General features: G+C 43.3%; 1 protein-coding gene across 3 annotated transcripts; it reads left to right on the forward strand.

Moving 5' to 3' along the window:
- The first annotated feature begins 28255 nt into the window (after nucleotides 1–28255).
- GHITM (growth hormone inducible transmembrane protein) lies at nucleotides 28256–55482 on the forward strand. Of its 3 annotated transcripts, none has more exons than XM_066348643.1 (9): nucleotides 28256–28391; nucleotides 38435–38599; nucleotides 39583–39682; nucleotides 41949–42060; nucleotides 42482–42623; nucleotides 44385–44493; nucleotides 52118–52306; nucleotides 53058–53229; nucleotides 55193–55482. In XM_066348643.1, exons 2-9 carry the CDS (start codon nucleotides 38471–38473, stop codon nucleotides 55275–55277), a joined length of 1038 nt encoding a protein of 345 aa, XP_066204740.1. In that variant the 5' UTR covers nucleotides 28256–28391; nucleotides 38435–38470; the 3' UTR covers nucleotides 55278–55482. The 3 variants fall into 3 exon arrangements, with proteins under 3 accessions (XP_066204740.1, XP_066204743.1, XP_066204741.1); XM_066348646.1 differs by having other exon boundaries at nucleotides 28293–28314; XM_066348644.1 differs by lacking the exon at nucleotides 28256–28391 and adding an exon at nucleotides 28622–28772.
- The last annotated feature ends 5466 nt before the right edge of the window (nucleotides 55483–60948 follow it).

A 60948-nucleotide genomic window follows, 5' to 3' on the forward strand; every position in this document is an offset into this window, starting at 1 on the left:
AGGATGTGGAGAAAAGGGAACCCTCCTGCACTGCTGGTGGGAATGCAGACTGGTGCAGCCACTGTGGTAAACAGTATGGAGATTCCTCAAAAAACTGAAAATCGAACTGCCTTTTGACCCAGCTATCCCACTTTTAGGAATATACCCCAAGGACACCATAGAACAGCTCCAAAAGGAGAAATGCACCCCCATGTTTGTGGCAGCATTGTTCACAATAGCGAACATCTGGAAACAGCCCAAGTGTCCCTCAGAGGACGAGTGGATTAAAAAGCTTTGGTACATATATACTATGGAATACTACTCAGCCATAAGAAATGATGACATCGGATCATTTACAATAACATGGATGGACCTTGACAACATTATACGGAGTGAAATAAGTAAATCAGAAAAAAAACTAAGATGAATCCATACATAGAAGGGACATAAAAATGAGACTCAGAGACATGAACAAGAATGTGATGGCAGGCCCTGGCGGTTGGCTCAGCGGTTGAGCGTCGGCCTGGCGTGCGGGGGACCCGGGTTCGATTCCCGCCAGGGCACATAGGAGAAGCACCCATTTGCTTCTCCATTCCCCCCCACTCCTTCCTCTCTGTCTCTCTCTTCCCCTCCTGCAGCGAGGCTCCATTGGAGCAAAGATGGCCCGGGCGCTGGGGATGGCTCCTTGGCCTCTGCCCCAGGCGCTAGAGTGGCTCTGGTCGTGGCAGAGCGACTCCCCGGAGGGGCAGAGCATCGCTCCCTGGTGGGCAGAGCGTCACCCCTGGTGGGCGTGCCGGGTGGATCCCGGTCAGGCGCATGCGGGAGTCTGTCTGACTGTCTCTCCCTGTTTCCAGCTTCTGAAAAATACAAAAAAAAAAAAAAAAAGAATGTGATGGCAACAGGGGTGGGGGGTGGGGGGAGGGCGGATGGGGTGAAGAAGGAGAGAGGGGTTGGGGGAGGGGAGGGGCAGAAAGAAAACCAGATAGAAGGTGACAGAAGGCAATTTAACTTTGGGGGAGGGGTATACAGCACAATCAAATGTCAAAATAATCTAGAGATGTTTTCTCTCAACATATGTACCCTGATTTATCAATGTCACTGCATTAAATTTAATAAAAAAAAAAAAGAAAAGAAAAAAAGAAAAAGAAAGAGAAGAAGACTAAGAAGTTTAAAAGTTCATGAGTCAGCCTGGCCTGTGGTGGCACAGTGCATAGAATGCAGACCTGAAATGCTGAGGTTGCTGGTTCAAAACCTTGGGCTTGCCCTGTCAAGGCACATACGACAAGCAACCAATCAACAGCTAGAGTGAAGCAACTACTTCTCTCTTCTATATATTTATCAATAAACAAAGTCTTTTTAAAAGAAGTTCATGGGTCAGACATGCTTAAAGCCGACTTCTCCGGGCCTCCCAGAAGCATTTCTTTTCTGTCTCCTCCACATAAATGACTCTGTCTCAGTAACTCCCCTTCTCAGGGCACAGATGAAGGCTGTAGTGTATAGAGGCAGGAGAAGCTGCTTCAGGTGGGAAGATCAGAGAAAGCTACATGGAGAAGTGGTACATGTGAGCTGAACTTGGAAGAAAGTTTGATTTGGAAATGAAGGGAAAAGTGGGACATACAATTTGTGAATGAAGAATAGCAAGTAACTCAGAAAACAGAGACAAAAACAACAACAAGACCAGTAAGACCAAAAAAGAAAAAGGAAAAATTTTAATTAAAAGAAGAAAGGAGAGAGAGAGACATTTAGAAGGATAGATATCCTGGAACTAGACCATAAGAATCTTCAACAGCAAAGGAATAAAATAGTCAGCATTTGTACAATGTCTGCAAAGTGCCAAGTACCGGTGCACAGCTTTCTACAGATTAACGTGTGTCACCCTCAGAATAGTCAGTAACAGGTAGGTGCTATATTTAATATCTCAATTTTATAGATAAGACTCTGAAACACTGCAAGATTATTTAATGACTGAAATCATATATATATATTGCCAGTAATGTTTTAACCACTCATAACCACCATCCTTTCCTGGCTTTTAATAATAAAAAGTTTGGACTTAATTCTCTCCAGGATGAAGAAAAGTGGACCCGCTGCTATTGTTTTTTAGAAGTAAACAAAAACTTCCATGAAAAAAGAGATAAACTTATTATAGATATCTCAAAAGATAAAGCCAAAAGAAGGGATGAAATAGTTTTACTTCCCAGAGACAAATGCTATTAACATTTTATTCTGGTGACCACCAGCCCGGCTCCAAGTCTGCATACAGCAGTTACAGCCTGAGCCTCCCCTTCAGAAGAGTCAGAAATGCCTGCTCCCACCAACTCAGAGCTACTCCACTAGTAGGAATACAGGTCCATCTTCTGCACCTGCTTCGGCTCCTGTGGCTGCCAGCTCTCAGCCTGAAGCTGACTCTCGAGCCCACAGTTGTTTCTGCAACAGCCATAGCTGCTAATGTTCAGCTTCCAGGGCAAACTGCAACTCACGAACCCGTAACTCTTTGTCCAGAGACCACTCCAGTTCCAGGCGCCATTGGTTCTCAGCCTGCACCTCACACTACAAATCTCAGACCCGGTCAGCCTTCTTCTCCAGTGCTCACTCCAGTTCACACCATTGTTGGCACTCAGTATGCAGTTCATCCTGGAGTTTTCGACCTCGCTCAGCTTCTCGCACAGAGCTCTTGGTTTCTTCTCACAGGATTGCAAAAAATACCCAGCCCATGGTCCCCACCAGGAGAGCCACTGAAAACAGCTACCCCTTTATTCCACTCCTCTATTCCAACCCTCAAGGGTGTCAGTGGCTCCATACCAATCTGCTCCGAATCCTGCCCACTACACCAGATATAATGCCAGTGGTCAAGGCCAGACAGGTTCACATAGGATTCAAGCAGACAGTAGAAAAACTGTGGAGCCAGAAAGCATTGGGCCATTCCGTTTAATAGTCTCACAACAGCGAACAAGCACACAGGCAGAGGAAACCACCTCTCTGGCAAACAAACCACAAAATGGCCCCTCACAGTGGTGGGCAGACAATCCACGCATTCACAATCTCCCTGAGTGCAAGCACCCACAGCCTGATATAGGCCATACACACATGGCACTGCCACGTGCTCACACACTAATCAGGCAAAGTGCTTATACTTGGTAACCCCACGTGCAAGCCTAACACAGCTGCCTCACAAGCCGTAACAAATTACCACAACTTTACTGCCATAAAACAACATGAATCTATTATCTTGCAGTTCTAGAGTCTAAAAAGGTCTCAGCAGGCCACATCCCTTCTGGGGGCACTACCTATGGAAGGGGGCAGGGGCTCCTAGAATGGCCCACATTCCTTGGCTCATGACCACACAACTCCAAATTCTATCTTCATCATCACATTTCCTTCTCTGACTCTGATCCCATTGCCTCAGTCTTTTAAGGACCCTTGTTATTAAATGGCTCCTTGTCTCCATCATCAAGGATAAATTCCCCATCTGCAGATCCTTAAGTTAAACATGTTTGCAAAGGCCATTTTAGCATAAAAATAATATAGCCATAGGTTCTATGAATTAGAACATGGGCATTTTTAAGGGGCCATCATTGTACCCACCACACCTGCCTTCCTGCCCACCCTGAGTCCTGACACAACACCCAGTCATCAGCACCCACCAGATGACCTGTCCACTCCCAGAACTCTCAGCTCTTCTTCACTTAGAATCACCTTTTTATCCACCATTCTTCAATCTGCTATTTCATGGTCATACTCATGATTTTGCTATTACCTAGAACCAAACTTCCTCCAAAATCCAAGTTTTAAATATTTATCTTTTTTACTAGAAACTAATTTTATTGAAATAACTAACTCTAGCAATTACACAAATTCAAAATCTTCCGACCCATTAACTGTACCAGTTGTGTGTGTGGTTTTATTTATTTTAGTTTTTCTTGTTGTTCTCACATCCGTCCTGCCCCAGCCTAGAGTCTGTGGTTCATCATTCTAATCTCTCCCTGCCAACACACTCACCCATAAAAGCCCCATCTTGTTAAAACTAATCAAGTGATTTTCATTCTTTTTGTGGGGAGGAGGAGAAACAGGGGAAAGGACAGGTTAAAGCCTCTGAAACTACCTTATGGTATACAATATAATAAATATAAAATGACCAACAACCAATATTGTCTACCCATAGTAGAATTTAATAAGCTACAGCTATTATCAAACATTTCTCTTGGTCCTAGTTTTTGTATTATTGTTAAACCAGTATAATCTTAATAACTGACACCCTGCTTCACCATTGTTATCTTTTTTAAAAAATATTCTTGTGGGGACACACACTTTTGGACTTCTGATCATGTGGCCCAGAACTGAAATATCTGGAGGACAGAGCTTTTTTGCAAGTATACCTACTGTTCCAGTGAATCAAAATAAGTCAGGTCCTAACATGTGAACTTCCTATTACCCAGAAGGATTTTCATTATTTTTTAAAACTGTCAGTGTGTTTGATGCATGAAACTGACATATAAAATTATTTAAAATGAATGCTTTCTGCTCATAAGCATTTATGTACTAAAAAGACAAGCAAGGCAAAACGTAAAACACAGAAGATAAAACTGAAATAGTGTTGGGTCTGCTATTTGAAAGGACATTTTGAAATGGGGCAGGTGAGCTTCATCGGGGACGGATACAAAGTAATTCATTAAAAAAATATATTTTTATAAAGTAATGAGCTCAGAACCATCTGCTATAAACCAGTAAAGAGGACATTAAAAACTGCTAAAATGAGACACTAATCCAACATGCTACAGAGGTGGGGAAGGGGAATGCGACATTAACAAAAGCAGATCACAAATAAAATTTAAAAAGGAATCCTAAACCATATAGTATCTAAAAGTCATAAAATGAGACTCAATGTTAAACTCTTACACCTATAATAAAAATAATAAAGTGATTAATTATTGTGCATCTACTCAGCTCAAAAACTTCTGCCTGACCTGTGGTGGCTCAGTGGATAAAGCGTCGACCTGGAACACTGAAATCGCTGGTTCAAAACCCTGGGCTTGCCCAGTCAAGGCACATATGGGAGTTGATGCTTGCTGCTCCTCCCCCCTTCTCTCTCTGTCTCTCTCTGTCTCTCTTCTCTAAACTGAATAAATAAATAAATAATGAAATAAAAAGTTTAGAAAAAAAAAAAAACTTCATGCGTGTTATTTCATTTAATTCTCATAGAAATCCCATGAAACCTGTATATAATCTTCATCCTATAGGTGATGGGTTAGTCAGCTCAGGTTGCCATTACAAAATACCACACACTGGGTGGCTTAAGCAACAGAAATTTATTTTCCCACAGTCTGGTATCTAGAAGTTCAAGATCAAGGTGCCTTGGCCTGACCTGTGGTGGCGCAGTGGATAAAGCATTGACCTGGAATGCTGAGGTCGCCAGTTCGAAACCCTGGGCTTGCCTGGTCAAGGCACATATGGGAGTTGATGCTTTCTGCTCCTCCCCCCTTCTCTCCCCCTTCTCTCTCTCTCTCTCTCTCTCTTTCACCCCCTTCTCTAAAACGAATAAATAAAATCTTAAAAAAAAAAAAGATCAAGGTGCCATCAAGGTTGGTGATTGGTGAGACCTCTCTTCCTGGCTTATAAATAGTTGTCTTCTGGCTGTGTCCTCAGATGAGGATGAGTGAAAGAAGAGAGAGACACCTGGTGTTTATTTCTCTTCTTATAACAACGATAGTCCTATCAAATTAAGGCTCTGCCCTTAATCATCCCACCTCCTTCTGGCTAAAAGTTGAGTTCAGCCATTGGGAGGCAATAGCAGGTGATCAGGTGAGATGTTGGAGTACATATCCCACTGGCTCCCATCCTGCCACGCCACAGGTTTAATGATGGTCTTAGCTCCAGATTGGTGATCCCTCTCCTACAACTGCAACTCTTGTCAGCATCCACTGACCATTCCTTCCCTTTGTGCCTCCAGGCCCAGGTTGGTAACGGCTTCTCACTGCTGCTAACCCCAGGGTGCTCTACTGTCCCCACATGTGTGTTATCCCAGCACACACATTTTTAAGTAGTAACTTCATTAGACTTTTCAATGGCCTCTTTTTTATGTACCATCTGTTTCCTACCAGATACTAATACAATAAGTGCTACACAGGAACAAAAAAATAAAGGATTCTGAAATGGATCACATATTTGATGAGAGCACAAATAACCTCTTTTCCAGACATGTGGTGGCATCACAATTACTCAAATTACTCCTGGTAGTGGCAAGGGATGGAGCATGAATCCAGAAAAAGGAGTTGAGAGATAGTTGTGGCATTTAGTTGCTAAGAAAAAATGTGGCACTGCCACGAACCAATGCAACTCGTAATTGTCCAGGTCCTGAGGGAGACCAGAGGGGGATTAAGAAATAAACACAGAGAGAAAAAGAATGGGATTGGGAGGCCTCCTGTAAGCTGATGGCATACAAGAATAGGGGGAAAACCCTGGTCAGCTTTATTATATAATTTAAAGAACAAAACTGTTCACAAAACAAGGAAGTCTCCAGTACAAAGTCACACGTCTGAGGTATAAACAGAAATCCTCCTAAGAGTGCACCACCACCCACCATGCCACAACCAAGGATGTGGGGAAGAGTTTAGCCTTCAGAGGGTGTGGGCAAAAGTTTAGCCTTCAGAGAGTGTGGGGAAGAGCTTAGCCTTAGGCTAAGCCCTAGACTGTAAGGACTTTGTCAGCTTACAGCCTGTCTCCCACATGGCACTTAAAGGCAATAGAGGTCATTATAAACATTGTGGGGCCAGTTCGCTATTTCTGACTGTCTTACACAGAGATAATGAAATTTTGAAATCCAAACTCAAGTAATAGTTATAAAATCAAAATAACACTATGGCCATAGAACAGATTGAGTAGTTGAAGATCAAGTTCAGCACCTGATTTGAAGGATTATGAAGTTGCAGTATGAGTAACTGGGGAGATCTACCAAGTCACTTATGCTAAGGTAAGGGTATTAGTGTGGAGAGAATGGTGTGGCAACATCTGAGCAGATACTCATGAAGCTGAGAATTGTGAACCCCTAAATGCCTTTAATCTTCACTGGCAGCTGTGACCACCCACACACACACACACACACACACACACACACACACACACCACTAGTCCCCACCTAAGGAAACCAGCTTTATTCCATTTTAAAAATAAAATACAATTCAACAATTATACTTAAAGCACTTGACTCATAAGAGATTTAGAATCTCATCATTCATGCCACCCTTCATTGGCTCCAGGCCTAAAACAAAAGTCAGATTTCAGTATAGTCCAAAGAGAGAAGTACGAAGCCTGCTCTGGAAAGACATATCACACACCAACAAAGTCATTAAGCTCTCACTAATTGACTTTATCAGGGGTCTGGTTAGCATGTGTGGAAGTGGACTCTAAGGGTATTAGCTTAGAAAAAAGAACACGTATGGTTTGATTGTCAATATGGATGCATTTTTTCTGGAAGTCAGGATTTAAATGTATTAGTGGAAACTTGTGTGGAAGAGTCCTTACTGTTTTCCAGGTGGCTAGTTGATGATTGGACTCAACAACAACCTATATAGTATGAGATGTTATAGCATACTGTATAACACTGATCCTTACATTTTAGCATGCATAAATATTACCTGAAGGTCTGGTTAAACAGTTTCCTGGGCCCTGTACCCAGAAATTCTGATTCAGTACAGGGAAGGGAAGGATGGGGCTTGAATTTGCATTTCTAATAAGCTCAAGGGTGATATTAATGGTGCTGGCATTAGAACTACATGTTGAGAAGCACTACAGTAAAGATATGTGAGTAGAGAGAAAGAAATTTTCCAGTATATCTATTACATGTAGTCTGCTAGGCTACCCCTATTAGCCATATTCACTGAGAGGGATTTTTTTCTTTTGATTTTTTTTTTCTTTTCTCTTTTAGTGAGAGACAGGAAAGGAGAGAGATGAGAAGCATCAAGTCATAGTTGAGGAACTTTAGTCGTTCATTGATTGCTTCTCATACATGCCTTGATGGGGGGAGAGAGGGCCTCCATCCAAGCCAGTGACCCTTTGTTCAAGCCAGTGACCTTGGGCTCGAGCCAGAAACCATGGGATCATATTGATGATCCCACACACAAGCCAGCCACTTCGTGCTCAAGCAAGTGAGCCTGCAATCAAGCTGGATAAGCCTGCTCAAGCTGGCAGCCTCAGGCTTTCAAACTTGGGACCTCAGCATCGCAGGTCGACGTTCTATCCAGGGCAGTACCACAGGTCTGGCAAAAGAGTGCTTTGGTAAGAGGATAACCAATACCCTTTAAAGTCCCATGGTGGCTGGCCTTTATAGGATGGAGAGAATGGGTTGGAGATACCAACATGGAATTGAGCTCCCTGGTCTCTATGGGAATACTAATGAGATCCCAGTGTGGTAGAGGCCAGGTTTTGATCCTTAACAATTAAATTAAAATGAGAATAATTACCATAAAAAAAAACACCAAAGAAAAAGTAGTACTCAGAGTATTTTGACCCATAAGCAATTGTGACTAACTAAATGAACCACTCAGTCCCTGGGAATAAAATAGATGAGTAGCTGTGGAGAAGCAGCTGTGTTAGGCTGGCTCTCTGGTTTACCAGCTGCAAGCCCTTTGCCTGATTGGTACGTGAGCGTGTGGCAGCACCATGTGTGTATGACCTATATAAGGTTATGGGTGCTTGCACTCAGGGGGATTGCAGATGCTCGAATTAGCTGCTTGCCACAGTGAGGGATCACTTTGCTGTTTGTTTGCCTGAGAGGCGGTTTCCCCTGCCTGTGTGCTTGTCTGCCATTGTGAGACTTTATTAAATGGAATAGCTCAACTCTTTCTGTCTCTGCAGTTTTTCTAGTGTCTGCCCGAATCCAATGTGGACCTGCCTGGCCTCAGCCACCAGCATTACAATAGCCTAATAAAGAGCTGTTTAATAACATGTAAGCAAAAAATTTCTTAGTCTAATAAGCAGACACCAGACTTAGTTTCCAAGTGGAGATTGATGGTTTTTTACTCTGTTCCCAGACTAAAACCAATAAACAAACTTATAAATCTTTTTTTGAGGGGGAGGCTGGGTCTCTCTAAAATAGCATTGTGAAATATGGCCATAAGCATGGACTTTGACTCTCCTTCCAAGTCTTCTTTGTAAAGATTTATAACCATTTACTAGAGATACAAAAATACCCAGGCCTTCTGGGGGGTGGGGGGAGGCTTAGATTCTGCCTCTGAAGTGTCACTACTACCTGGAGAATCACATCACCACGGTCCACTGTTATGACTACAGACTTATGGAGCTCAGGTGATGTGTGAAAGCTTAGCCTGAGTCTGTCTCACAGTGGGTCCAATGGGTCTGTAGACACATCCTGTGATTATTTTCCAAGTGCTAGAATGTGTAATGAAAAGATTACTTGTAACTGGAATAATCTCTACATTGCTTACCTAATTATGAAAATTATGGAAGAAATGGTCAAGTGGAAACCCCTTAAATACTCCCTGCCAAAAGAATAAACACAAAGTAATATTCCTGAAGAAATGCAAAGATTAATGTCACCACCAGAGACTTAAAAGATGAAGGGTGGTCATTTCTATCACATTCCCATTTAACCTGTCAAGATGGCTGGTGCAAGTCTTCTAGGTCTTGGATATGAGTCTTAGTTGTCATAAGTTAAGTCAGATAATGATGTCAATTGCAACTGAAGTTCCAGATAGAGTATCATGACGGCAGCAACCACTAAAGACTCGGGTATCTGGTATGTAACATTTAAAAAAAAAAAAGAATCAGTTAATCTAACAGTGTTTGGTTTTATTCTTAGCAATGAATATCATCAGATAAAGTTTTCCTTTACATGGTAGTGATCAGTCTACTTCTGTCTTAACTCAGAATTATGTCAACTTGACTGCTCAGTCCTATACACTCCAGAGCTGCTCTGTCCAGTACAGTTACCATTACAGCCATTTGTGACTATTGCGCTTTTGAAGTGTGGCCATTCTGAATGGAAATGTGGTGTAAGTGTAAAATATACACCAGATTTCAAAGACTTGATATGACAAATGCAAAGTCAGTTTTTAATAATTTTGTGTGTTGTATGTTGAAATTATAATATTTTGGATATATTTGGTTAAAGAAAAAAATTATTTAAATTAATTTTACTTACTTTTTAAATGTGGTTACTAGAAAATTTTACATAACATATGTGATTCATATTATATTTCTACTGGACAAGAATAGTTTATCGAACCTGGAGAACAGAGAGAAGCTAGTACCCAAGATGCCGTAGTAAGATATATGGATGCCAGAGAATAAGAAATAAAATCTGCAGAGGTACAGAAGCTGCAACATTGTATTCTCCATCTAAAATGAGAGACAAATCACTGCACCTCACACTACCTACCACAAACAAGCACAATATTTGTGGGCTTCTTTGCAATTCAAAGGCAACATATAATCAAATGTAAGTGTGCTACTCACAAGTGTTTATGTGTGTTGTTTGCAGTATTCCCTTTTCATTTCTGGTTTCAATTTTACTGATTTCTGCTCTTACCTTAGTATTATTTTGCCTTTTTGGGTTTAATTATATTTTTATCACTGATTTCTTAAAGTGGGAGCTTTGATTATGAATTTGAGAACTTTCTTTTCTTCTAATATAACTACTCAGTGTTAGAGATCTCTCTATAAGCATTGATTTAGCAGCATAATATAAATTTTTTATGTTGTATTTTTACTTTACTTCTGAATTTTAAAATATTTTCTGTATTCCCTTGAGAATTCTTCTGTGATCTATGGTTTTTATGTAATATTGGCTATAACTTGGTTTTGATATAGTAGATGGAGATGTCCTAAAACAGAAGTAAGAAATTGAAACACAGGCCCTGCTGGTTGGCTCAGCAGTAGAGCATCAACCTGGCATGTGGAAGTTCTGGGTTCAATTTCTGGTCAGAGCACTGAGCAGAAGCGCCCATCTGCTTCTCCACCCCTCCCCCTCTCCTTCCTCTCTATCTCTCTCTTCCCCTCCTGCAGCCAAGGCTCCAATGGAGCAAAGTTGGCCCGGGCACTGAGGACAGCTCCATGGCCTCCGCCTCAGACGCTGGAATGGCTTCGGCCACAACGGAGCAACATCCCAGATCAGCAGAGCATCGCCTCCTGGTGGGCATGCCAGGTGGATCCCGGTCAGGCACTCATGAGGCAGTCTGTCTGATTGCCTCCCTGCTTCTAACTTTGGAAAAATAAAAAAGAAATTGAAACACAGGGAGTATAGTTATGAAGTTTTTATCAAGAAATCACAGAAACAATCAAAAAATTCCCTCAAATCACATCTAACTCATAGAGGGTGTGAGGTCAGTTGGCAATGGGGGAAGGTCACATGAGGAACCACACATGCCCATGACTGCCAAAAGAAACAGCCACACCCATGCACATCAAAAGAAACGGCCCAGGAGCATTTTGAAAATGTCTGTCAGCCAATGAAATTTCGACACCCACCACCACCTTACCAACACTATAAATTACCTCCAGGCGGGAGAAGCTGCACAACTTCCTTGGCCCTTGTCTTGCGGACCAGTGAACCTTGCCCAGGCGCGCTCTAAATAAAGCTTTTTGCTTGTCCACACTTGGTGGCTACGTCCTTCTTTCTTCCTCAGCAGAAAACACCTTACTTTTGGTGCCAAAACCCAGGAGAAGCTTGAGCCCACAAGGGCCGCTGCTCTCCCCTTCCCTTCCGAGGAAGACCAGGAACCTCCAACCTCCCACCCACTTCGGCATATGGTGCGGTAAGTCCCATGCCTCCAGCCTCCCCTCAGTTCTTTCTGCCTCCAAGACTCCCTGTCCATAATCGCAGCCGAGTCAGGTACCTCCTGCCCTTTCCGAGTGCGTGTGTGCCCGTGGAGACATCCCGGACACTCCCACTCTGCCTGACTATCCAGTGGCCAGAGATTGAGTTGCGGGACACCAGTTCTCATCTCTGATCACCCGAAGGCTGAGGGCGGCCATGGGGGCACAGGAATCTAAACCTGGCTCAAAAACACCCCTAGGGTGCCTTATCCGGAATCTCTCAAAAATAGATCCCTACCTAAAGAAAAAGAATGTTTGTTTGTTTTTTTACAGAGACAGAGAGTGAGTCAGAGAGAGGGATAGACAGGGACAGACAGACAGGAACGCAGAGAGATGAGAAGCATCAATCATTAGTTTTTCATTGCGCATTGCAACACCTTAGTTGTTCATTGATTGCTTTCTCATATATGCCTTGATTGCGGGCCTTCAGCAGACCGAGTAACCCCTTGCTGGAGCCAGCGACCTTGGGTTCAAGTTGGTGGGCTTTTGCTCAAACCATATGAGCCCACGCTCAAGCTGGTGACCTTGGGTTCTCGAACCTGGGTCCTCTGCATCCCGTCCGATGCTCTATCCACTGCGCCACCGCTTGGTCAGGCAAGAAAAAGAAATTGATCTTCTCCACAGTGGCCTGGCCACGGTACCCACTGGATAACCAGATCAGGTGGCCTCTTGAAGGGATTTTCAATTTTAACATCCTCACCAATTTAACTATCGCCAAAAGAACTGGGAAATGGTTGGAGATCCCTTACATTCAGGGCTTCTGGTATTTGTGCTCCCATCCTAATCTCTGTGCCACCTGCTCCACGGCGCAGGTCCTTTTAGCCAGAGAAACCTCAGCTAAACCGTCCACTCCTGATCTTTCCTCCTCCACCGATCCCCCCTGAGGAACTCTTTCCCCCTCCTGCCCAAACCCTGGGGGCACCCCTCTCTCGGGACCTCTCTCTGGTCCCTCTGCAGACCTCTTCAGCTCAGGTCTCTTCCTTCCAGGCAGCCCCTTCCCTGCTGGCCAGAAGCCCCTTCCTTCTCCACTGTGTCCTTAAGCCCCTCCCCCTCAGGCCACCCTCTGCGATGATTGGCCCCCACCCAGGTTTGCAGGGCTCCTGACCCCACAGCCCAGCCCCGGTCTTCTTGCAGGAAGGCCTGGCCCTGTCCTGCCTCTGGCTCTGGTGTTTCCAGCCAGATCTGGGTGCTGGGCTCCCCAGAAACCCCCCTCCTTTTATTCTCAACCCCCAAACCGCTATCGGAGACCTGATGAACATGGCATTTAAAGTTTATAATGGTCGAGAGGAAAAGGTCAAGGCTGCTCACCAGGCCTGCATGCAGCAGAATGCTCCAAACCCAGGCTCTTGTGGCAGCCCCGAGGCTGGCAGATCAACAGGGGCAAGGCACAGGAGGTGCCCGACCCAAGTCCAGGCTGCAAAGAGAAACCCCACCAGGAGCTTGCTTTAAATGTGGCAAAGAGGGTCACTGGGCCCAGTAGTGCCCCTGCCCAAGGCCACCCACTAAACCCTGCTCTGACTGCAAGCAGCCCAGTCACTGGCAGAGTGATTGCTCCCTTCAGGTAACAGACTTTTTCTCAGTGTCCCCACGCAGAGGACAAGCCACCCAAATGGGAGGCCAAGCCAGCCAGGCAGGCCCATTGCTCGAACTTCTCGGTCTCATGGATGACTGATGTGGCCCGGACTCAAAGACCCCCATCACCCTCGCTGAGCCCAGGGTAATGCAGCAGGTAGCGGGTAAGTCCATCTCATTTCTTGTGGACACGGGGGCTTCCTTCTCTGTTTTGCCATCATACTCTGGACCTTTAGTTCCCTCACAGGTCTCGGTTATAGGAGTGGATGGGAACCCCCTTCCTTTCCTCTTCGCACACCACCCCTGACATGTAGTTTGGACTGAATCCCCTTTTCACACTCGTTCTTAGTCATGCCATCGCACCCTGTACTCCTTCTGGGTCAGGATATTCTACACAGTCTCAGAGCCACTATCCAGCTGACAACATCTTCCCACCTACGCCTACCACTCCTGACTGAAGGCCCTCCCACTACCACAGATCACCCTAACCCAGTCACACCCCCTATTCCACTAGATGTTGTCAACCCCCAAATTTGGGGCACCTCAACCCCAGTGGTGGTGACCCACCACCCACCTGTACACATCCGCTTGAAGGATCCTTCTCGATTCTCATCTAGACCCCAATTCCCTATTTCAGCAAGTCACCACCAGGGCCTTAAACCAATAATTATCCACCTCTTGAACCAAGGCTTACTCATCCCCACGGACTCTCCCTGCAATACCCCATCCTTCCTGTTCAAAAACCTTCAGGGGCTTATCACCTCATACAAGACTTACATCTAATCAATGAGGCAGTAGTTCCCCTCCATCCAGTAGTCCCTAATCCTTACACATTACTGTCACACATTCCCTCAGACACCACTCACTTCACAGTCCTACACCTCAAGAATGCCTTCTTTACCATTCCTCTACACCTGACTCTTACTTTCTGTTTGCCTTTACTTGGACTGATCCAGACACTAATGCAGCCCAGCAGCTTACATGGACTGTCTTACCCCAGGGGTTCAGAGACAGCCCACACCTGTTTGGACAGGCACTGTCTCGGGATCTAGCTGCATGAGATCTCGAGACTAGTACTCTCTAACAATACGTGATGACTTACTCCTCTGCAGCCCTTCGCCATCTGCCTCCAGAGAACACACCGCCACCCTTCTCAACTTTCTCGTCGTGAAGGGGTATCATGTCTCCCCTACTAAGACTCAACTTCACTCTCAGTCTGTAGTCTGTCTGGGCATCGCCTTAACTCCCACCACCCAAGGTCTCACTCTAGATCGAACTCAGACCCTCCACAGTCTCCAGCCACCAACCACCGCTGATCAGATTCTTTCTTTTCTTGGTCTAATAGGCTTCTTTAGGCACTGGATTCCCAATTTTGCTCTCTTAGCCAAACCCCTCTACAGGGCTGTAAAAGAGACTCCCACGGGACCTCTCACATCCCCCAATGCCATACAAGGGATTTCTCTACCCTTCGAGACGTCCTCATCTCCTCTCCCCCTCTCGCTTTACCTGACCCCAGATGCCCCTTCCACATTTTCACTGATGAAAAGCACAGTAATGCAATTGGAGTACTGACCCAACCTGTGGGGCCCACATACCGCCCCATGGCATATCTCTCTAAACAACTGAACACCATCATCACAGATTGGCAGCCCTTCCTCCGGGCACTGGGCACGGCAGCTGAACTCACCAAAGAGGCTACTAAACTCGGCCTTTTCCAACCCATCACTGTCTTGTCCTTCCACAGGCTCACCAACCTCCTTTCGCACAAATCTCTTTCTCTATTGGGTCCTTCCCACCTACAAGAATTTCACCTCCTGTTCATCAAAAACCCTTCAGTCACTCTTTTGCCCTCTCCCCGACTCAACTCAGCCACTCATGCCCATGACTGCCAAAAGAAGCGGCCACATCCATGCCCACCAAAATAAACGGCCCAGGAGCATTCAGCACTTACAAAGCTACTGACTTATCTGAATTTCCTAGAATCAAAGGTTTCTAGCTCACCAGCCTTATTCACCTCTGTTCCCCATCTCCTTCTCTCTGTACAAACTCTGCACAAACTGGCTTCTCCTTTAGCACTCCACCATCTTGGCTGCCTTTCCTCTCCTCCACGTGGCCTTTCTCTGCTCTCTGCCCTCCTCCTAGAACGCAATCACTCTTCTCCACAACAATGTGATCTCTCTTCCTTTTTAAAACCTTTTGGCACAAAAGCCCTCCCCCGACACACATTAATATAATCACGCCCATCCCAAGCAAAAAGGGCAACTAATATCATCACCTATGTGACAGGCTTCCACATGGGCAGCACCATCTTTAACAAAGTGAGCATAATATATTTTATCTGCCCAACAGTTAAGTATCCAAAAAAGAAAAAAACATGTTAACACTTTATTTATTTTTTTATATATAAGGGAAATAAAATGACAGGTAAGGGGTTTAGAATTTGGGGCAGGAGTGGTTAATTAATTAGATGAAAGTTGCATTCCAGAGATTTTCTTCCTAGCATTGCTAGTAACTCTTTATCTGCATCATGGTCATCAGGCGTTCTGTCGTTGGAGTGCAAAGGCTTTGCTTGCAGATCCCTGGAGTCATATAGGCCCAGTCATTTATTCCTGTTCCTTGAATAAGCTTTTGCATGCATTAATCATTAAGCCTATTAACTAGAAGTTACTATAACCAGACCTAAAATTTTAACTTTGAAGTTCCCCCTATCACTTTCACCCACACCACAACTCCTGATGGAAAAGCATAGTAAGGCAGGGTGGGGGAATTATTTTAAATAAAATATGTGAACAAAGCTCCTGGCTAGATAGCTCTGTAGATTAGAGCAATGTCCCAATGCACAGAGGTTGTGGGTTCAGTTCCTAATCAGGGCACAAACAGGAACAGACCAATGTTTCTGTGTCTCTTTCTCTCTTCCTTACTCTCTAAAATTAATAAATAAATTTTTTTAAATAAGTCAAATGTGTGGACCAAAAAAAGGGTTCTATAGAAAGTAACTTCACAGGGCAATACAATCATAAATTCCTAACTGGGCAGATCATGGTGGATGGTCACATCCCATGTGTTGGTCAAATAAGTTTGTAAATATGATATATATGTTTGCTCACTTATAGTTTCCATTGGGTACGGGGGACAGGCTGTAAGCAGGCAGGATTCTTATAGCCTGTTGGGCAGATAAAATATATTATGCTCACTTTGTTAAAGATAGCGCTGCCAATGGAAGTTGTCGTCCAGGTGATATTAATGTGTGTTGGGGGCAGGCTGTGGGCAGGCAGGATCCTTGTAGCCTGGGGCTTAGTTTTAGGACTAAGTCTTTCCCACCCTTTTTGATGTGGGGTGGTACAACCCCATCATGCCCCAGATAAGTGACTTTGTACGATATTAGACACTTCCCTATTTTGTATATTGGATTAAAGGTTTTGATTTCTACACTATAAAATGGGGGCAGAACGGGAGCTTGCTCTCTGGTTCCTGAGATTATCATTAGAGGAGAGAACAGAGAGGAGAGCAGAGTAAGGCCACATGGAGGAGGCCAGGAGAAGCAGCCAAGATGATAGAGTGTTGAGTGAGAGGCCAGTTTGTGCAGAGTTTGTGCAGGGAGAAGGAAGGAGATGGGGAACAGAGTTGAATAAAGTCTGGTGAGCTAGAAACCTTTGATTCTAGGAAACTCAGATAAGTCAGTAGCTTTGTGAGCACTGAATGTGAGTGGGTTTTGGAGCCCAGTGTGTGTTTTTACTTGCCCGCCGGGTGCAAGCTAGGATTAAAGATGATGGCCCACCAGTTTTTGGCTCCATTGTTTCTTTACCGACTGTCCAAATCCAATGTGAATCTGCATGGGCCAGGCTGCTGTGATGGTGACCTTGGCCACTGGCTTTACATAGCCTAAGGCTTAATTTTAAAACTAAGCTTTTCCCCATACCCTTGACTGATTGCATGATGTGGGGTGGTGCACTCTTATGAGAAATCCCATTATGCCTCAGATAAGTGACTTTGTATCAGAGACTTCTTTGTTTGTATATTGGATTAAAGGTTTTGATTTGTACACTACAAAATGGGGCAGACCGGGAGCTTGTTCTCTCTTGGTTCCTGAGATTAGTATTTGAGAGGAGAGCAGAGAAGGACCACAGAGAGGAGAGGAGAAGCTGCCAAGAGGGCGGAGTGCTGAAGGAGAAGCCAGTTTGTGCAGAGAAGGAGATGGGGAACAGAGGTGAATAAGGCTGGTGAGGTAGAAACCTTTGATTCTAGGAATACTCGGATAAGTCAGTGGCTTTGGGAGCCCTGAATGGAAAGGGAAGTGATTTCCCACTGTGTGTATTTCTTGCCCGCCAAATGCAAGCTAGAATGAAAGCTAATGACCCACCAGTTCTTGGCTCTGTTGTTTCATTACTGTCTGTCCGAATCAAATGCAAACCTGCACAGGCCAGGCGGCTGTGATGGTGGCTGTGGCTACTGGCTTTACACCATACATGTAACATTTTATAGCAAAAGGTTTATCTTTGGCTTAAGCAAGTTCTGTCCACCATTTTTGTGGGTCCAGGTTAACACACATTGATAAGCAAAACCACCCTCAACAGAGCACTTAATCTTGTTAACCACTTTGTAGTCAAATTCCTGCCTTACTTTCTCTCACCTTAATGTAATTTTTCTTAGATTCCTCCTTAATTTCAAACACTTAAACTGTGAAACTGTCGTTCTCCAGAGCATTTGAGATCTTGCTCCCTGGCAATGTCGGCAGTTTGGCTCAAATAAACTCAAAAAATTCTCTACAGGCCTGGATGTTCTTACATACACAAAAGAAATAAAATATTTCTTCTTTAGTTCTTAGCTTTTTTCTCCTCTATAATCCAGCACTTTCCACTCAGCCAGAAAGTAGGGGATAATGAATCATTTAGCAGCCTTTAATAAAAACTGTGGTGTAGACAGCATTATGATTCCTGATTTATATGTCTTTTTCCGTTATCTGTCCAATGCTCCAAAGCCTTAGAGGCAGAAAGTTTACAATTTAACACATCATACTTAGTTTTATTTACTAATTCCACCTTATCTATATCTCTTCTAAATTAATGGTGTAATTATCCACTCAATTTTATTCATCCCAGAACAGAGTATCCTGGGTGCCTCCCTCACCCTTATCAGCTATATTCAATCAGTCATTAAATCCTGTAAGTTCCTCTGCAGTCATATATCTCTTTTATAAACCCTCTTTCTGTCCCTCTATTGTCTGGATTCCAGCCTTCATCACCTTTTGCTTGAACAATTGCAATAAATTCCTAATGGGCTTCCCAGTCAGTGAAACCTCTCCTCACCTCACACTGAGGATATCTTCCCAATGATGTAACTTTTCTGCCCCCAAATTTTTGACACATGTGGAAACAATACAAGCCCTATACCTGAGAAAAGAAAATATAAAATCAGAAATTTTTCTTCCTTTATTGTGGTAATGTGCCAAAGAACTGTAAAACTTAGTGTTGGCAACGCCATTTTAAAGAGGAAAAGTCAGGCTTTCTCTCTGTCTTTTCTTTGGAAAATAGAGGGCAAAGGCTATAGAAATCTCCTGACTTACAAGGACAACTGGGTCATTTAGTTTTAGTTCTCTGAAAGGATTAAGGTTATCTGAAGAACTTCCTTTCCCTTTCAATAAGAGACAAAATTTACATACCACCCTACACTAATTTTAGCTCTCCCTCCCTTCCTGGAATCCTCAGATTAACGTGTACCTCTAGGCAAAGGAGAGGAGATAGATACTAAAAGGCTTGTGAATGTATTTTGATATGTAAAATGACATTACCATTGTGTTACCTTGAAAGTTTTAACATTTTTTTTAATCCCCTAGACCAGGGGTTGGGAACCTTTTTGGCTGAGAGAGTCATGAACGCCACATATTTTAAAATGTAATTCCGTGAGAGCCATACAACAACCTGTGTACGTTATGCATTATCCAATAAAAATTTGGTGTTGCCCCAGAGGACAGCTGTGATTGGCTCCAGCCAACAATGAACATGAGTAGTAGAAAATGAATGGATTGTAATACATGAGAATGTTTTATATTTTTAACGTTATTATTTTTATTAAAGATTTGTCTGCGAGCCAGATGCAGCCATCAAAAGAGTCACATCTTGCCTGACCGGGCAGTGGCGCAGTGGATAGAGTGTCGGACTATGATGCCGAAGACCGAGGTTCGAAACCCCAAGGTCACCGGCTTGAGCGCAGGCTCATCTGGTTTGAGCAAAAAAGCTCACCAGCTTGGACCCAAGGTCGCTGGCTCAAGCAAGGGGTTACTCGGTCTGCTGAAGGCCCGCGGTCAAGGCACATATGAGAAAGCAATCAATGAACAACTAAGGTGTTGCAATACGCAACAAAAAACTAATGATTGATGCTTCTCATCTCTCCGTTCCTGTCTGTCCCTCTCTCTGACTCTCTATCTGTCTCTGTAATAAAAAATAAATTAATTAAAAAAAAAAAAAAGAGCCACATCTGGCTCATGAGCCATAGGTTTCCGACCCCTGCCCTAGACAAATGTTATAAACTTGTTAATGATTGTGTCATGCTATCATGCCCCCCCAAAGTGTATGTGGTCAAAGGGTATATAACCAGATATATTTGGGGCTGCACGATTTGGGTCAGATATACCCCGTGTTAGTCATATGCATCCAGCATGTTAATAAATCTCCTTTTAATAAAACCCTTCAAAATTCATCTGGACTTGGTGTCTCTACATATACTCGCAGAAATGAAGTATGGTACTTGTTGGGCAGATAAAATGTATTATGCTCACTTTGTTAAAGATAACACGAGGAGGCAGTCGCCCAGGTGATATTAATGTGTGTTGGAGTGGGCTAGGGGCAAGCAGAATCCTTGTAGCCTTGGTTTTGGGATTAAGCCTGTCCCACCCTTTTTGGTGTGAGGTGGTACAATCCTATCATGCCTCAGAGAAGTGACTTTGTATTAGAGACTTCCCTGTTATGTATATTGGATTAAGGGTTTGGATTTCTACACTATAAAATGGGGACGGAACGAGAGTTTGCGCTCTTGGTTCCTGAGGTTAGCATGAGAGAGCAGAGAGAGTAGAGCCAGCAGCGGGAGGAGGCCACGTGGAGGAGGCCAGGAAAAGCAGCCAAGATGGCAGAGTGCTGAGTGAGATGCCAGTTTGTACAGAGTTTGTATCTGGGATAAGGAAGGAGATGGGGAACTGAGGAGAATAAGGCTGGTGAGCTAGAAACCTTTGATTCTAGGAAACTTGGATAAGTCAGTGGCTTTGTGAGCACTGAATGTGATTGGGTTTTGGAGCCCAGTGTGTGTTTTTACTTGCCCGCCGGGTGTAAGCTAGGATTAAAGACTATGGCCCACCAGTTTGTGGCTCCGTTGTTTCTTTACCGACTGTCCGAATCCAATGCGAACCTGCAAGGGCCGGGCTGCTGTGATTGTGGCCCTGGCCATGGCTCCTGGCTTTACAGTACTTTACAACATTATGAAGAGTAAGCTTTAATTAATAAGAATCTTTAAGCAAATCACTTGAACTTTGTTGGGCAGATAAAATATATTATGGTCATTTTGTTAAAGATGGTGCTGCCCACATGGAAGCCCGCTGCCCAGGTGATATTAATGTGTGTTGGGGGCAGGCTGTGGGCAGGCAGGATCCTTGTAGCCTGGGGCTTGGTTTTAGGACTGAACCTTTCCCACCCTTTTTGATGTGGGGTGGTACAATCCCATCATGCCTCAGATAAGTGACTTTGTATTAGAGACTTCCCTATTTTGTATATTGGATTAAAGGTTTTGATTTCTACACTATAAAATGGGGGCAGAATGGAGGCTTGCTCTCTTGGTTCCTGAGATTAGCATTAAAGAGCAGAGAGCAGAGAGAGACCACGTGGAGGAGGCCTGAAGAAGCAGCCAAGATGGTGGAGTGCTGAAGGAAAAGCCAGTCTGGGCAGAGTTTGTGCAGGGAGAAGGAAGGAGATGGGGAACAGAGGTGAATAAGTCTGGTGAGCTAGAAACCTTTGATTCTAGGAAACTCGGATAAGTCAGTAGCTTTGTGAGCACTGAATGTGAGTGGGTTTTGGAGCCCAGTGTGTGTTTTTACTTGCCCACCGGGTGCATGCTAGGATTAAAGATGATGGCCCATCAGTTTTTGGCTCCATTGTTTCTTTACCGACTGTCCGAATCCAATGCGAACCTGCATGTGAATGGCCTCGATGGCCGCTTCCGGCTTTACAAACTTTAAAAGGTGTTTTGTTTACTCAAGTACTATATTGTGAAACCCATCTGTAAAGCCAGGAGCCAGGGCCAGAGCCACTATCACAGCAGCCTGGCCCATGCAGGTTCGCATTGGATTCGGACAGTCGGTAAAGAAACCATGGAGCCAAAAACTGATGGGCCATGACCTTTAATCCTACCTTGCACCCGGCGGGCAAGTAAAAAATACACACTGGGCTCCAAAACCCAGTCACATTCAGTGCTCACAAAGCCACTGACTTATCCGAGTTTCCTAGAATCAAAGGTTTCTAGCTCACCAGACTTATTCTCCTCTGTTCCCCATCTCCGTCCTTATCCCAAATACAAACTCTACACAAACTGGCATCTCACTCAGCACTTCACCATCTTGGCTGCTTCTCCTGGCCTCCTCCACGTGGCCTTTCTCTGCTCTCCTCTGCTCTCTCTTCTAATGATAATCTCAGGAACCAAGAAACAAACTCTCGTTCCATCCCCATTTTATAGTGCAGAAATCCAAACCCTTAATCCAATATACATAATAGGGAAGTCTCTAATACAAAGTCACTTCTCCGAGGCATGATAGGATTGCACCACCTTACACCAAAAAGGGTAGGAAAGGCTTAATCCCAAAACCAAGCCCCAGGCTACAAGGACTCTGCCTGCCCTCAGCCCACCCCAACACACACCAATACCACCTGGGCAACGGCCTCTTTAACAAAGTGAGCATAATACATTCTATCTGCCCAACACCATCTGTAAAGCCAGTAGCCACAGCCAGGGCCACTATCACAGCCGCCCAGCCCATGCAGGTTCGCATTGGATTCGGACAGTCGGTAAAGAAACAACGGAGCCAAGAACTGATGGGCCTTCATCTTTAATCCTAGCTTGCACCCAGCGGGCAAGTAAAAACACACACTGGGCTCCAAAACCCACTCACATTAAGTGCTCACAAAGCTACTGATTTATCCGAGTTTCCTAGAATCAAAGGTTCTAGCTCACCAGCCTTATTCTCCTCAGTTCCCCATCTCCTTCCTTATCCCAGATACAAACTCTACACAAACTGGCATCTCACTCAGCACTCCACCATCTTGGCTGCTTCTCCTGGCCTCCTCCACGTGGCCTCCTTCTGCTCTCTGCTTTGCTCTCTCCTCTAATGATAATCTCAGGAACCAAGAGCGCAAGCTCCCGCCCCGTCCCCATTTTATATTGTAGCTTCACAACCTCTAATCCAATATACAAAATAGGGAAGTCTCTAATACAAATTCACTTCTCTGAGGCATGATTGGATTGTACCACCCCACATCAAAAAGGGTGGGAAAGGCTTAATCCCAAAACCAAGCCCCAGGCTACAACGATCCTGCCTGCCTTTAGCCCACCCCCAACACACATTAATTTCACCTGGGCTATGGCCTTCTCGTGTCATCTTTAACAAAGTGAGCATAATACATTTTATCTGCCCAACACCATCTTTTCTTAAAATTATGAATTCTCTAAAGGAAAATATATATATTACTGAGAAAACCAAACAAATAACCTATTTACTAGATAATGAAATTGGGTGAATGTCAGGCAAATGAGTTGTAAAACCTGTATTTCCTGGTTTTGTTCACTCTTTTTGTTAAAGATGGTGCTGCCCGTCACCCAAGTGATAATATTAATGCCCTTCTTGCTTGAGAAGGGGCTTGGTTATACTGATGTGTGTTGGGGGAGGGCTTTTATGCCAAAAGTTTTTAAAAGGAGCTAGGAGGCCATTTGAGAGAGAGTGATTACATTCTTGTAGAGACAAAGAACAGGACAGGGAAGCCATGTGGAGAAGGCAGTCAAATTGGCAGAATGGGGGAAGAAAAGCCAGTTTGTGGAGGAAAAGGATATGGGGAACAGAGGTGAATAAGACTGGTGAGGTGGAAGCCTTTGATTCTAGGAAAAGTCAGATCAGTCAGTAGCTTTGTGAGTGCTGAATGAGTGGGTTTTGGAGCCCAGTGTGTTTGTGTTTACTTGCTTGCCAAATGCAAGTCTAGAAACAAGGAAAATGGACCACCAGTTTTGGGCTCTGTTGATTCCTTACTGTCTGTCCAAATCAAATGCGAACCTGAGTTGGCTAGGCAGCTGTGTTGGTGGCCACAGATATTGGCCATACAGTGAAGATCTAAAGTAAGATAAATTGATCATGCTGGGTCTGTTCATTATGGTGACATATTTTTCTAGTGTTTTCCTGCCATTTTCAAAGTAAAGAAAAAAGAACTGGGTGTTGTCATATTGTTTTATTACCCACATAAAATTCAAACCTTTGCTTATCAAGATTTATATATTTAGAGGATTATCATAAATCACAATTAACAATAGCTTATGAGATAACTCATGAATTTTACATGTTGTTAATCACTATCTAAAATAGAAACCCTCTAGGGCTTAATGCAGCTTTCTTTTATAGCACTTATCACCAAACATTTTGTTTCTTTCTTGTCTCCACCAGATAGTCTATGCCTAAGGGCAAGAACTTTGTTTTGCCAAGACAATGGTTTACTACATATGTTTCAGTCATTTCTTTACAATAGTCCCCCCCTTATCCTCTGAAAATATGTTACAAGACCCCCAGTGTATGCCTGATAATATTAAAACCTATACATGTGTTTTTATACATACATAGAAATAATACTTTTATTTATATATTCGGCAGAAAATAAACACCAATAATTAGTACAGCAAAACAATTATAACAATATTGTGTCGTAAATATATTCTTTTATTGTCAAGGGAAAGGAGGAGGAGTGGGGAAAGAGGTGGGTATGGACAGTGGACAGCTAGGTGTCCAAAGGGATCCAGGTAAGAGAAAAAGATAAACCATAAAAAGGGATCCAAGGAAGAGCGCAAAATTCCTAAATCTTTTTGCTCCTGTTTGGTCCAGTTCACTCCTGTTGACCTAGGTCAGGTTCTGGAGACTCCTGTAAAGCTTTGAAAAATATTCATTACTTTGTGCCTATATCCCCATCTTAGTTGACAAGCTGGATTCTTCTAGTAAACTAGTATTATTGTGAATGCTATTTGCCTGAGGCCATCAGAGAGAGCTTGTCACTGTTCTAGCCTCAGTAAGTATCTAATGGGCAAGAGTGAAAGAAAACAAAAGCAAAAAGCCTCCCTCAAATAGCAGAGAAAAGACTTTTCACTTTACAAATTGCATGCCATAAAAGCATCTGAGTAATCAGTCCTCAGAGCAACCTGGGGTAAAAGGCAAAGCCTGTTGCATCAGCCCTATTACATAAGTGTACCCTTGTTATAAAGTAGTGTAATCCGTGGGTTATATAGAGACACCAAGGTAGGTTATAGAAGAAATTTTGAGGAGTGTAAAGCCAATAGCCCCGGCCACCATCACAGCCACCTGGCCCATGCAGGTTCACATTTGATTCAGACAGACGGTAATGAAACAATGGAGACAAGAACTGGTGGGCCATTAGCTTTAATCCTAGCTTGCACTCGGCAGGCAAGAAACAGAGTCAGAAATCACTTCCCTTTCCATTCAGGGCTCCCAAAGCCACTGACTTATCCGAGTTTCTTAGAATCAAAGCTTTATTCACCTATATTCTCCATCTCCTTCTCTCTGAACAAACTCTGCACAAACTGGCTTCTCTCTCAGCACTCCGCCATCCTGGCTGCTTCTCCTCTCCCCCACGTGGCCTTTCTCTGCTCTCCTCCAGCATGGGCTCCTCTGCCCCATTTTATAGTATAAAAATCAAAACCTTTAATCCAATATACAAACAAGGAAGTCTCTGATACAAAGTCACTTAGGGTGGGAAAGGCTTAGTCTTAAAATTAAGCCTTAGGCTATAACGACCCTGCCTGCTTACAGCCTGTTTCCCACACCCAATGCAAACTATAAGTGAGCAACACATACATCATATCTGCAAACTTATTTGACCCACATTCCACCCCTTTTGCTCACTTACAATCTGAAGCACAGGTATTCCTGCACAAGGAAATTAGGCATATTACACAAATTACAACATGACAAATCATACAATTTCAACAATTACAAAGATACACTTCACCAATCTCTGAGCACTTTGCCAAAACTGCAAAATGTCCTCAGACTTCTTTTTAGCAGTGTGAAAAACTTCCCCAGGCAGGGGGAGGGCCTGCAGCAAAGCCGCTCCCCATCCCCATCAGGATATTTCACATTGTCCAAAATCCATAAATCCATCCAACAAAGGAGCCAGTGCCCACTCCGGTCATAGTCCAAAAATCAGTCTACACACATGGAGCCTCACCTGCCCCCACCACCCCTGCCATCCTGGCAGATCTTACACTGTCCCAAGGAGGAGCACGTGGCAATGGCAGTCAGCATTTCCATCTCTGCTCTGGAGAGCATGATGGCATTCGCCCCTATGTCCCAAAATTGCAGACTTACCAGGGGCCCTTGCTGCTGGGCTCTCACCTTCTGAAGACTGCAGATCACAACTCCAGACTGATTTTCCTCATCCTCCAAAGAGGAACTGAAAGCTCCCGCTGCCAGGTTTGAGCCCCGGGCCACCGCCACCTTCAACTCTGCAGGCCTTGCAGCCCGGGCCCCGACCTCAGCCCTGGCCTTCCACTGCTGCTGGCTCTCTACAACGTCTAGGGCAATCTACAATTCACAAACCTGTGATTCCTTCTCCAACAGCTGCTCCATTTCCAAGCGACTCTCATGAACCTGGTTGGCCTCCTTCGGTGCTTGTTCCAGCTCCAGGGTTGGCATCTCTTTCTCCCACATTTGCTCCAGCTCCTTCCATTGCTCGGTATGCAGGTCCTGGGCAGCCTCTTCCACAGAGCTCTCGGTTTCTTCACGCATGGCTTTAAAGTCAGCCAGCCTACGGCCCCCAAAAGGACAGCAATGGGGAACCATAACCACAGCCAGTCCTCTACTCCACCGCTCAAAGGTGGTGGTGGCTCCATACTAAACTGATCCGAATCCTACCACAGACTACACCAAATGTAAAGTCAGTAGCCTTGGCCACCATCACAGTCGTCTGGCCCATGCAGGTTCTCATTTGATTCAGACAGACAGTAATGAAACAACAGAGCCAAGAACTGGTGGGCCATTACATTTATTCCTAGCTCACACCCGGCGGGTGAAAAATACACACTTCCCTTTCCATTCAGGGCTCCCAAAGCCAGTGACTTGTTTGAGTATTCCTAGAATCAAAGGTTTCTACCTAACCAGCCTTATTCACCACTGTTCCATCTCCTCTCTGCACAAACTCTACACAAACTGGCTTCTTCTTCAGCACTCCGCCATCTTGGCTGCTTTTCCTCTGTAATGCTAATTTCAGGAACTGAGAGAGAGAGAGAAGAGAGAGGGAGAAAGAGAGAGAGAGAGAGAGAGAGCCCCTGGTCTCCCTTATTTTATAATGTAGAAATTAAAGCCTTTAAGCCAATATACAAACAAGGAAGTCTCTGATACAAAGTCACTTATCTGAGGCATAATAGGATTCCTCATGAGAGTGCACCACCCCACATCATGCAATCAAGGTTGTGGGGCTTAGTCTTAAAACTAAGCCTTAGGTATAACCACCCTGCTTGCTTACAGCCTGTCCCCCACACCCAATACAAACTATAAGCGAGCAAACATATATATCATATCTACAAATTTATTTGACCAACACTAATGCTAAGTTTTATGTAAGGACCAAGAGAAGATCAGAAAATAAGCAAGGCACTAATGGAACAGGGAACTTAAGGGTTACAGGCAGGTCCTGCTCCTGTTCTGTTAGGAGTAACATGCCCAAGGTCGTTCAAGAAGCAGAGACAGATAGGGACTCTGGGAAGCTGAGAGAGAAGAAAAAAAAAAGGAAAAAGAGACAAACATTTGCATTCTATTGGTTAAAAGACCCTTATCAGAAGTTTAGGTTTGGAATTCGCCAATGAGCTAGACCCCAGCCCCTGTTGCTATGCTATGTGCAGCCCCCTTAGCAAATAGGTTACCGCCACATCTGCTTCTGTATTAGGCTTGCTTGCTTAGCTTATAAAAAGCTTTAGCTGTGAGCGCTAGGTGCGATTCCCATCTGTAGCTCCTTGTGAGCACGGTGTCTCTGGACACCTCAGGAATTTGCCCCTGCGCAGGTAAAACTGGCCAATAAAGTTACATCTATACTCCTGAAAGTCTCCGACGTTTGTTCTTGACCCGGTGGATGCTACATCTCACAGTTCCCTGGCACCTTATCACACCCTGAAGCCTGAAAATCTGAGGCGAGGAGCTCACACAGCCATGAACACCCCTCCCCCGGAAAGGGCGCTCTCTGGCCTCCTGTAACTTAAACTCTTTTCTAGATTTCAGGGACTAAAGTTTGGCATCGAACCCAAGAAGCTAGCTGGCTCCTGTTTGAAACTGCCATATTTTGTCACACTATCTCACCACCCACCCTTGAGAAGGCACAAAAAGGCGGCAAGGATAAAGGATCAGAGAGACAGAATAATTTTTAATTCTCACATCAGTGTCTTTACACTTTTAAATCATTTTTGTTAACTGCTGAAAGTGAAACTCGTAGGACAAAGAACTTCACTACCCACGGCTAATACACCCATAATATCTTCTCTGCCCACACTCAAAATGGAGGCTGACTATAACACTCCCCAAAATTCTCCCACTGGCCACGCCCCCAGCCCGGAACCCCGCTCCCTATTGTGCCGGCAGGGATGTTGCGTCACGCAGCGAGCAGGTGGAACTGCGCGTGCGCAGACAGTAAGAAGCTGGTAGGTATTTGGTGTGGGCCGTTGCGTTTCGCTTGTCCGGAAGGGGAGCTGCGCGGTGGAGGTGACGGGCGTGTGAGGTATGGCTCTCCCAGGCTGGCAGCCCCCTCAAGATGGCCGCAGTCCTCCAGCCGGCCGCGGGGGGCCGCTGGGTGCTCCTGGGACGCCATGGCGGCGGCGGCGCTGCTGGGTGCGTCACAATCTGATGGCGCGTCAGTACCGCCGGGTGCCCTGTGAATGGGGCAGCGGCTGTGGCACCCGGGTAGGCGGGCAGGGGCTCGCCCTCGCTGCCCTCTTCTCCCTGGACACGAGGTGCTGAGTCATCCGCCGCCGCCCGGCAGCTACCGGGTGTGGCGCGGTGCGCGCGGCTTTGGCCGTGGCGTCTCCGGGTCTCCCGACAGCCTGGCGAGCCGCTGAACCCCTCGGGCCGGCCCGGGCCGTGAGCGGTCCCGGAAGCGGAGGTGTGTATTCTCCCTGGGTTATGGCGAAGGCCCGGGCCCGTGGGCCCGCCCTCGCACGCGGCCCCCCACCGCGAGCCTGGCCGCGCTCAGGGGGCGGTGGGAGCCGGAGGACACGCGGCCAGAGTAGGCGGAGGTGATGCAATGGCAGGAAAGCGCTAGAGAAACGGGGCATTTTCTCCCAAGGACAGGTGCGCAGTGCCGTACACCAGAGCTGGTGGCGGAGCTGGAAGGACGAGCTAGGTACTGTGAAGCAAGGATTCTTAGCTTTGGGGGCGGAGGGGGGGGTGCTCGTTAAAAAACATTCCCGTGGCGGTTCCTAGAGATTGAATCGTGAGGACCAGAGTAAGACTCGGGAATCTATGTTTTTAAAATGTATTCCACGTGGTCTAGTAGTGTTACACTCGCCGGGTAAAACAGACACTGGAGACGTTTGGAGAGTTTCAGACAAATTTTTATGGCCAAGAGAAAAAGAGAACAAAACAAAAAAATAAACCTGCGCAGGGGTGGACCCTCAAGTGGTAGTCACAAGGGCCACACCTAGCGCCTACAATCTAGGGGTTTTTATAGCGTAGCAAGCAAGCAGTTCATACAGAAGCGAATTTGGCGTTTAGCAATTGGCTCCTCCAAATCAAATTTTAGTCATGTGCCTTAGTAACCAGTCATACAGTTGAAAGCCCCCAGCTGGAAATGTCCCTATCTATCCCTTAGGATGTGGTCACATTAACTATCTTAGGAGTTTTTACGACTTCCGTATCTCAAGGACTCATCAGCTCCTAGTCATCCTGGGAGTCTATCGACTTCCCTATCTCTAGGACTCATCTGTCTTATTCATCCTGGGTGTCTGGTCTCATCTATTCCGGGAATGTGCTGTGCTTACTGGACCAGTTCTTTTTAAGTTATTTTCCCAAGCCTATTAATGTATTTTATAGTTTTTATTCGAATGTCACATTTCCTCCTCTTCTTTGTCCTAGTTAAATCCTTAACTATAACGAAGATTCTTCGGCTGCACTAAGACGTTGGTACGGCTGAGATAAAACCATTATTTTAACTGTTTCTATTCTTTCTTTGATAAAAGCAAATAACTTGTTAAGGATTACGGGTCCAATAATGAGGGCCAACAACAGTATTAACAATGGTCCTGCTAGTGTAGTTATCAATGTAGTTAGCCAAGGTGACAGTTTGAATATAGAGGTGAACCAATCTAAATTGTCATTATTTTGCTGAATATGCTCTGCTAATTGTTTTATCTTATCTATTTTATCCTGGATTTCATTGCTGTTATCAGTTAAATTAAAACAACACATCCCTTTCACTTTTTCACAACCCTGGTGGTGAAATAATAATAGATAATCAATAGCTGCCCGATTATCTAAAATAGCTTGACGTAATTGCTGCTGTTCATTATTTAAAAGAGTCAATGCTTGAGACGTTTCGTTGATGCTTTTAGCTAAGTTACAAGCTAAATGCTGGATTTGTCTATGATTGTAAGCACCCCATACCAGATTCCCTACAACACTTAAAATTATGGCATATCCTTCAGCTTCTGACAATAATCGTACTTCATCATGACATTTAGGTCCTACAGGGAGGGAGGCAGCACGCCTGCTGCGAAGAGTAGTATTGTGCTCTAGAAGTAACAAATCATTCTTGTTAGGTAAGAAAGTAGCAATCCTAGATAAACAACAAGTGGTGTCAGTAAGATTAGGGGGAATATAATTATACGTCATAGAATTACAGGTAAAAAACCATCCAGTAGGCAAGGTAACATAGCCATAAATGGAAGGGTATTTGATAGTATTATTACAGGGTAAAAAACCAGGGATTGTCTTACAATTTTTACTACAATTAACAAAAAGAACACAAGTATCATTGGGTACAATAATGCTATGGGGAGTATGAATCTGTAAGGCATGGCTTGGCAACTGATAAGAAGCTTTTCCCCAGTTTGCTAAATCTAGATAAGTTACAGTCTTATTGGGGATACTGGAGAAGAAAGTTAAATTCCTTATATCAGCTGCCGGTTTACATACCGGGCGTAGACATTTTCCTAGCATGAAATGAGTATGACTATCCTGTTCAAGGCAAAACGATGAGACATTTAGGGTGCGTGCTAAAGCCACCCATAAATTCTCTGGATGATTCAGGGTTTCTTGGAAAGCTGGTACTGGTTTAATACTGAACAACATACAAAAGAAAACTATTGCTACGATTCGGGTAAGAACCGCACTTTTAAGGGATTGTGGGGATCTGCTTCGACTCTCCATTTTGCTTCCTTCAAGCTCGGTTCTTGAGCTAACTTTACATGCGATAGATGAATCCAGTAAGGTTTTTCAGCTATCCTCACAGCCGTGGGCGTGCTGAACAGTACCTGGAACGGTCCTTGCCACCGAGCGTCAAGGTTCCCGCGACGGTGGTTAAGAATCCATACCCATTGTCCTGGCTCCGGTGGAGTTGGCAGTGGAAGTCCTTTGAGTTGGTCCTTCTGCTGGTCTCTAAGCGCCCGTACTTCTGCACGTATCAGTTGTAATGCCTGTAAGGACTTTAGAAAACTTTGATTAGAACCCTCAATTTCTTCCCTTGTTATTTGTGGAACCAAAGGAGTTGGTTGCCCATACATTAACTCATAAGGAGTCCATTTTCCTGTATAAGGTGTATTTCGAACCCTATATAATGCAAAAGGGAGTAGCTCTACCCAATTTTCGCCAGTCTCCTCTCTTAACTTAATTATAGTCTCTTTAAGGGTCCTATTCATCCTCTCGACTTGCCCTGAACTTTGAGGCCGATAAATGCAGTGTAATTTCCAATTGATCCCTAATCTTTTTGCCAATTCCTGTGATATCTTGGACACAAAAGCAGGTCCATTATCTGACCCTACAGCAATGGGAATGCCATATCGTGGAATGATTTCTCTTAAAAGTATTTTACAAACTGTTGAAGCAGTTTCTCCTTTTGTAGGAAAAGCCTCAGTCCATCCAGTAAAGGTGTCTATTAGAACAAGCAAATATTTGTAGCCTAATTTCCCTGGAGTCATTTCGGTAAAGTCTACTTCCCACAGTTCTCCAGGAGCTTTTCCTCGGTGCCTGATGAGAGGAGGTAATTTCTTATTGACAGCATTTACTTTGGCGCAGGCCTGACACCTAGACACAACAGAGTGTATGATATCTCTGATTTCCGCTCCCTCATAATATTTTCTTACTAGATGTTCTAGTTTTTGTTGTCCTAAGTGGGAGCTGCTATGTATTTCTTGAATTATTTGTCTTAACACTCCTTGTGGTAGGTATATTCTGCTGTCTGGTAATTCTATCCATCCCTGTTTACTTTTCTTACCCCCTAGTTGCTTACCTTTCTCTTCTTCTTTTGGCTCATACCTCGGTTCTATTTGTAAAGTAGGGGGTGGGATGAGTAGCAGTTGGTTAGTGTGTTCCTCCTCTTCTGCTGCATTCCGTGCCGCTCGATCAGCAAAGTGGTTTCCTTTTACTATAGGGGAATCCCCCTTTTGATGTCCTTTGCAATGTATTATTGCCACCTTTTTAGGCAACCAAATGGCTTCTAATAGAGCTAAAATTTCATCCTTATTTTTAATTTCTTTTCCTGCAGTTGTCAACAACCCACGCTCCCGGTAGATGGCGCCATGTACATGGGCAGTGGCAAAGGCATATCTACTGTCTGTATAGATGTTGGCACTTTTCCCTTCAGCAATTCTAAGGGCCTGTGTGAGTCCAATAAGCTCAGCCCGTTGTGCAGATGTGCCTTTAGGCAGTGCCTTTTTCCATAACACAGTATCTTGAGTGGTCACCGCAGTTCCAGCATACCTTTGCCCATCCCGAACATAGCTACTTCCATCTGTGAACAGGGTTAAATCTGCCTTCTCATAGGCCTGATCCCGTAGATCTGGTCTGGCTCCTGTAATGGTATCTAATACTTGTCTACAGTCATGGATCACCGATGAGTCTGGCAACGGGAGCAATGTAGCAGGATTCAAGGCCGTTGTTTTCAAAAATTGTATTGCGGGGGGGTTCAGCAACTGTGCCTGATACTGTGTTAGTCGGGCATTCGAGATCCACCTATCCGGGGGAGCCCGCAGCACTTGTTCTAAATAGTGCTCTCCAATGACCTGAATGTCTTGACCCAGAGTCAGTTTACTGGCCTCCTTAACAAGGATGGAGGTAGCAGCAAGTGCTCTCAAACAATTGGGCCATCCTGATGACACAGGATCTAGTCTTCTGGACAGATAGGCTACTGGTCTTTTCCAAGGTCCCAGTTCTTGACAGAGGACCCCTAGAGCAATGCCCTTCTTCTCAGTCACAAATAGTTGAAAAGACTTAGACAAGTCTGGCAGGGTTAATGCCGGGGCTGCAACTAGGGCCTCCTTAAGTTTTTGAAAAGACTCTCGTGCCTCCTCTGTCCATACAAATTGTTCCTCTTTTCCCCGTGTTAACTCATGCAAAGGTTTGGCCAGCTCTGCAAATCCCAGTATCCAAAGTCTGCAATATCCCACAGCACCTAAAAATTCTCGTACTTGCCTCTTACTTACAGGCTCAGGAATCTGTAATATAGTCTGAATTCTTTGGCTAGACAAACTACGTTGTCCTCCCCTCAAGTCATACCCCAAGTAACTCACGGTTTGGGTGACAATTTGGGCCTTCTTAGCAGATACTCGATAGCCCATCCGTTGCAATTCTTGGAGTAGTTCTAACGTAGCTTCTTGGCAACTCTCCTGGTTTGGGGCTGCGATAAGGAGATCGTCCACATACTGCAGCAGTACAATTGAAGAGTGGCCGGCTCGAAACTCCTGTAAGTCTTTGCACAAAGCCTCATTAAATATGGTTGGGGAATTCTTAAAACCCTGAGGGAGCCTGGTCCAAGTGTATTGGCCTGAAAGTCCATTCTCAGGATCATTCCACTCAAAGGCAAACATTTCCTGACTTTGCTTTGCTAATGGAATGCAAAAGAAGGCATCTTTCAAATCCAATACTGAATAGAAAACATGAGTCGGTGGCAATGAACTTAATAGGGTATAGGGGTTTGGCACAGTAGGATGTATGGTCTCTACCCGAGCATTCACTTCACGCAGGTCCTGCACTGGGCGATAGTCCTGAGTTCCAGGCTTTTGTACTGGCAGCAGAGGAGTGTTCCAGGCAGATTGGCATTCCCGGAGAATCCCAGCTTCTAATAAGCGCCTCAAGTGCTGTGCTATACCCTGTTTAGCCCGAGCAGGCACAGGATACTGTCTGATGCGTACTGGGCTGGCATCGCTCCGCAACAGCACTACTACAGGCGGCTGATGTATTGCCAATCCCGGAGGATTGTTTTCTGCCCAAACTCCAGGAACCTGCTGCTTTACTTCCTCGGGGATGCCCGTAAACCCGCTCTTACCTTCCGGGAGGGAGGCAATCAGGTATTCTTCTGATATTGGCACAGTCACTAATACCTTGCCTTCTGCATTCTTCTCCTGGTTGAAGGTTATTGTTGCTTGAAATTTTTGCAACAAATCTCGTCCCAACAGCGGGTAAGGGCAGTCTGGAATAATCAGGAATGAATGAGTAATAGTCCCTCGCGCCAGGTCTGTAATCCGTGCAGTGGCTCGAGGATATGAGACAGCTTTGCCAGTGACCCCTATTACCTTTGTGGATTCCTTTTGTAATGTCCCAAGTGGTCTCTTTAGGACGGAATAAGTGGCCCCCGTGTCAACTAGGAAGGTAGTTGGTTTCCCCTCAATTGACAGTGTGACCATAGGCTCCTGGGGGCCAACAGAAATGGAGCCTTGGCCCCGTCAATCTAATTGGAGCAAAACTTGTGAGCCTTGTTCCTGATTTACGGCCTGTAGCTTAGGGCAATCCTTCTTCCAATGACCTTTCTCTTTGCAATAAGCACACTGGTCTCTATCTAGTTGCTTCTGCGGGAAAGTTCCCTTCTTTCCCTTAAAGGGCTGCTGTTTCCCTTTTTGTCCTTTTGATTGCTGTGCCAAGAGTAGTTTTACAGCTGTTCTCCCTAACTCAGGGTCATCACGATTGACAAAGACTCTCTGTGCTATTTCTAATAATTCACTCCTATTCTTTCCCTCAAATCCTTCTATTTTCTGGAGCTTCTTTCTAATGTCTGGGGCTGCCTGAGTGACAAAGGTTATGTTTATTAGCTTGCGATTTTCCTCTGCCTCAGGATCAATAGGGGTATAAACCCGGTAGGCCTCCATTAGCCGCTCTAAATATGCAGCAGGGGACTCATCCTTCCCCTGAGTTACCTCACCTACCTTACTAAAGTTGGTTGGTTTCTTAGCAGCTGCCCTTATTCCCCTTAATAGAGCCTGGCGATATTGGGTAAGCGATTCCCTATCCCTGTCATTGTTTGGATCCCAACTGGGGGGGCTCCTGGGGAGCGTCCTCTCTAGTTCCCTTTCAGTGCCCCCCTCTTCCCTAAATACTCTTTCAGCTTCTTGGCTGATGCGGGTTCTTTCTTCCGTTGTGAACAAAGAGTGCAAAAGCTGCTGGCAATCATCCCAAGTTGGTTGATGGGTCCTGAAAACAGTCTCAAGCAAAGAAATTAACCCCTGAGGTTTCTCTGAAAATGACGGGGTCTGATGTTTCCAATTATAAATGTCACTAGTAGAAAAAGGAATATAAATCATTCGGGATGGTGCATGTGATCCTTCATCTAGTGGGGGCAACACCTCCCTAAGAGGTAACATTGGGGCACCTCCGGCAAAGGAAGGTTGAGCATAAGGGGTTCCCCCCCGGGTGTGGGGAGGACTCTGGACATTCTCGGGCACAGTTGAATCTGGCTCCCTAGGCTTCTGATAAGGGGGAGGATAATTTACAGGGTCTGCTATATCCTCAGTAACATCAGAAAGGACCGGATACGATTTGGGAGGCTCTTTTTCAGGTGCAGGTGGAGCGGAGGGAGGGCGAGGCTTAATGTCCGCAGCGCTCACACAAATAGCTCTCTTAATCTTTTGATTTGCTTTTATGCACCTCTTAATGTACCCAGGTTTGTCTGTAGCTATATCTATCCAAACATCTATATACACATATTGGTCTGGGTGAGGCACCTGATATATAATGGCTCTTACTGCAAAAACTATGGGTAGATCAAAGGTTCCTTCAGATGGCCATCCAACCTTAAGAGATGGCCACTCTACTTGGCTTAAGGTCCGGAGAGTTTCTCGATCGGGTGGAGGTCCCCCATAACCCTGAGCTCTCTTCTGAAAATCAGAGAAGTTACTTAAAATGCAATCAAGAGGGGATTTAAGAGTAGATTCTTGCTGTCCCATCTCGCGGTGCTTGTTCTTCTCAGCCAGGTATGCTTCTAGTCCTACAAAGACAACACACAGGATTCCCCACCCTATAAGCAGGGTGATCTAGATGGATGAGCGTTGATCACACTGTACTGGCAAACAAATTAACACCAAACACAACAATGCAATACACAAAATTTCCCACACAGTCATTCAGGCTAAACAAACAACCAGACAGCAGCGCGGCGCGGCGCGAGTGAGCTCACTACTTCGAAACGATCGATCGATTTCAGACAGAAACAGAAACCTCGGCCGGCAGCGTCCTGCCCTTTGGCCCGAGTGTCTGGGCGGGTCACTGACAGCGTCCTGTCTGCCACCACAGACTGTAAGTGCTCCGGAGCCAGATTGCAAAAACAAGAAATTCTACAACAAAATACTCACCAGCTCAAACACAAACAGCTGTTCCGCCTGTCCCCAGTCAAGATTCCCGTAATGGGTAATCCCGGGCGAGCCCCCATAAAATGTTACACTCGCCGGGTAAAACAGACACTGGAGACGTTTGGAGAGTTTCAGACAAAGTTTTATGGCCAAGAGAAAAAGAGAACAAAACAAAGCAAAATTAACCTGCGCAGGGGTGGACCCTCAAGTGGTAGTCACAAGAGCCACACCTAGCGCCTACAATCTAGGGGTTTTTATAGCGTAGCAAGCAAGCAGTTCATACAGAAGCGAATTTGGCGTTTAGCAATTGGCTCCTCCAAATCAAATTTTAGTCATGTGCCTTAGTAACCAGTCATACAGTTGAAAGCCCCCAGCTGGAAATGTCCCTATCTATCCCTTAGGATGTGGTCACATTAACTATCTTAGGAGTTTTTACGACTTCCGTATCTCAAGGACTCATCAGCTCCTAGTCATCCTGGGAGTCTATCGACTTCCCTATCTCTAGGACTCATCTGTCTTATTCATCCTGGGTGTCTGGTCTCATCTATTCCGGGAATGTGCTGTGCTTACTGGACCAGTTCTTTTTAAGTTATTTTCCCAAGCCTATTAATGTATTTTATAGTTTTTATTCGAATGTCACAGTAGCTTGAATACTTTTATATTGTACAGTATTTGGAAGAGGAGTAGTTTTTGGCTTGTTGGGCAGAAACTTCCATTTAGTTTCCATGGACGCCTTATAACCTTGCAATGCAGTATGACCTTTATAAAGAGTTTTTCATCTCTAGCTTGGGTGCCATTTTTCCTCTGCTTCAAAGTTATATGGTAGAGGCTTCTTTTAACTTTTTTTAGAGGTTTCCTGTTAGATGTTGGCACAAATCTAAGTCAGAACCACATTTATAAAAGCAGTCACACACCTCGTAAAGTTCCTTCTCTGAGGTAGGAACGTCCACTCTATGCGCCGCATAAAGTATATGGCCATACATTTTGTTACCATGCGAATGGGCATAAACCTAACTTGGTGATCCTTGTCAAACTGGATTTAGTAGTGAGGAGCCCCTGCGCCACTTCACCCACAGGTGTTGGAAAGTACCAAAAGCTGCAGAATCGATATTAATATTTTAAGAGGCTTGAAGAACATTTTATTAATTTGGGTTAAGGTGTGCAGAGAAATTTTGAGAATAATCTCTGTACTGTGTGGCCTAAAACCAGGATGGCCCTTGGCATTATATTGTAAATGCAAAGGGAAGGAAAACATGGATTCCCTGACATTCCACCACACCTGTGGGGAAAGGGGTGAATGACTAGCCAGGTGCAGGAAGAGAAAAGCCAAAATAAACCTTTTCTTATAGGAATGAGCCATTTGCGGGTATTTGTCCCCACGGAAACTACCTCTCCTATGTAAATGCATGTGGTTAATGTGTGTGACTCTGGACAGAGAGATGGCAGATAAACATTAGAGAATATAGGAATGCCTTTTAATTTGTAAAGAGACATCTTTCTACCAATGTGTTGACTTGTAAATTTTGTTTTCTCCAAAATGATGTATGGCTTGCAAATTGAACATGGTCCTATCATGTTAAAAGGACATATGACTATAACCAATAGTGGTAAAGGGCTCCTAATTACAATTTTTGCTTCTGTACTTCCCACTTACAAAACTATAAAAACTAGGTAGAACAAAGGGCCGGTGCGCTCTCCCTCAGATTTCTGTCGGAGTTGCCGCCGCTTGGCCAAGCTAGACAATAAAGCTTTGGTGTGTAATCGAGGGATTTTGTTCGTGTCTTCAATGTTTCGAGTCCCTCCGGATTAGATTTAACAAGTAGGATGGATTTCTTGAATTAACAAGGATCAGGCAGCGGATTTATTATTAACATTTTAAAAGGTCGCTTTTCCATCTTTTCTGCCAAGGGGTGATTGGCTCCTTATCTCTGGACCTCCTGTGACCTTTCCTCAATTGGTTAATAGATTCTTTTTTGCCTTTGTCTCTAACTAGCATTCTAGATCTGCTTGGTAAACCTGGTGCATCACCATGCTGGCCGCAAGACTGCTGTGTCTCCGGACACTGCCTTCCAGGGTTTTCCGCCCCGCATTCACCGAGGCCTTCCCTGTCGAGAGAAATTCCATCAGGAAGAACCAATGGCTCTTAACACCTAGCAGGGTAAACACAAGCTGAATGTTTTTATATTGTGTGTCTCTGTGTGCCCCTGGGACCATTTTTTTTGATAGTATGAAACTGCATGCTCTACCTTTAATCTTTTACTGAAACAATTAGCCTTGGTACCCAAATTAGCTCTTTTTCTCTATTAGTGTATCATTCTAATCCATCTTTATCTCGTGTGAAAGAGAAAAGGAACTAAAACTTTTCCTTTACTTACAGCTCTTACCATTTCTCATTTAGAGTAATTTGTGAGGGATTGAGAGTGATGGTGTAGCATGGAGATCCTGGATCTTGTAATAAAAAATTTAGGAAGCTAGGAAGATTACTAGTTCGCCAGTAGACGTTACTAAATATGTCATTTTAGCTATTGTTTAGGAAACAGTGAAATCTGTCAGAAAGAAACTCGTTTCTTTTGATAATAGATTTTCTCCTCTGGCATTCAAAGCAAAGGTATATGTTTTGAAATGTGAGGCAGATAGGGAAATAGACAAAATCTAGAAGACAGAAAATTTTTCCTCTTGTATTAACTGTTTCAGTGTTGAAAAGGAGCTAAAGTAGAGGTAGTAGTCATTCTTCCCTTTGGCTTTGTGTTAAGGAAGGAACCTTTCTTGACCCATTTCCCAGATGGAAAAAATGTAGCTGATACTCAGTTTTTTTTCCATCTGGGAAATGCATGTTTTTAAAAAATTAATGATTGAAATATAATTCTAGAATTATAAATATAAAAGTTTATGAAATAAACAATTCTGGGACATAAACTAAGAAGTTAAATTGTAATGAATTAGTCACATTGACGATAGAGCTCAAATAGGGTCTCCATTTAGTTTTTTAGGTTGGTGAACATACTCTTATAGTGAAATTACATACAAAGTACCAGATTACTTTATATAGAGTTTTTTTAACGTGAAGTTTGTTAATGTTTCATTTTATCATTAACATTGTTTTATTTTGGGTGGTGTGTGTCTTGTTTTCATGTACATCAGAAATATGCCACCAAGACAAGAATTGGGATCCGGCGTGGGAAAACTAGCCAAGAGCTCAAGGAAGCAGCATTGGAACCATCAATGGAAAAAATATTTAAAAGTAGGTATCAGTTTTTGTTTGTTTATTTGTTTGTTTTTTACAAGGACAGAGAGAGGGATAGATAGCGACAAACAGGAACAGAGAAAGATGAGAAGCATCAATCATTAGTTTTTCGTTGTGACACCTTAGTTGTTCATTGATTGCTTTCTCATATGTGCCTTGACCGTGGGCCTTCAGCAGACCAAGTAACCTCTTGCTCGAGGCAGCGACCTTGGGTCCAAGCTGGTGAGCTTTGCTCGAACCAGATGAGCCTGTGCTCAAGCTGGCGACCTCGGGGTCTCGAACCTGGGTCCTCTGCATCCCGGTCTGATGCTCTATCCACTGCGCTACCATCTGGTCGGGCAGATATCAGTTTTTTTAAATGAGATCCATAAACAGCTTTCTAAAAACATACGCAGACTTGTGTATATGTATGTTGTCTGGGAAGAAAGGCAATCATTCTCAGGGATCTGATGTCCCGGAAAAGATTGGTACTTCATTTCATACTATGTTCTGTGGTTCCCATAGTTTTTCCAGAGAAAACTCTGCTTTTACCTTTTTTTTTTTTTTTTTTTTTTTTTTTTGTATTTTTCCGAAGCTGGAAACGGGGAGGCAGACAGACTCCCGCATGTGCCCAACCAGGATCCACCTGGCATGCCCACCAGGGGGCGATGCTCTGCCCATCTTGGGGCATCACTCTGCTGCAATCAAAGCCATTCTAGCGCCTGAGGCAGAGGCCACAGAGCTATCCTCAGCGCCCGGGCAAACTTTGCTCCAGTGGAGCCTTGGCTGCAGGAGGGGAAGAGAGAGACAGAGAGGAAGGAGAGGGGGAGGGGAGGAGAAGCAGATGGGCGCTTCTCCTGTGTGCCCTGGCCGGGAATCGAACCCGGGACTCCTGCATGCCAGGCCGACGCTCTACCACTGAGCCAACCAGCCAGGGCACCATTATTTTTTTAAGGATTATTAGTTAATGCACCATCACTAAAAGATAGTGTGTTAATGAAGTTCATTTAAAGTTGCATGAGTCTTTATTCAAGCAAGTGATATTTGGGTATGTTTCAGGTCAGGAGTAAATTCCCAAAACACAGATACTAATAAAAGCATAGCTGTTTAGGAAGCTTTCTCTTAATTGGCTGCTTTTATAGGGCCTCTCAGGAAGCAATACCTTTGATTCAGTTTGGATTTCAGCTTTGCAAGTTCAGAAGCTAGATTGTTAATCTACACAAAACCTGTCAAAGAACACTATTGCTCCTGAACCTTGCAAGATGTCAATATATATATTATAATGAGCCTTACCAGGTAGTGGTACAGTGGATGGAGCATTGGTCTGGGACATGGAGAACCTAAGTTCAAAACCCTGAGGTTCCTGGCTTGAGCATGGGATCATAGACATGACCCCATGATTGCTGGCCTAAGCCCAAAGGTCGCTAGCTTGAAGCCCAAGGTCGCTGGCTTGAACAAGGGGGTTGCTGGCTCAACTGGAGAGAGCTCCCCCCATCAAGGCACATATGAGAAAGCAATCAAGGAACAGCTAAGGTGCTGCAACTGAGTTGATGCTTCTCACTCTCCCCCTTTTTGTCAATCCCTGTCTGTCCTATCCTACTATCCTATTCTTTCCCCTCCACACACACACTGTGTGTGTGTGTGTGTGTGTGTGTGAGAGAGAGAGAGAGAGGGAGGGGGAGGGGGGAGGGGGGGGAGGGGGGAGGGGGAGGGGGGAGGGGAGAGGGGAGAGGGGAGAGGGGAGAGGGGAGAGGTGTGGAAGAAAGCCCTAATTGGGTTAGAGCTGCTAGGTTGTTTCTCAGTACTAAAATAAAAACATCCTCCCCCTTAATTCACTTGCATAAACGCTGATTTCATTTTTCTTTGGTTCCTTTTTTTCTTGACTCCATCTTTGCTAATGGCACTTTAGACACTGATAAAGCTTTTAACATTTCTTTCTCATCTTTACTGTCATAAGAACACAGAAGTTTTCTCATATCTACAGACATACTGCCTCCAATTTTGTTGAATAAGATTAAAAGTTAATCAGGTGTGATCCTTGTTGTATTATTGATTATTATACCAAGTTTCAGCAGTGTTTTTTTTTACTGGTTCCCTAATTTTAAGGCCATTTATATAACCCCATATATATTAATTATGGCTGTTACATAATTATATTTGTATGCAAAGTGATGGTGTATGGTTTATTTTTCCTCATTTAAATGTCAGGAAGGGCTTACCACCAGCATTTTAATTTAGTCAAAACATAGCAGTATTAACCTGCATTTCTTCCTGTGTTCTACAGTTGATCAGATGGGAAGATGGTTTATTGCTGGAGGGGCTGCTGTTGGTCTGGGAGCATTGTGCTACTATGGCTTGGGAATGTCTAATGAGATTGGAGCAATTGAAAAGGCTGTGTAAGTAAATGGTTCCCAAACAATTCCAGCCTTAAAGTTTCCAATTTTATTCTTATCTTTATCTTTTGCCACTTTTGGAATATTTTATGTCTAGTCTTCCAACTGAGTAGAGTTTATATGAGTGAAAATAGAATCTCTTGTTTCCTTGACATAGATTTATTCAGACCTAAATAAAAGTATTTTCTTAAGGTGATGTGTTCAAATGAGAAAATGTGTTGCTTTTTCTATGACCCAAGTGCTTAGATGTCTTCTGTCATTTAATTTTTATGGCAACCTCAATGTATGCATCATTTCCATGATAAATTAGGTGAATGAAATTTAGAGCAGTAGGCCTCCCAACTGGTCTGATTGAATCAAAATTCACATCGAGAATCTTAAAATGAACTAAACTGAGGTTTGTTTTGTTTGTTTTTTTTTACAGCATTTGGCCTCAGTATGTGAAGGATAGAATTCATTCTACCTATATGTACTTAGCAGGAAGTATTGGTTTAACAGCTTTGTCTGCTCTGTCAGTGAGCAGAACTCCTGTTCTCATGAACTTCATGATGAGAGGCTCTTGGGTGGTAAGTCAGCTTATTTTTTTTGTTTTTTTGTTTTGTATTTTTCTGAAGTTGGAAACAGGGAGGCAGACAGACTCCCGCATGCGCCCGACCGGGATCCATGTGGCATGCCCACCAGGGGGCGATGCTCTGTTGCAACTAGAGCCATTCTAGCGCCTGAGGCACAGGCCACAGAGCCATCCTCAGCGCCCGGGCCAACTTTGCTCCAATGGAGCCGTGGCTGCCGGAGGGGAAGAGAGACAGAGAGGAAGGGGGGGGGAGGGGGAGAGAAGCAGATGGGCGCTTCTGTGTGCCCTGGCCGGGAATCGAACCCAGGACTCCTGCACGCCAGGCTGACGCTCTACCACTGAGCCAACCGGCCAGGGCTTGTTTTTAACTTTTTTAACCACTATAGATCAAAAGATCAGACAAAAAAGAGTGGGGCTGAGGAGTTAAATGTAAAGAATACTTTACTAAATGGAACAGGTTTTTGTTCAAAAATATGCGAATTGTTAGTGCAGCTGAGACAAAGCAGGAAGTACAGGCCATCCCCCGGTTACTAATAAGTTCTATAGGCTTGAAAATGTTTTAAGTTTTTATATGCACAGAAAGGTAAACAAATACTATGTTAAGACAAACATCTAAGTTGCATTTAATAGGTAAATGTACCTTTTCCAGCTTACATACGAATTCAGCTGAAGAACAAAACTACAGAACCTGTCTGGTTGGCAGTGCGGGGACTGTACATTGTGAGGCATGCGGCTGTTCTTTGTGAAGTGTAATCTTATAGTGGCCGAGGGGCTGGAAACCAAACTCACAGGAATGTCCTACTTACCAACAGCAGATAGCAAACAGCCTCTTATTTTATATATTTTATGGCAGTTTACTAAAAGACCCAAAACCATGAGTGAAAATAGCTGTTCTCTTTAACTTATATTTTACATCAGGTTGCACATTCAGAGGCCTGTGTATCAGACAGCTAACGCAAAAGGGTGAGGCAGGCCTGATGTGCCACACAGGGTTATTGGCATCTGGAGAAAGGCCTACTCTACTAAAAGCGTTCAGTTCAATTGTTTGTTTTTGATTAATTGGCCAAACAAAATACCTGCTGCCTGATTCTATCCAAAGGCTACAAGTTTGCAGTTTCTTCTCCTTTTAAACTTCCTGAAGCTACATTATCACCTTTCTCCCATTACCTATGTTTCTCCCTTGTCATGTACACAAGGAATCTTTAGATGGAAATCTAAGGCAAATGAAAGGGAAGAGGACCAAGTCAGCCCGAAATACTGGAGGACAGAAACATAGTCTAACCTTTTTTATGTGCTTCTGTTGTTTGGGTTTTCCTTTAGCAAGGTCAGAGTTCAAAGCAATGTGCTATATAAATATTCTAATGGGTGTATTATGATTAATTTTTCTAAATGTTATTTGTGTTGTACTGTAATAAATATAATTAAAAATAACTATTCTGGGATTCTTAGAGAGATTTTGTTAAACCTCATCTGAAAAAGAATAAAGTTTTTAAAAGATAATGTTATTAGTCGAGGCTTAACTCACTCACTTGAAGCTGACCGCAGAGCCTTATGTATGGCGGGCAGTAGGGGCACTTGCTAAGTTGACTAAACAAAAAGAGGCCTTTTAATGGGCTAGGAAAATACAAGATTCTGTTTATTAGCCTTCATCTTTGTAAACAGGTTTATTGGAGGGACTAAATGAAATTAGAACTCATGGGTTTCTACTTTGTTGTCATATCAGGATTGATTTTTCTTGGTAATACGTGTCTTTCAGACAATTGGTGCAACCTTTGCAGCCATGATTGGAGCCGGAATGCTGGTGCAATCAATATCATATGATCAGAGCCCAGGCCCAAAGCATCTTGCTTGGTTACTGCATTCTGGTATGTTCTAATTTTCAACTGTTATTAAATAAATATTGAATACTACCTTTTTGGTGGCTCTTCACAATCATAAATGCTTTGTACATAATTTAATTAAGCCTCATGTTTAGAAAACAGTTAATTAAAACCGGCTTACTGCCGGTTAGGTACTGAGACCACAGACATCCGGGTATTACACTTGCCTCCTACAGTAGTCTTGTATATGCAGACATTTCCTTCTGTGTGTTTTGTCTAATACCAGGAGGATTTCAAATCAGATATACATCACCTGAAAACTTTTTGTTGTGCATCTTTAAAAAAAAGTGGTGAAAAGAAGGAGGTAAGACATGAAAGAATAAGAGAGGGGAGGTGGTTTTTACAGTGGAGCATATGGAGAAGGAAAGCAGTTAAAGATTTTTGGAAATGTACGTTTGTGTCTGGTGTTTATAGCTGGGTCAGTATTGAGACAGTTCTTGGCACAAGGTTATATTGGGCAAGGCAAAGGCTGTCTTATCCCTGCTATTGTAGGACAGATATATAGATATATATCTCCTTGTAGGTCTATGTTGTGAATTTTCTCTCAGTTGTCAGACAAATATTTGAAAGTTTAAACAAGGTTTTCTACCTCAGGTGTCGAGGATATTTGTCTCTGGGTTGAATAAAGAACCACCTAGACCAGGCACGGCCAACATATGACCCGCGTGGGCCGGATCCAGCCCGCGTAATGAGTTTATGCAGCCCCCAATTAAATTTTCAATATTCTCCGCTACTTTAAAATCTCAGCTACTCAGAAGCGGAAGCATCTTTGATTATTGAAAATCGAGATATTTAAGAAGATAGTGATACGTGGAGAAGAATTCCGCGTGTGACTAATTTAGGGTTAACTTCCAATAATTGGTCGAATGGATTTGCGATACTTCTTTATATTTTAAAAAGATTCCATTATAAAGATTTACAACTTTTGTACTCGTCTGTATTCGATAGGAACTGTTTGACATTTAGCGGCGATGTGAAACCCACACTCTTTTAGGCGGAGTTTGCCAGTGCGCACCCAAGGTCAAACAGTTCATTATTTTTGTGGTCAAGTGTGCTGAATCAAGCGGCATTGTAGCACAGACAGTAGCTGCAGTTGATAACTGAAAATGTGTCCAGGCTGTTTGTGAAATGAAATAATTGTTTTATTTGCGATATAACCCCTTCAAGCTCATGCTATTAATTATTGTTTCGATTGACTGCAATATAGTTTGGATATTTATACAGTATGTAATTATATTTTTATTAAAATAATGTATATTAAAACTTTTTTCACTCAGTTACATTTATTTATAAACAAATTACAAAATAAAATTTTGTTTACTTATTTTAAACGAATCGTTTTTGTATTTAACTTTTTTTTTTTTTTTTTTTTTTTTTTTTTTTTTGTATTTTTCTGAAGTTGGAAATGGGGAGGCAGTCAGACAGACTCCCGCACGCACCCGACCGGGATCCACCCGGCATGCCCACCAGGGGGTGATGCTCTATTGCAACCAGAGCCATTCTAGCACTTGAGGCAGAGGTCATAGAGCCATCCTCAGCGCCTGGGCCAACTCCGCCCCAGTGGAGCCTTGGCTGCAGGAGGGGAAGAGAGAGACAGAGAGGAAGGAGAGGGGGAGGGGTGGAGAAGCAGATGGGCGCTTCTCCTGTGTGCCCTGGCCGGGAATCGAACCCGGGACTCCTGCATGCCAGGCCAACGCTCTACCACTGAGCCAACCGGCCAGGGCCTGTATTTAACATTTTTTTAATTTTAATATTTTGTCTGGCCTGTGAAAAATGTTTTTCTTTCTGATCTAGCTCGGGGGCAAAAGCTGTTGGCCACGCCTGACTAGATCCAGAAACAAAATGCTTTTAGATGCATGCTCTCTACCACAGAGCAAGACATTTTATAACTGTTTCCCTGAAACTTCCAGGGAGACATACTGGGACATGTTTTGACATGATTAGTAAATGGAAACTAGATTTTTGGCACTAAGTAACAACAAATTCTCATGTGAAATACGACATTTATATACTCGTGTGCTATCTTTATGTGGTAAATATGAGACCGCATGATTTCCCAGCCTTGGTTCTCAAGTCTCTCTCCCACCAGGTGTTAGCCTAGTCAGCATGGATATTCTCCATGGAACTTCAAAGGGCAAAATATTTGTGGTTTGGAGGGAGATGGTCCCTTATCTTCTAGTACCAATAACCTTTTAAGGGGGAAAAAATTATTCAAAATAATAGTATGTGCATTTGCTAAGAATGTATCCTTTCACTGAAGCACCAAAATCCTCACCATGTGACTTTTACCATTTATATTTATATTTCTAAATCTCTGCATTATAGCGTCTTGGCCAGTGAGTAGAGGTCTGTACCTGTTTCCCATTCTAGACATATTTCCTTGAGAAAATAGGGTCAGTGTCTTTATCTATGATAAATAGTAGACTTAGTCACTTGTTGAATTGAATTAAATAGCTATGTAGGCCTGACTAGGCAGTGGCGCAGTGGATGAAACATCAACCTGGGATGCCAAGGACCCAGGTTCGAGGCTCCAAGGTTTCCAGCTTCAGCGTGGGCTCATTGAGCTTGAGCGCAGGTCATAGACATGACCCCATGGTCACTGGCTTGGCTGGAGCACACCCCCCACCCCCATCAAGGCACATATGAGAAAGCAATCAGTGAATAACTAAGGTGCCACAACGAAGAATTGATGCTTCTCATCTCTCTTTCTGTCTGTCCCTGTCCTCTCTCTCTCCCTCTCCCTCTGGGAAAAAAAAATAGCTATGTAGCAAGCATATCTACCTTGTTTGCCTAAAAAACCCCTTTTAATCTGATACCATTTTAGCACATAAATTTCTCGAGTCAGGGTATTTTATGTGTTGCAGGGCTGGAGTCCTCAAGATCAGTTCATTTGGTGATGGATTTGTTAGGATTCAAAGGACTCGGCGTGTAGTTGTAGTCAGAGCTAAGGTTTGTTACAAGGAAAGGCTGCGTGACTGCATCAGCAGGGGGAGAAGATACAGGCAGAGTCTGGAGAAACAGTCTTTCAGTGCTCTCCTTCCTGTGAGGGGCACACCGGGAACACGAGGACTGGGGCACATGCAGTTTTCTACACGAGGACTGGGGCACATGCAGTTTTCTACACGAGGACTGGGGCACATGCAGTTTTCTACACGAGGACTGGGGCACATGCAGTTTTCTACACGAGGACTGGGGCACATGCAGTTTTCTACACGAGGACTGGGGCACATGCAGTTTTCTACACGAGGACTGGGGCACATGCAGTTTTCTACACGAGGACTGGGGCACATGCAGTTTTCTATACGAGGACTGGGGCACATGCAGTTTTCTACACGAGGACTGGGGCACATGCAGTTTTCTACACGAGGACTGGGGCACATGCAGTTTTCTACACGAGGACTGGGGCACATGCAGTTTTCTACACGAGGACTGGGGCACATGCAGTTTTCTACACGAGGACTGGGGCACATGCAGTTTTCTATACGAGGACTGGGGCACATGCAGTTTTCTATACGAGGACTGGGGCACATGCAGTTTTCTACACGAGGACTGGGGCACATGCAGTTTTCTATACGAGGACTGGGGCACATGCAGTTTTCTACACGAGGACTGGGGCACATGCAGTTTTCTATACGAGGACTGGGGCACATGCAGTTTTCTATACGAGGACTGGGGCACATGCAGTTTTCTACACGAGGACTGGGGCACATGCAGTTTTCTATACGAGGACTGGGGCACATGCAGTTTTCTATACGAGGACTGGGGCACATGCAGTTTTCTGCCCAGGGAAGCCCAGTAGGGACTTGGTGTCTAAGGTTTTTATTGATAGCTGGTCATGTAGGTAACCTCCTAGCAACTGTCAAAAACCAGACTTTTTTTTTTAATGATTATTTTTCTAATTTTAGAGAGAGGAAGGGAGAAAGCGAGAGAGATAGGTACATTGATCTGTTCCTGTATGTGCCCTGACTGGGGATCAAAGCGGCAACCTCTGCGTTCTGGGATGATGCTCTAACCAACTAAGCTGTCGGGCAGGGCCAGACCCCTTTTTCAAAAGAAGGTAGGTCTTCAGCATATCTCACAGTGTTTGCACAAATAGTCTAACCCTACCAGTTAGAGAATTGTTCAAATGCCTGGTTCTTGGATAAAAGTCAAGGACTGCCCAGGCTGGGTAGCTCAGTTGGTTAGAGCGTTGTCTTGATACACCAAGGTTGCAGTTTGATCCTGGGTCAGGGCACAAACGAGAATCAGCCAATGAATGCATGAATAAGTGGTACAACAAATCAATGTTTCTCTCAAGATAAAAAAATAAAAAAAGTTTTTACAAAAGAGAGATCCAAGGACTAATCTGGCAAGTCGGCTTTTGTAAAATAGCCTTAGGCCTGCTGTGTTGACCCATTCCTGCACGGGGTGAAAACCAGTATTCTTTTTTAATTGTTCAAAATTTGCTTTATTCTTGAAAACATCATAGGAAGCTGTGCAGATATTAGCATGTTTGTATTTTCATAATTGAGGAAACAGCCTGGTGAGGTCATACAGCAGGAAGCACTAAAGTCTAGACTGACACCCCAACCTTATTTCTTCAAGTCCTGCACTCGGTTCACTTCTTCATTCGGTGAGACGGCTGAGATGGGATCCAGAGTGGGTTTGGGTGACCAAAGGACAGCTACTAAAGTGACTTGCCTGTAAGCAGCGTCAGCGGGACAGCATCGCTGGCTTTGAGCTGGTATTGACACCCAAATACATTTCATTTTTATTTTTTATCCAGATATTTAGCAGAGCTGTGGTCATTTCAGGATCAAGTGATATTTTGCAGGAATTACTGAAATGTTCAAGTAACTATTCTGATTGTTATTTCCCCAAATTTTATTGAGATACAAGTGACACATAATATTGTGTATGTGTAAAGTGTACAACATGTTTAGATACATTATGTATTGCAAAATTATTACCACCATAGCATTAATGAACACCTCCATATTTACCTTTTTTTTTCTGGTAAGAATATTTAAGATCTACTGTCTTAGCAAAATTCAAGTAGTGTATGATACAGTATTAGCTATAATGACTGTCAAACATTCAGAATAACAGAAGTAAAATCAATGAATTACTAAAATAGTAATCAGTAAAAGTTTATAGTACACATGCCAAAATGGCATGTCTGCAAACCTAGAACACTTAAGCAAATATGGAATGAGGCTTGGAAGTATTATTATAAATCACCTTCTACAGTAAGAAGCCGTGGCTGTTCTCTATAGTGACTGGTGATACAGTAATCGAATTTTCTGTGGTTGCCTCATATCAACCTTGGAAACAGTTCAGATTTTGCTTAGATTTCCAGAGGCATAAGCAAGAAATAACCCAGCTCAAGTTAGTCTTGCAAAATAAGCTAAGTTGAGCTTTTTTAACTAAACTGGTTTTGTCTGCCCAGGGAAAGTCTAAGGCTGGTGGTCTCCATTTGTTTAATGTCATTGTGCTGTGTGCTAAATTAGATCTTCAAACTTGTTCATCTTATAACTGGGAGTTTATATACTTTGACCAATATTTCCCCATTTCCCCCATCCTCCTACCAATTCCTGATAACCACTGTTTCTCTGTTTCTGTGAGTTTGACTATTTTAGATTCCACATATGAGATCATATGGGTCTTGCCTTTGTCAGACTTAATTCACTTGGTATAATGATGTCATGGTCCATCTCTGTTATCAAAAATGGCAAGATTTCATTTTTTAGAGCTGGAATAACACTCCAGTATATATATATATATACCATGTCTTACCCATTTATTCATTGATGACATTTAGATTTTTTTCATATCTTTGCTATTGTGAGTAATGCTGCAATAAACATGGAAGTGCAGCTATTTCTATAAGATCCTGATTTTAATTTCTTTTTATATAAATCCAGAAGTGGTTGCTGGATCTTACAATAGCTCTAGCTATAATTTTTTGAAGAAACTTTATAGTTTTCTACAGTGCCTGTTCCAATTTGTTGAATGCCAGTTTTCATTCACAATAATAATGAGCTATCCTTATTAGTTTTATAATTGATTTGCCTTTAAGCAGCAAGTATCTATTATCACTTAAGATTTTTATCAGAAAATATCATTCAAAAATCTCAATAGTCTCCTTAAAAGTTTTGATAAAAATTTTGGTGCCAAATGCAAAATTGATGGGAATCCTTACAGAAATGTCATACAGAGGAATGTTTTATTCAGTGTCTTTTCTACGGCAAAAAATATTTTTGAATTATTCATTATGATGAAATACATTTAATTACCTTACTACTTGATCTAGAAACATTATTCTCACAAAAGAAACATACTAGTCTTGAAATTTCAGTGTGAAGATAGCTCTTTGCCTTTTTTGTGAGTTAAACTAGACACATTTATTGTTTAAGGGTAACTTGGTCTACTCACCAATGAAATAATGCCTTATCGAAGATTTATTTTTTAGTTTAGTTCTGTGTACCTTTGTCTTTTTTTTTTTTTTTTAAGATTTTATTTATATTGCCTGACCGGGCGGTGGCACAGTGGATAGAGTGTCAGACTGGAATGTGGAGGACCCAGGTTTGAGACCGCGAGGTCACCAGCTTGAGTACAGGCTCATCTGGTTTGAGCAAAGCTCACCAGCTTGGACCCAAGGTCGCTGGCTCCAGCAAGGGGTTACTCGGTCTACTATAGCCCCATGGTCAAGGCACATATGAGAAAGCAATCAATGAACAACTAAGGTGTTGCAACGAAAAACTGATGATTGATGCTTCTCATCTCTCTCCCTTCCTGTCTGTCTGTCCCTATCTGTCCCTCTCTCTGACTCTCTGTATGTCTCTGTTAAAAAAAAAAAAAAAAGATTTTATTTATTCATTATAGACAGGGAAGAGAGAGAGAGAGAGAGAGAGAGAGAAGGGGGGAGGAGCAGGAAGCATCAACTCCCATATGTGCCTTGACCAGGCAAGCCCAGGGTTTTGACCGGCAACCTCAGCATTTCCAGGTTGATGCTTTATCCACTGTGCCACCACAGGTCAGGCTAGTTCTGTGTACCTTTGTTAATTATGTTATTGACAACTTTCACTGTAATTTTTAAGAGGATGCTTATAAATATCTGACAATTAAATTATTTTTTACAAGTTGTTATAACATTCCCAATTATGCAAAGTAACAGCATGTCTATTCTTGAAGTTTCTCCATTTTAGGAGTAGCATAATATACTCATTTTCTCATTTTATTTTGTTCTCTTTTGGCAGTAGTAAGTTTGACCTTGAGTTACTCATTTTAAGCCATTTTTTCAAGTATTACATATATGACTATTGTTATAAAGACTGATGTTAGGTTCAGATCCAAATAATGAACTACACAGAATTTGACAAAGGTACTAAAATTTCACATTAGTGTTTGTACTTGTGAGTTGTAACTGGTGAGGAATAATAGTTTTACTGTTGTGATTTTAGAATCTGGATAGCCCAAGTTTTGTTGTAGAATTTGGGGCTAATATTACTGAAATAAGGGGAAGACGTTTTGTAGTTATACTGTTTAACAAGAAGGTGTATGTTCCAGTAGCATGCATTTTCCCTTTGGTGGTTATTCAGTGAAAAGTGACCCCCTGCTCATTCTCCAGGTGTGATGGGTGCAGTGGTGGCTCCTCTGACAATACTAGGGGGACCTCTTCTCATCAGAGCTGCATGGTATACGGCGGGCATCGTGGGAGGCCTTTCCACTGTGGCCATGTGTGCGCCCAGTGAGAAGTTTCTGAACATGGGAGCTCCCCTGGGAGTGGGCCTAGGCCTCGTCTTTGTGTCTTCACTGGGTAAGCCGCTATGCTTGGACACTTGGTGTTTGGTTTATGATGTCTCAAAATCATCTTACGTACTCAGGTATCCTACTAGTGGGAAGATATTTAGTCATTTTAAGAAGTTGTTTAAAAGATGTATGCTAATTAGACTAGGTTTTCTTATTTGGCATCCTGGCAGACCATTACTGTTGGTTTTACCAAGTACATCTAAAATGACAAAGTTGGTCTGGAGAACATGAAAATTGCTCTGGTGCAAGAGCCTTCCTGTAGTGTGGGTATGTGACCCTTTGCAGAAACAAGTTTCATGGGTTTTGAACTAAATGCACATGAAATTAGACCGTGCTTATACTCAAATGTTTTGTCTACAGCAGTGGTCCCCAACCCCCGGGCCGTGGACCGGTACCGGGCTGTGGGCCATTTGGTACTGGTCCGCAGACAAAGAATAAATAACTTACATTATTTCTGTTCTATTTATATTTAAGTCTGAACGATGTTTTATTTTTAAAAAATGACCAGATTCCCTTTGTTACATCTAAGACTCACTCTTGACGCTTGTCGGTCACGTGATACATTTATCTGTCCCACCCTAAAGGCTGGTCCGTGAAAATATTTTCTGACATTAAACCGGTCCATGACCCAAAAAAGGTTGAGGACCACTGGTCTACAGTATACCAAAGAAAAATTTTTAAAGTAACGGTAATTATAAATCCAGTTACAGATAAGTCCCTTTAAAAAAAAATAACCGTTTTTCCCACTTTGATTTCAGGATCAATGTTTCTGCCACCGACCACTGTGGCTGGTGCCACTCTGTACTCAGTGGCAATTTATGGTGGGTTAGCTCTTTTTAGCATGTTCCTTCTGTATGACACGCAGAAAGTGATAAAGCGTGCAGAAATAGTGCCAGTGTATGGACCTCACAGATACGATCCCATCAATTCGTAAGTAGCCTTTAATGTCTTTGTTACATAAAGACATTTGTGTTACTTTGTCCTGCTTTATTTTATGCTATTTCTTTCTTAGGACTACGTAATAAATTATAAAAATGAAGTGGTTTAAAACAACAGAAATGTATTCTCTGGCAGTTCTGGAGGCCGTAAGTCTGAAATGAAATTGTTATCAGGGTGACACCCTCAAGGGCTCGCAGGGAGAATCTGCTCTGTGCCAGTCCCCCAGCTTCTTGTTATAGCCAGCATTCCTTGGCTTATAGTGACATCATCACTCCAGTTCCTACCACTGTCTTCATTCATTTGGAGTTTTCTCTGTCTCTGACTCTTCTTGTGAAGACAAGAGTCAGATGAGATTAGGCCCACTCTATTCTAGTATTCATCTTAACTCACATCTGAATCACATTTGCAAAGATCCTATTCCCAAATAAAGTCACTTTCACAGGTAACCAAGGATTAGTACTTTAACACACAACAGTGGCTTTTTAAAATTTTACTACTTTATTTCTATTGTTGTTTGTTCTGTTCTCTCTCTCTAGTAAGTTATGCATCCACAGAAATTTGATTGTATTGCAACTAAGTGTAATATTTAGGTATTTATTCATTTAATTCAGAGTATTTTTAATTAGCTTTATGGTGCTTTTGTTGATCAGTTAATTTTTACATTTAACAGAGTTTAGAACTGAAGAAAAGATGTATTATGGGTATTCATTGGAACATTTACATAATTGAGTTGAAATGGTTAATGTAAAAACTTAGTTTATTAAAAAATTGAGCCTGACCAGGCAGTGGTGCAGTGGATAGAACGTTGTACTGGGATGCGGAGGACCCAGGTTCGAGACCCTGAGGTTGCCAGCTTGAGCGTGGGCTCATCTGGTTTGAGCAAAACTCACCAGCTCGGACCCAAGGTCACTGGCTCAAGCAAGGGGTCACTCAGTCTGCTGTAGCCCCACAATCAAGGCACATATGAGAAAGCACTCAATGAACAACTAAGGTGTCCCAACGAAAAACTGATTGATGCTTCTCATCTCTCTCCATTCCTGTCTGTCTGTCCCTACCTATCCCTCTTTCTGACTCTCTCTCTGTCTCTGTAAAAGAATAAAATAAAATAAAAAAATAAAAATGAAAACTCTTTAGTATAAAAACTCAATTTTGGTAGTATTTAAATTTAGCTCATATCAAGTGTTATATAATCATGCTTTTTTCTTATCTTGACCTCTTTACCAGTGGAGGCTGTTGTATTTAAATAATTTTTTTGAGTTTCACAATGTTACCACATTTTTTAAAGTATTTATTTTTCTTTCTTGAAAACTAAAAATGGAACGGTTTTTAAAATGCTGCTATAAGCCCTGGCCAGGTAGCTTAGTTTAGAGTGTCGTCTCGACATGCCACGGTTATAGGTTCAATCCCTGGTCAGGATATATACAGGAATCAACCACTGAATGCATCAATAAGACAAGTGGAACAACACATTGATGTTTCTCTGTCTCAGTTCAATAAAAAAAATTTTAATGCTGCTATAAATGCTTACAGATTTGTAACAATTTTTTTGTTTGGGTGAAGTGAGGGTTGGGCATTATGGGTATGTTATATTTTTTAAAAGCCAAACTTGTGCCTAACACATTTTTGTAGAAGTGTTTCTTTGGTTTCGTTTTGCTTGTTATATGATCTAGAACCTTTTTTTTTTTTTCCACCCACAGGCTACTATAAATAGTGTTAGAGGATAGAATACTGATTTTTAAACTGCCCTTTAACATTTAAAAGATTAACCTGCCAAAAGAAAATCTTGACTGTTTTCTTGTCTAGGACTTCCTTAGTTGGCATATTGTTTTAAAGTTCAGGTCTTATATACCTAGGACAAATAATCAGTGTTTTTATTTTATTCTAGATTAAGAAATAGTTTTTATCATTGTTACTAGAATTACATCATATTTAAACAGTCTTTTTTCTTTTCTAGGATGCTGGGAATCTACATGGATACATTAAATATATTTATGCGAGTTGCTACTATTATAGCATCTGGAGGCAACAGAAAGAAGTGAAGTAACGCATCTCTCTAATGCATGAAACACCTTGCTTGTTCAGTAGGGCAGGTATTTGTTTAAATAGATTGTTCAAGCAGCTTTCATTGAAGTTTAGAAGAGAAAGAATTGTCATCGTGTTTACAATGTCCCAGTGATGTAATGTTCAAATCTGCTTTTCCTCCTGGAGAATAAATTTAGTAGTTCTCTGCAGTGAGCACACGCATGTTCGCTTCTCGTGTTTGAGTAATGCTAAGATGTTTCAGTGAGTGTGAAAACAGGCTTGTTTGGTAAGATTTTAAGTGTTTTATCTTTTACTTTTTTTTTTTTTTTTTTTTTTTTACAGAGGTGGAGATAGACAGGGACAGACAGACAGGAACGGAGAGAGATGAGAAGCATCAATTATCAGTTTCTCGTTGCGCGTTGCAACTTCTTAGTTGTTCATTGATTGCTTTCTCACATGTGCCTTGACCACGGGCCTTCAGCAGACCGAGTAACCCCCTGCTGGAGCCAGCAACCTTGGGTCTAAGCTGGTGAGCTCTTTGCTCAAGCCAGATGAGCCTGCGCTCAAGCTGGCAACCTCGGGGTCTCGAACCTGGGTCCTTCCGCATCCCAGTCCAGTGCTCTATCCACTGTGCCACCACCTGGTCAGGCTCTTTTACATTTTTTTAGTTAAGTGAAAATATATAGCAAATGTGCATATATTTTGGAATTAGAATATTAACAAGTCGCCTGACCTGTGGTGGCACAGTGGATAAAACGTCGACCTGGAAATGCTGAGGTCGCCGGTTCAAAACCCTGGGTTTGCCTGGTCAAGGCACATATGGGAGTTGATGCTTCTAGCTCCTCCCCCCCTTCTTTCTCTCTGTCTCTCTCTCTTTCTCTCCTCTCTCTCAGTCTCTCTCCTCTCTAAAAATGAATAAATAAAAAATAAAAAAAAAAAGAATATTAACAAGTCATGTCATGAGTGACATAGAGGTTTGCTAAATGGACCAGAGAGAGGTAAAGGGTCACCTGCGGTTTTTTTAATCCTTACACGACAAGTTGTGTGTGGTGTGCCAGAAAGAGGCTCTCTGCAAAACTGTTCTCACTTTTGTCTGCTGAACAGAAGCATTGAGCACAAAGAAGACAGACAATGTACTTGCCTGCTGTTCCTTTCAGTTATCCCCTTTACAGTGCAGACATGATCACATTTGCATTCTCATTGTTGGACATGTTAGGACACCAGAATTTCTTCTTTTTTTTTTTTTTTACAGAGACAGATAGGGATAGATAGGGACAGACAGACATAAACGGAGAGAGATGAGAAGCATCAATCAGTTTTTTGTTGGGACACCTTAGTTGTTCATTGATTGCTTTCTCATATTGTGCCTTGACCACGGACCTTCAGCAGACTGAGTAACCCCTTGCTCGAGCCAGCGACCTTGGGTTCAAGCTGGTGAGCTTTGCTCAAACTAGATGAGCCCGTGCTCAAGCTGGAGACCTTGGGGTCTCGAACCTGGGTCCTCTGCATTCTAGTCCGACACTATCCACTGCACCACCGCCTGGTCAGGCGGGACACCAGAATTTCAATCATAGGTGAATCCCTGCTCTGTAATATCTTTGTGCAAGTTTTACTTTTGAATATTCTAGAACATAATGTCCTTAAAATACCTCTCAGGATAACATATTTAAAATATACGAACAATATGTTCATAATTGCTGAATTTGTTGCAAATTCATTTGAATGTTTAGTAGAATACATGCTTGCTTTCGTCATCCCTTCAAGTTTTGAAGCTTTTATTAGAATGGACTGGCTTACACTTGAGATACGAAGGCGGTTTTCGCCTGAGGCTTGGTTTCTTGCATTTCTTCTCTGACAAGGCACTGAAAGGAAAGCAAAGCTACTCTTTCAGGGACTTTATCAATCAAAAGTCAGAATGCTTCACTGGAGTGTCCCCAGCAGAATTTTCCTTCTCTCCTGTGTAGACCGTTAGTTGACTCTCTTGTGACATTTGTAAGTTTTTTGATGTTATTTTTGTAAGTTTTTAATGAATGAAATGTGTATGATTATTAAGAAGATTGGTGATTTTGGCAATCATTTATTACAGTAATCCAGAAATAATTATTCTAACCACCTGAAGTTACATAAAATACTTATTTTTGAAACAATAAAGGTTTTAGCCAGATGGTGATTGGTTTGTAATTTTTCCAGCTGAACCATTTGCATACCATTTGAATAGAGGACTTGTTCAAGAAAGCAGTTTACTCTCTTACCAATATAATAGTGTGGTTATGACCACGGTACCTTAACTTCTCTGCCCATTTCCTCCTCCATAAGTGACAGCAGAACCTACCCAAAGGTGAAGTGTGTTGGCACTTGGTAAGCACTAAGTCAGCGGTTCTCAACCTGTGGGTCGCGACCCCGGCGGGGGTTGAACAACCAAAACACAGGGGTCGCCTAAAGCCATCGGAAATACGGTTCTCAACCTGTGGGTCGCGACCCACAGGTTGAGAACCGCTGCACTAAGTTTTAGCTGCTATTGCTGGTTTCTTTCGGGGGTTTGGAAAACCCCCCAAAGAAAAATCTAAGTGTCTGATTTCTATTTTTTCCCTACTTTAGTTCCTGTACAGTGTCAGCGTGATCTTAAAGTAAAACTTCAAAGGTCCTTTTGTCTTCAGTCCTATTTTGGAACCCAAAAGTTTGTATATGTTTGAATGGTCTCACACAGAAAACAGAATACCATTTCAACAGTTGTTATCAGGCACAGAAGCTTGTCTAGAAAATCAAGGGTTTTTTTTTTTTAATTTCATGACTCAGTATTTTAACTTTTTTGTGACTTTGCTACGTTAGTAAAGACTTTACAATATAAAAAGTGAGTCAATATAGCCCTGGCCAGATAGCTCAGAGCATCATCCGGAAGCACAGAGGTTACTGGTTCCATCCTCAGTCAGGGTACATACAGGAACAAATCGAAGTTTCTTTCTCCTTTTCCTTCCCTTCCCTTCCCCCCTTCCTCTCTCTAAATCAAGAAAATAAACATTTTTAACAAGTAAGTTATATAAAATGTGAATACTTTAAATATGCTAGACTTAAAGTGAAAATAGAAAAATACTTAGTGCCTTGGCTTCTTTCACACCACTGAAATGTATTTCCTCACATCACTCATAGGGTGGAGTGCAAACCTGAAGGAAAAAAATATCCATCTCTCATTTTCTTTTTTTTTCTTTTTTCTTTTTTTTTTTTTTAATTTTTGTATTTTTTCTGAAGCTGGAAACAGGGAGAGACAGCCAGACAGACTCCCGCATGCGCCCGACCGGGATCCACCTGGCACGCCCACCAGGGGCGATGCTCTGCCCCTCCGGGGCATCGCTCTGCTGCCACTAGAGCCACTCTAGCGCCTGGGGCAAAGGCCAAGGAGCCATCCTCAGTGCCCGGGCCATCTTTGCTCCAATGGAGCCTCGGCTGCGGGAGGGGAAGAGAGAGACAGAGAGGAAGGAGAGGGGGAGGGGTGGAGAAGCAGATGGGCACTTTTCCTGTGTGCCCTGGCCGGGAATCGAACCCGGGACTTCTGCACACCAGGCCGATGCTCTACCACTGAGCCAACCAGCCAGGGCCTCCATCTCTCATTTTCTAAAACTTCATCTGAAGTGTTCGAGGATAACAAGATGTATTGTTAAAAAATAATATCATGCAAAAAATAAAGGTCCTTTTGGTTTGCCTAGAATGGTATCTAACAGGCAATCAGAAAACATGAGTGTAGCAAGTGGGTGCCATGGTAACTGGACCAGGGGAGACTGAGGAAGAAACTGCCCTCTAAAGAGTAGTTATCTCCAGCCTGACCACGTGGTGGTGCAGTGGATAGAGTGTCAGACTGGGATGCAGAGGACCCAGGTTCAAAACCCCAAGGTGACCAGCTTGAGCATGGGGTCATTGGCTTGAACATGGGATCATAGATGTGACCCCATGGTCACTAGAGACAAGGTTGCTGGCCTGAGCAAGGGGTCACTTGCTCTGCTGTAGCCCCCTGGTCGAGGCACATGTGAGAAAGTAATCAGTGAACAACTAAGGTGTTGCAACAAATAATTGATGCTTCTCATCTTTCTCCCTTCCTGTCTGTCCCTATATGTCCCTCTGACTCTCTCTGTAAAAAAAAAAAAAAAAAAGTATCTCCGTGTAAACAGCCATAGTTAATTGTGATGAATCAGTAAGAGATGTGAACTAAGTATGTAGTAAGTTCCCAACATGTCCCAGGTGGAAATCTTCATTTAAATATAATAGTTACAGCCATAAAGGGAGGGCATTTCACACAGCAGAAGCATGAAGAGGAGGGACATGTAGAAAGATGGCAAGAAATGAGACGTGTACCCTGATCGCCTGCTCACAACATGTTTGTGTTCTCTGCTTAGAGCGCCGAGCACTTGGCTGTGTTCTGTGCTCTTTCAGTGAGAGAGGCATGTTTCCCTTAAAATTGTTCATCTGGACAGAATGTGTCTGTGTTCAAGTTCCTGAAACTAAATGATACCCAAGATTTGGTATTTTCTGGCAGGAACAAATTGACATTTGTTCTCACAACTGGGCACACAGTCTGAAAACAATTTTTAAACATTTAAAGCAAATTCCACAGAGCACTTTGTTAAAGCTGTGTGAGATCACCTGTGCAAATGGTGTCCGCTGGCCATCCTTCCAGAAACTAGCCTCTCCAGCGCCTGGAACACATCTGCTCACTGTGCCCCAGGGTGGTTTTACAGAGCCCCAGCTTGGTGAAGTTAGGTTCACCATAACAAAATGTCTTAGCTTCATTTACTCTTAGTCAGTCATGTTACCTCAATGCTAAGATATAGTATTTTTCACACTTTCTGAAATGTTTGTTCAATTTCATAATCCCCCCCAAAAAAATTTGCATATCTTAGAATCAGTAGCATTTTCGAAATGAAGAAATAGGGTGTTTTCCAGTGATTTGTTTTCTATAATTCGCCAGTAGTTCATTGTCCCGCGAGCCACAGGTATCTGAAGGATAATCTTTGGGTAATTGCCAGGAGCAACTAGACTTACTGATGATTCAAAGAGGATCTTCCACAAGAAAGTACACAGCCCCACCCAGGTATGTTCTCCATAGGGTTGGAGTGGTTTGGCATGGTCTAACTTCATGGGAAGTTAGGGATTTACTAGGTTTGTGCAGTTTGGTACTACTTGAAAAGAATGAACACTTAGCAACAGCATGGGGAGAAACCAGAATGAGCTCTTGTTCCTGCCATGGCTGGAAACAGGCCCATCAGGAAGATGGTGTCTGGTGGACAAGGGCAGCAGGTGGTAGCCAGGAGACATCTAATAATGGCAGAGGGCTCCGGTGCTCCTGAGCTTGGAGCAGGGCGTGCTGGAGGTGGGGAATTCAGGACCCAGACACAAGGTTGTTGATCACTACCAGTGAGTCTTGAGGAGAGAAGTCAACGTATGTACTAGGAACCATGCAAGTAAAATGTCAGCAACAAACAACCCAAGGGAATTTTGAAGTAGTTCTCTAGAAACTATAAAAGCATTGTCCAGACTGATTACTACAGAAGTTTAGAGAAGGGACAGTTTGGCCAAGTACCTGCAGAAGCACAGGTGTCCTACATACACACTGCACAAGAGGTGGCTGGGGGCTTTCACTTCGGTGGAAAGGGGAATGTCCACGACACCCCTGTGCTCAGCATCGTGGGAAGTATCCTG

The sequence above is a fragment of the Saccopteryx leptura genome, chromosome 9, assembly GCF_036850995.1.
Source record: "Saccopteryx leptura isolate mSacLep1 chromosome 9, mSacLep1_pri_phased_curated, whole genome shotgun sequence".
NCBI lineage: Eukaryota > Metazoa > Chordata > Mammalia > Chiroptera > Emballonuridae > Saccopteryx > Saccopteryx leptura.

Coding starts and splice junctions, on each gene's coding strand:
- GHITM (XM_066348643.1), top strand. CDS start 38,471: ATGCTGGCCGCAAGACTGCTGTGTCTCCGGACACTGCCTTCCAGGGTT. Junction 44,494..52,117: donor TGCTTGGTTACTGCATTCTG/GTATGTTCTAAT, acceptor CTCATTCTCCAG/GTGTGATGGGTGCAGTGGTG. Junction 53,230..55,192: donor AGATACGATCCCATCAATTC/GTAAGTAGCCTT, acceptor TTTCTTTTCTAG/GATGCTGGGAATCTACATGG.